At 35.7% G+C, this 65,680-nt stretch overlaps 9 protein-coding genes and 1 long non-coding RNA gene across 21 annotated transcripts; 9 read left to right on the forward strand and 1 right to left on the reverse strand.

The window, feature by feature from the left end:
• Window positions 1–3,317: 3,317 nt before the first annotated feature.
• Window positions 3,318–4,038, forward strand: LOC147478766 (uncharacterized). The gene is made up of 3 exons (XR_015207279.1): window positions 3,318–3,412; window positions 3,817–3,906; window positions 4,002–4,038. It is a non-coding gene; the product is annotated as an uncharacterized LOC147478766 (long non-coding RNA).
• Window positions 4,039–12,155: 8,117 nt separating this feature from the next.
• On the forward strand, window positions 12,156–17,948 carry LOC147478767 (WPP domain-associated protein-like). Its single transcript, XM_086582378.1, is given in 8 exon segments — window positions 12,156–12,294; window positions 12,571–12,895; window positions 12,897–14,054; window positions 14,057–14,918; window positions 15,186–15,312; window positions 16,074–16,175; window positions 16,859–16,931; window positions 17,484–17,948. Coding segments are annotated over 6 exon segments (2,568 nt in total). The 5' UTR covers window positions 12,156–12,294; window positions 12,571–12,648; the 3' UTR covers window position 16,931; window positions 17,484–17,948.
• A 4,125-nt stretch (window positions 17,949–22,073) lies between these two features.
• LOC147478768 (WPP domain-associated protein-like) lies at window positions 22,074–26,540 on the forward strand. Of its 2 annotated transcripts, XM_086582377.1 has the most exons (6): window positions 22,074–22,870; window positions 23,057–23,980; window positions 24,218–24,344; window positions 24,740–24,841; window positions 25,432–25,498; window positions 26,083–26,540. In XM_086582377.1, exons 2-6 carry the CDS (start codon window positions 23,952–23,954, stop codon window positions 26,208–26,210), a joined length of 453 nt encoding a protein of 150 aa, XP_086438503.1. In that variant the 5' UTR covers window positions 22,074–22,870; window positions 23,057–23,951; the 3' UTR covers window positions 26,211–26,540. The 2 variants fall into 2 exon arrangements, 1 of the variants encoding a protein (XP_086438503.1); XR_015207602.1 differs by lacking the exon at window positions 26,083–26,540 and having other exon boundaries at window positions 25,432–25,499.
• Window positions 26,541–27,779: 1,239 nt separating this feature from the next.
• On the reverse strand, window positions 27,780–32,213 carry MSI1 (Transducin/WD40 repeat-like superfamily protein). The gene is made up of 6 exons (XM_086582105.1): window positions 31,732–32,213; window positions 30,835–31,161; window positions 30,092–30,244; window positions 28,841–28,965; window positions 28,654–28,749; window positions 27,780–28,252 (listed from the first exon to the last, which is right to left on the reverse strand). Exons 1-6 carry the CDS (start codon window positions 32,074–32,076, stop codon window positions 28,024–28,026), a joined length of 1,275 nt encoding a protein of 424 aa, XP_086438231.1. The 5' UTR covers window positions 32,077–32,213; the 3' UTR covers window positions 27,780–28,023.
• Window positions 32,214–34,163: 1,950 nt separating this feature from the next.
• On the forward strand, window positions 34,164–37,440 carry HERK2 (hercules receptor kinase 2). The gene is made up of 2 exons (XM_086582103.1): window positions 34,164–34,303; window positions 34,420–37,440. The coding sequence occupies exon 2, from the start codon at window positions 34,516–34,518 to the stop codon at window positions 37,111–37,113; it is 2,598 nt and encodes an 865-aa protein (XP_086438229.1). The 5' UTR covers window positions 34,164–34,303; window positions 34,420–34,515; the 3' UTR covers window positions 37,114–37,440.
• A 1,472-nt stretch (window positions 37,441–38,912) lies between these two features.
• On the forward strand, window positions 38,913–42,504 carry LOC147478771 (Actin-like ATPase superfamily protein). Its single transcript, XM_086582190.1, has 7 exons — window positions 38,913–39,468; window positions 40,037–40,184; window positions 40,754–40,945; window positions 41,155–41,283; window positions 41,406–41,575; window positions 42,023–42,153; window positions 42,240–42,504. The coding sequence occupies exons 1-7, from the start codon at window positions 39,264–39,266 to the stop codon at window positions 42,315–42,317; spliced, it is 1,053 nt and encodes a 350-aa protein (XP_086438316.1). The 5' UTR covers window positions 38,913–39,263; the 3' UTR covers window positions 42,318–42,504.
• Window positions 42,505–42,695: 191 nt separating this feature from the next.
• Window positions 42,696–46,256, forward strand: LOC147478772 (GDP-L-galactose phosphorylase 1-like). 11 transcript variants are annotated; one of them, XM_086582181.1, is made up of 8 exons: window positions 42,696–42,829; window positions 43,133–43,560; window positions 43,726–43,844; window positions 43,932–43,991; window positions 44,081–44,317; window positions 44,676–44,855; window positions 45,021–45,275; window positions 45,958–46,256. In XM_086582181.1, the coding sequence occupies exons 2-8, from the start codon at window positions 43,467–43,469 to the stop codon at window positions 46,159–46,161; spliced, it is 1,149 nt and encodes a 382-aa protein (XP_086438307.1). In that variant the 5' UTR covers window positions 42,696–42,829; window positions 43,133–43,466; the 3' UTR covers window positions 46,162–46,256. The 11 variants fall into 11 exon arrangements, with proteins under 11 accessions (XP_086438307.1, XP_086438313.1, XP_086438305.1 ...); XM_086582179.1 differs by having other exon boundaries at window positions 42,710–42,829; window positions 43,065–43,560; XM_086582184.1 differs by having other exon boundaries at window positions 42,710–42,829; window positions 43,065–43,560; window positions 44,114–44,317.
• An 815-nt stretch (window positions 46,257–47,071) lies between these two features.
• On the forward strand, window positions 47,072–51,635 carry LOC147478773 (GTP binding protein). The gene is made up of 12 exons (XM_086581927.1): window positions 47,072–47,293; window positions 47,382–47,549; window positions 47,654–47,777; window positions 47,864–47,955; window positions 48,099–48,197; window positions 48,974–49,087; window positions 49,388–49,452; window positions 49,747–49,863; window positions 50,071–50,146; window positions 50,405–50,497; window positions 51,048–51,098; window positions 51,248–51,635. The coding sequence occupies exons 1-12, from the start codon at window positions 47,207–47,209 to the stop codon at window positions 51,344–51,346; spliced, it is 1,185 nt and encodes a 394-aa protein (XP_086438053.1). The 5' UTR covers window positions 47,072–47,206; the 3' UTR covers window positions 51,347–51,635.
• A 124-nt stretch (window positions 51,636–51,759) lies between these two features.
• On the forward strand, window positions 51,760–53,077 carry LOC147478774 (kxDL motif protein). The gene is made up of 3 exons (XM_086581929.1): window positions 51,760–52,047; window positions 52,557–52,709; window positions 52,879–53,077. The coding sequence occupies exons 1-3, from the start codon at window positions 51,929–51,931 to the stop codon at window positions 52,979–52,981; spliced, it is 375 nt and encodes a 124-aa protein (XP_086438055.1). The 5' UTR covers window positions 51,760–51,928; the 3' UTR covers window positions 52,982–53,077.
• A 347-nt stretch (window positions 53,078–53,424) lies between these two features.
• On the forward strand, window positions 53,425–55,237 carry PSBR (photosystem II subunit R). The gene is made up of 5 exons (XM_086581928.1): window positions 53,425–53,829; window positions 54,393–54,451; window positions 54,574–54,629; window positions 54,751–54,803; window positions 54,970–55,237. Exons 1-5 carry the CDS (start codon window positions 53,676–53,678, stop codon window positions 55,062–55,064), a joined length of 417 nt encoding a protein of 138 aa, XP_086438054.1. The 5' UTR covers window positions 53,425–53,675; the 3' UTR covers window positions 55,065–55,237.
• Window positions 55,238–65,680: the final 10,443 nt, after the last annotated feature.

The raw sequence follows: 65,680 nt of genomic DNA on the forward strand, positions 1-65,680 counted from the left end.
TCTCTGTAGAATGGGCTTCTTTTAGCTCATTCAACGTTTTAAAAAAAAACATGAAAATTTGATAAACGACCCACCTTTAGTGTGAAATAAAAAAAACGACGGCAAAAAAAACGGGTCACCATCCGACACTTTAAAGTGTCGTTTACGGCTCTTTGATGTCTTTTTTCAACTGTTCTGGTGTAGTGAGCCAATCCAGCCGTGTAAAAACTATTCTCCCGTGACAACTTTGAACAACAAGCACCTTCTTATGTAATCATTGAAAGTGAACCCCATGAAGTCACAAATAATGAACCTTCCTCTACTGATGAAGGTATAAATGTACTACAGGGAATTGAAATGACAATGATGGTCCTCGGCGATCAACAAGGGAAACACAACCCTCTGTTCGGCTTCGTGGTTATGTATGCTCTACTACCATGCTTCAACCCACCACTCCACCGTCTTCTTCATTGGCAAGGTTTGGTTCAGGTACTCGCTACCCTCTTAGCAATTTTCTCTCTTATAAAATCTCTCACCCTCTCATCGAGCTTTTGCAGCTGCCATTTCTACTACTTCGGAACCAACTTCATTTTCCTAGGCAGTGAAAGACCCGGGGTGGCGCAAGGCAATGGAAAAAGAAATTCAAGCTTTGGAAGAGAACAAGACATGGACTCTTGTACCACTGCCCCTTCACAAGAATCCCATTGAATGCATGTGGGTGTTCAAAATAAAGTATCACTCTGATAGATCTGTCGAGCGGTTTAAGGCTCGCCCGACTCATTGCAAAAGGGTACACACAGCGAGAAGGTTTTGATTACCATGAGACGTTTGCACCAGTGGCTAAGCTAGTCACTGTTCATTGTCTTCTTGCACTTGCCAGCATTCGGCAATGGCCTTTGTACCAATTAGATGTGCACAAGACCTTTCTCCATGGATATCTTGATGAAGGAATATACATGAAGATTCCCCCCGGCTTTTCTTGATAGGGGGAGAACCGTGTCTGTCGACTTCAAAAATCTTTATATGGTTTAAAACAAGCATCTCGAATTGGTTTTCCAAATTTTCCAAGGACTCAAAGTTGCTGGCTATGTTCAGTCAAAGACCGACTATTCATTTTACACGCACTCATGGTTCCTCATTTACAGCAGTGCTTGTTTGTTTGCGTGGATGATATAATTGTCACAGGCAATGACAATGCATCCATTCCAACTCTCAAAGAGTTCTTGCATACTCAATTTCACATCAAAGATCTCGGCCTTTTTAAATATTTGGGTGAACTAGTGTTACCCCCCTACTAGATGAGCCAATTAGGATCCCCTAGATGGGAAATTAGGGTCTCCCTCCTAAATACACACAAAATTTTTTTGGTCAACCCACTTTGACTTTTTTTTTGTGTGTATTTAGGGGGGAGACCCTAATTTCCCATCTAGTGGGGGGGGGGGGGAATCCTAATTGGCTCATCTAGTGGGGGGGTAATACTAGTTAACCCTAAATATTTTATGGGTATTGAAGTTGCTCGTTCTCAATAGGGGATTTATCGTACCCCCACAAGCAACCATCTTTGGGTACTAAAGGTTAAAGGTTGCATATTGGTGCTGCCTATTTGCGTTGCCCCTTCTGTGGGCAGCATGAGCTGTCCTACTTGTGCGGCCCTCTTCTGTGGCAGCTCGATATGGCAGGTTTCGGTCTATATACAGACATGGTAATATATTGTTCTATAATCAATAAGGGAAATATTCTTACTATTATAGAAATTATATTCCTTAGGCAATAAATAATCATTCACATATAAATACCCCTTCTCATCTCACCAAAGAACATGGAGACTTGATTCTGGAAAGCACGTAGACAACCACATAGTTCAGTCTCTCCTCTACTACAGTCAACACCCCTACGACTTCATTAATGTGTTTAGGGTGAATTATTGCCCAAGCATCTCTCTCAGCGCAAGTATACTCCTGATATCTTGTCCGACACAGGGATATTAGGTGCACGTCCAGCTGATTTCCCCATGGAACAAAACATGAAACTAAGTTCAGAGGAGACTCTCCTTAAAGACCTAGCTTCTCATCGCCAATTGGTTGGATGTTTGATTTATCTATCTATTACGAGACCTGATCACATTGTTTACTCAATTCAACTACTCAGTCAATTTATGCACAAACCTCTCCAATCACATATGGATGCTGCTTTTCGTGTACTCCGTTACCTAAAGAAATCACCAGGACAAGGGATCCTATACCTTTTGTGACTCTGCCAGCTGTCCTGATACCCAACGATCGATCACTGGCTATTGCACATTCAGAATTTCACCGATTTCTTGGAAGAGTAAGAAGCAAAGTAGTATATATCTCTCGCTCCTCTACTGAAGCGGAATATCGAGCAATGGTGTCTACTACTTGTGAATTAGTATGGCTCCAATATCTACTTAGAGACTTGGGTGTTGCACGATCTCGGCCAGCTCTTCTTTATTGTGACAACCAAGCTGCACTTCATATAGCAGTTAATCCTGTTTTCCACTAGCGCGTCGAACATATTGAAATTGATTGTCATTTAGTACGTGATCGAGAAGATTCAAAATGGACTTATTTCCACTGCATATGTTCCTACTGGTCAACAAGTGGCTGATATCTTCACCAAGCCACTTGGACGAGATCACTTTCTATTTTTTGTCTCGCAAGTTGGGTGTTCCTTAGAAATCAAGTTGAGGGGGAGTGTGGAGATATTGTATTATTCTACATAATTTCCTTATTCTGTAGATTATGATTTCCCTCAATCAAAGGGATTAGAGTAGGATTTTCCCATTTCTAGCCGATGTATAACTCTATATAAACCAGTTTAGCTAATGACCAAATCATCTAAGTTTTCTCCAAATCTTGTCAGTTACTGAGGAAGAAAATATAGACTACTCAAGATGAAATCATGAAAGTACTTAACTCGATTGGATCTCTTAAAGGCCAGCGAACGGATGGGTTTCAGTCCTTTTTCTTTAAAACCTTTTGGAATGAATTTGGTGCGTCAGTTTCACATATATCTAAGACCATTAATACTGAGTAGTTGAGAATGTTCCTAGTGACCCACGTCAGCTCTACTTTACACATCAGATTTTATCTAAAAAAATGTATTCTACGCCTTTTTTGGCCGATTTCAAAATACATAAAAACCTAAAATGGATAAGTAGATAAAAACCTCTTTCTTAAATCTTATCTCCATTAAATCTGCAGACATTTGAATCTCTCTCTCTCTAAAATATATACTATTTAAATTTGGAGGATGCAATCTAGGGGGATACTATTTATTCATGCTCAAGCTTCATAGTCTTCACCGAGTAATCGATGTCGATTTATTGTTTGTTAATGCAGTGAGCTTCCTCGCTGATCTTGGTGGTCTCTATGCCATAAGTTTTACCATTTTCTTTTACTTTTTGATGCAAGTAAGTTATTTTTTCCCCCTTCACTTGCTCTCCTTTTTTTAACCTACATTTGTCATTTTCTTACCTGTTTAATTTGAGTGATACTGTTAAAATCAATTGTTTCAAGTGTTGATTCTGATGGGCATACTCTCATTTCTTTAGCCCCCAACCTCTTTGGCTCTGCCATCATAAGGCCTCCTCTAGCACTAAACTTTTTTTTTTTGTCATGGAGCCTCATTTCTGTTTTGGTTCAATCTTTATCGTTTAGATTCAATCTATGCTAGATGATTGCTTTTTAGTTTGACATCATCTATGCTCAGTAGGTCTCATATTGATAAACTTCAACCACTATCACCATTTTTCATCATTTAATTTCAAATATTAAGGTCAAATTCCTCCCCTAATATTTTTTTACTCTTTCTAAGTGCGAGTACAGGTTCAAGAAGCTACGCCATGAAGATAGTGTGTTGCAAAACATTAGAAGTCGAAAGAAAGCTAAAAAATGTTGGGATAAGGTGCTTATTTTTACTTATAAATTAATAGTGAAACTTTGTTGTTTATTAAACCAAAGTTTTTATTTTTATTGTACTTATTATCTGTTGTGTGACAGATCTTTGAGTCATCATGGTTTTCACCTCTGGACTAGCTCTTATAAGTTAGAAGCAAAAATTGTCAGAGAACATGTACCGTCATATGCAATTAGTATGTAGGAGTATCCGCATTACATAATTGAAATGTCGTTAGCCATTTGTTTTTTAAGAGCAATCTGTGGCATATCACTTATATGCCCATTTGCTCAGTTTCCCTTGAATAGTTCTTTGTATGTTATTTCCTACTCCGTTGGTCCTCTAAATGATCTTCTGTTGAGTGGACCTTGGAAGAAGTCAATTTTAGATACAAATAGTGGTTCGATATAGTTCTAAGATTGATATCCGGATTTACACTCACAAAACTTGGCAGACAACTCATCCATACATCAATTGGGACTAGAAATCCAATTTATTTGCATATCAAACAGACTATAAAATGTGTTCCTGAAGATTGACCTCTCAAGAAATCGACTCTTTTGGCTATCGATCGGTCAGTCAACATTGTAGGAAAACACGATCCTTTCTTGGGTGGGGAGGACTTTGACAATGTCATAGTGGAGTATTTGGTGAGTGAGATCAAATGCATTCATGGGATTGATGCTACAATATAATCGCCAAGTTAGTCTGTCCAAATGCTTCGATCAAGCGGTGAAAAGCTAAGGTAGGACTCTCATCTAGATTTGAAATTGACATCGATTTGTCTTTCGCTACTGTTGATGTATAAGCCAGAAAAAATATATGTACGCTTTACACTTACTAGATCAAGGTTTGATAGTTTGCAATCCCCTTCAAAAAATATTAGAAAAACATAAACCCTTCAAACAAAGTATGCAATGAATCATTAGCTATCAATATACATATATTATTTATTCAAGTGGACTTTAGGTTTTTGAGTAATTAGCTATCTATGTAGCAAGGCCGGCCATAGGGCGGGCCAAATGGCTAGTGGTACAAAAGTTAGTCTTGGGCCCTATTTAGTTCTCGGTTTTCCTAATTCCAAAATTATGTTATACGCCTTGTTCATACATTAATTAATGAGTTACTGAAGCATGCTTGTGTTGATCAGAACTTTGTTTCATGTCTTGTTTGAGTTACTAAAACATGCTTGTGTTGATCACAACTTTGTTCCATGTCTTGTTTGGATTAAAAATAAGCTGTAGCTATGGGGCGTTATGCCAAAGACATGGATCAATTCAATTGGTATTGTAGTGATTTTACGTGAAGTTATGTAACTTTAAGATCATAGGAGTTAAATAAAATTTCAATTGTCTCATTTTGACTTGTTGCCCAGTTTACAAGTGATTTTGTTATATGAAAATCTAGTTATTGTCTTTTTTTATCAGTAAAATCACTTGATTGTTTATTATAGATAAGTATAAAGTATAAACTAGTTGTATGTGACCCTGTGCTACGCATTGGTTTTTGTAAGGTTTTGCAAGAAACTAGCCCCATACTAAAAGATCGATCTGTTAGTATTATGGTACTTTTTGGCATCTCCATCATTAGATAGGCATAGGAATGTTGCACCCAACACGACTTGAAAGTAGTTAAATAGCTTCAAGATCCTCCCTCTCAAGTTCTATATTCAAAACTCAAAAGTGAGTTGGATGACAAAAACGAGCTTGTGTCTGTATTCAACGTACACCTACTTCTTCGGACTCTCTGTTTGTACTCGAAGCATTCCGTGATTTTCTCTCACTGGAGCCAACACTAGGATTTCCTACACTAGACACATATTTTCTCTATAACTTGACTCATCTTCTTAAGAGATTGAAGCTTCTGTCTTTTATTCCAAGGCTCCATTTCATGGTTGTGCTCATCATGTAATTTTGACAGAACCCACTTGTTCCCACTCCTTCTCCTCAATGATATACACGCTTTACAATCAGTTCTATAATCAACTTTACCCGAACTTGTACTTTCTCTGCTATGATCTTTCACTCCTTGACGAGGAGGATTTAATGCATGTTTTACACTCTTTCGTTTATGTATGTATTTGTATCACTGAACTAATTGAGTTTATTCTGTCCAGGTGTTGAATAATCAGACATTTGCAATCATGGTCCTCATGCCACTTCACAACTTTCAACACCACACCTCTTGTCTGTTGGAGTTATCCCTCACATGAGGAGAGAAACTGGAGCTGGACAGAAACGGGCGAATTCGGCATCGCGATTAAGTCGAGCCAGCTCTCGATAGCCTTCGCGACTTCAGGCCTTCGAGTTCCAAGAACATAGGCAACCAGCCAGCCTTCCAGTCTTCAGACTTCGCTCTTCAGAGTGAGCGCCGCCTTTCGAGTCTATTTTTCGTGGGCTTGCTACAAAGATCCGCGAATTTGGTTTTGGAGATAAAACCAAAAATCAAGGTTTTGGAAAACCTAACCTAACGAACCGCATAAAGTCGGGAAGGATTGGAATCCGGACTAAAACAAAGAGAGAACCTTTACGAGATACAACCACAGAAAGAGATAAGAGTGATCTAGTAAGGTGAGAGATCGAAAGGAGAGATTGTAATCTTCCTTCCCATTTTATTAAGAACCGGCTCTTGTGGAAGTAGGCATCATTGGCGAACCACGGTAAATCTTTGTGTTGTGGTTTCCTACCGCTTTACATTATTATCCGGTTGTTAATAGTTGTTTAATGAGTTGGGCATGTTAGTATAGGTTGTAGTTGATATTTAGATTTTGTCCCGAGTTGAAGTGTGTTCATACAAGTTATCCGTAGTGGGGAACCGATTGGTATTGGTGTAATCCCCAACAAGTGGTATCGAGCCGGTTAGAATAGCTTTAGGTGTTATCCGAATCTTTGTCGGGCGGTGTTTGACGAAATTCCCGAGAAGATTTGAGGTTAAATAACTTGTAGAGATGGACCATTCCGCGAACACTTTCGTATGATGAGTCCGAATAGGAAGAACTACACCATCCGGAAAGCCAAGATGGAAGACTTGCTATACCGCGAGGACTTGGCACTTCCCATCGAGAATGAGGGAGTAAAACCGAAAAAGATCGATGAAATTTGAGTGGAAAAAGCTTGACGAAAAGCGATTGGATACATTCGGACAGTGGATTGACGACAAATGTGTCTTTCACCATGTAGCCCAAGAGACTACGACTTCGGTCCTATGGAAGAAACTTCGAAGACCTTTATGAGAGGAAGTCGGTGGAAACAAAGTGCTAGTCGTTAAAGTTTTTGCAACCGGTACCAAAGAAGGTTCTTCAATGTCCGAGCATCTTAATGAAGTACGAGAATATCATCAATCGATGCATTTGATGAAGATCAATTTGGGAGACGAAGTTGAGGCTTTGTTTCTATTAGGCTCTACCCGAAAGTTGGGAGACATTAGCGGTTTCTCTACATGGAGCGACCAAGGATGGAATTGTTACCATGGAGATGGCTACCACGCCTTTGTTGAATGAGGAGACTAGAAGGAGTGCAAGAAGCGCTCTTCTAACTCGCAGGTCCTTTTCACGCAGAAACGGGGAGAGGTCGGCGAAAAACCATCTCGTTCTAGAGGTGATGATGTAAAATCTAGGGGTGAAGCTAGAACTCCTAAGGCGCAGAGGCAATGTTACTATTGTGCCACCAAAGGCCACTTCGATATGAGTCGCGAAACAACGAAGAGGGATGAGAAGAATAACCGTGGTACATGAAGACATGGTGCGGAGGAACGGAAACACAGCAGAGATACTACCGCACTAGTCGATGACCTAGTGGGAATTGTGTCGACAGTGGTGTGTCCGCCCGAGTACCTCATGTCGAGATACTGAGTGGGTGATAGATACGAGGAGCATCCTATCACGTCCACAATCGCATTGGGATTCTTCACTACCTACGTTGTGGTGAATATGGTGAAGTGAGGATGGGTAACGATGGAGTCTCAAGATTATAGGCATTGGAGATGTTCATGTAGAAACCAATGTCGGCTACACCTTGACACTCGAGGATGTAAGACATGTCCCCGACATACGGCTAAGCCTAATTTCGGGCCGAAATTAGATGATGATGGCTTTGTAAACTCGTTTGGTAACGGGTATGGAAACCCACCGCAGGTTCCATTGTAGCGTTCCGAGGAGGAAAGAAAATTTGCTCTCTTTACAAAACACGCTAGTTTGTGTAAAGCGTAACGCGAATGCGTGAGAAGAAGTTTCATCCTCAATCAACTGCACAAGAGACGTATCACACGGGCATAAAAGGGATGGAAGTTCTTGCTAAGCAAAAGGCCATGCCGGACATTAAAGGTACACATTTAAATACATGTACTCATTGTTTGGTAGGAAAGCAACACGGTGTCTTTCCAAAGATTCCCGTCTCACGTAAGGACACCGTCCTTGAACTAGTGCACACGGACTTATGTGGTCCTATGAGAGTGAAGTCCCACCGGAGTTTCGTGACTTCTTGACATTCATTGATGATCGTCAAGAAAGATATGGGCCTATAGTCCAAGACCAAGGATGAAGTACTTGGCGTGTTTGAGAAATTCCACAAAGATGGTGGAAAGAGAGACTGGAAGTTGTTGAAGTGTATTCGCCGGATAATGGGGGTGAGTACATTGGGCCATTTGAAGAGTATTGCGAGTCATGGGATTCGTCATGAGCGCACCGTTCCCAAGACACCGCAAATGAATGGGAATAGCGAGAGAATGAACCGCACCATTGTAGAGAGGATAAGATGCATGCTATCTCACTCTAAGCTACCTAGAAACTCTTGGGTAGAAGCAATCGTCTGCATAATGCAGCATGTGATCAACCCGTCACCAAAGAAAGCCTCCGAATAGTGATTATCCGCAGAGAGTATGGTCGGCAGATGTTGATTATGGATACTTGAGGGTATTTGGGTGCGGGGCATTTGTGCATATTCCGGCGGATGAGAGATTCAAGCTTGATGACAAAGCCAAGCGGTGCATTTTTCGGGTTATGGAGATGAAAAGTTTGGTTACAAACTCTATGATCCGATTAACAAGAAAGTAATCCGAAGTCGAGATGTTGTGTTCTTAGAAGACCAAACCATAGCGGACTTTGAGGAGGGTGAGAAGCTACAAGCTTTCACCAATGATCTTGTTGATTCGAACCGGAAGTTCCCACCGTGGAACGCGTCGTAAGGCATTGAGAATGCAGAGAACCATGAGTTTGAAGCTCGCGACGAGAATCCTATTGCTCATGATGGGATAGAACCTATTGGTATAGAAGATGCAGATGAGATGCATGAACCACCACCGTGAGCAAGCGAAGTGTATCCTCCCGAGGCACCGGCCAGATGGGGCAAGGAGGTCCGACAGAGAGACTAGCTTCAACCAGTATCCACCACATAATGCGTGCGTACTATCGGATGGTGGAGAACCTATGTACTATCAAAGAGGCACTTGAAGCGTACGACAAAGAAAAGTGGTTGAAGGCCATGCATGACGAGATGGATTCTTTGCATAAGAATCACACTTATGAAGTTAGTTGAGAAACCCACAGGGAGAAAAGTTCTCAAGAATAAGTGGATATACAAAGTCAAGCATGAGAGAACAATCCTCACCCAAGGCACAAAGCTTCGCCTTGTTGTGAAGGGATTCGGGTCAAAAGGAAAGGGATTGACTTTGATGAGATTTTTCCTCAGAAGTGAAGATGACTTCTATCCGGGTGGTATTGGGTATGGCCGCAAGTATGAACCTAGAGGTTGAGCGGCTAGATGTTAAGACGGCTTTTCTTCATGGAGACCTTGAAGAAGATGTCTACATGGACCACCCGGAGGGGTTTGAGGTCAAAGGCAAGGAGCACCTAGTATGCAAAGCCGATAAAGAGCTTGTATGGGTTGGCAAGCACCGAGATGCTGGTACATAAAGTTTGACTCCTTTATGGTGAAGCAAGGATACAAGAAGTCCGCCCGGATCATTGTCGCGTTTGTTCAGAGATTTCCGGATGGAGATTTCATTGTCTTTATATCATTGTATGTGGATGATATGTTGATAGTCGCCCCAAACATCAACAAGATATCCAAGCTGAAGAAAAGACTTGAGTAAGTCCTTTGAGATGAAGGATTTGGGTCAAGCAAAGCGTATACTTGGGATCGCGGATCACTCGTGACGAAAAGAGTGGAAAGTTGTGGCTTTCTCAAGAAAGCTACATTGAGAAGGTGTTGAAGAGATTCAACATGGATCAAAAGCGAAACCGTCGGTTTGTCCGCTTGGTGGCCGCCCGCATGACCAAAGAGATGTGTCCTAAGGGTGAGCATGAGCGAGTCGATGGAAAAGATTCCTTATGCATCCGCAGCGGGCGCTTTGATGTATGCCATGGTGTGTACTAGACCGGACATTGCTTTTCGCCCGTTAGGGTGGTAAAGCGATTTCACAAATCCGGGTAAAGAGCATTGGGAAGGTGTTAAGTGGATATTGAGATATCTCAAAGGCACTTCCAAATCATGTTTGTGCTTTGGTGGAAGTAAGCCCTTACTTGAAGCGCTACACCGATGCGCATATGGCGGTGATGTTGACTGATGAAGTCCACCTCCGGTTATCCGGGTTACTTTTGCGGGGGAGCGGTTTCTTGGCAATCTAAGTTGCAAAAGTGTGTTGCCCTCTCCACTACGTAGCCGAAAGTATATTGCGGCCACCGAAAGTGTTGCAAAAGAGTTGCTATGGATGAAGAGGTTCTTCACGAACTAGGGCTAAAGCGTAAACAAATTGTAGTTATATATGACGGTCGAAATGCGCCATCCACTCGAAAGCAAGAATCCGAAGTTTTCATTCTAGATCCAAGCACATACACGTCGCGTATCATTGGATTAGAGAAGTACTTCGAGACAAGCATTTGTGTATCGAGAAGATCCATACCGACAAGAACGGGTCGGATATGATGACCAAAGTCTTACCGAAAGGTAAGTTTGATGTTTGTTGTGCTATTGCGGAATGGCGACACACCTCCCCTGATGATTTGGCAATTGCATGGAGGTAGCCCCTCACCGCTCGAGGGGAGATTGTCGAGTTATCCCTCACATGAGGAGAGAAACCGAGTCGACGAAACGGGCTTAATTCGGCATCGCGATAAGTCGAAGCGCCACCACCGCCTCGATAGTAGGCGGACTTCGGCCTTCGAGTTCCAAGAACATAGGGCGACCACGCTCAAAGCGAAATTTCCAGTCTTCAGTCTTCACAGCGACTTCCTCAGTGAAGCGCCAGCACGCCGTGTCTATTTTTCGTGGGGCTTGCTACAAGATCCGCTGAATTTGGTTTTGGAGATAAAACCAAAAATCAAGGTTTTGGAAAACCTAACCTAACGAACCGCATAAGTCGGAAGGATTGGAATCCGCACTAAAACAAAGAGAACCTTTTGAGAGATACAACCCGTGAAAAGAGATAAAGAGTGATCTAAGAAGGTGAGAGATCAAAAGGAGAGATTGTAATCTTCCTTCCCATTTTATTAAGAACCGGGCTCTTGTGGAAGTAGGCATCATTGGCCAACCACGGTAAATCTTTGTGTTGTGGTTTGCTTCTACCGCTTTTATTATTATTATCTCATTTGTTAATAGTTGTTTAATGAGTTGGGCATGTTAGTATAGGTTGTAGTTGATATTTAGATTTTGTCCGGAGTTGAAGTGTGTTCATACAAGTTATCTGTGTAGTGGGGAACCGATTGGTATTGGTGTAATCCCCAACATTGTCATGGCTGTAGACAATCCTACTAAAAGATCCAACAAGGTTGACTACAAGCATAGAAATGGTTCACCTCATGGAACTTTCTGAATGGTCATCCGCAATTCTCATGGTGCACAAGGCAAGGAGAAATGACTTACCATTTTCAAGCAAGCTACAGCAGTCTGATAAAGACCATGTAGTTGTTGCATTTGAGAGTCATTCAACCAATGAAAGCTATATCTTCCATGACTGGAATCCATTAGGATATTTGTACAAGTGATTCTCCCATACAATATATATTTACACAAGAAATATAAAATGCATTTGGACATAAAAAGTCAACAAATGGTCAAAATTTCAATAGTTTCAGTCAAAATTGATACCTTAAATCTACTAGTCAAAGGTAGGTAGGTAACAAATACAAACAAATCTACTATACACTGACATGAAAATGAAAGTATGACACCACTAAAAAGTCTAAAGTGTAAATTTTTATATGAATAAAAAAAAAAATTATTGACTTTTCCTTTTATGCCAAAAATAAAAGTCAAAATTATGACCAACATTTTAATCTCAAAAACCCTAAATCTTTCTTATTAGAGACAAACAAAAAAACAGGAAGAATTGGCGGGAAAATCTTGGGTTTTGAGGCCAACACTCATAACAACGGATAAAAGCTATACTGTATGTACTAAGTAGGTATGTTTAACTTGTTCTTCTCAACTCTTTATTTCTTTATAATGAAAAGTCAAATTAGTGTGGGCAAATTTGGTTATTTTAGTCTTTTATATTCTGTAAAAATGTGTTCTTTATTATGTTTTGATGGTTTTTTTTTAGCTGTGTGTCACTTTTAATGTTATATAATAACTTGTTTAGTGCAAGTTTAGTCAACTTTGGTTGTTTTGGTTTATGTTTTGTAATGGGTATTTTTGATGTTTTTGATGACTGAGTGTTTTGTAAAATGGATTTGTGTAGGTGACACTTTAGATTGATTTTTCATGATTGGAGTTTGGAAGCTTGCTTGAGTTTTTGTTCAAGGTCTGGTATATAATTATGGAGGATTCATGTGGTAATGGGTCAATGGAAGTGAGTAGTCACTGTAACGGTGTTAAGATCGAAGATGAAATTGTGGCTAATTTCGATTCTTATTTTGAAGATGTTGATGATTGTTTGACAATTTCGAGGATGGTTAATGATTCGGTTATCAAGGGGATGGTGAATGCTGTAACGGAAGAAGCTGCGGAGAAAATTGCTCTTAAAGAACAGGAGGTGGCTTCATTGAAGAAGAGATTAGAGTTCTATGAGTCAGGGTGCGTATAAACTTGACGAGTCGAAGTCAGCTGATGTAGTAGGGCAGGATACTGTGGAAGAGTGTGTCCGTAACTTAAAATTTGTATCAGAAAAGCAGTTTCGTATGCTTGAGGAAAAGATCGAGGATGTCAAAAGGTGTGATGCGTTTCCCGGGCAGAGTGAAAGGACAGAATCAGGAAAATGGGTAGGGGTAGCTCAAACACTCCACACATTGAGGAATGTAGTAAACACTTTTTGCATGCGGGTCGAAAATCTGGTTTGCTTGTCAAAGCCATCCCTTTGTGAGTGGCGGGATCAGAGGAAGTTTGAAGATGATATAGAAGTTATGGTTATTCGGAATTCTATAAGGGGCTTCCTGGAGGACTTTGAGATTAATTCATGGAAACAAGGACCCCAATTGTCTGGTAGTCAATATACAAACCAACTGGCTAAAATCAACCAACTTTCAAGCTTACGCCAAGAACTAGATATCATCTCTAGGACTTTGTCCAGTCCTGAAATGGGGCAGTTTCCTCTTAATGGATCAGACGAGAGTGGTGAACAATGCACTAACGGAAAGAGGAAAGACCATTTCCTTCGGAAGGCGTTTAGCAGTGATATCTCACAATTCATAAAGGAAGCAAATGGGAAAAATCAGGAGTCTAAAACAGATTTGTCTGAGACAATGGAATCTGCCTCCCTAAAACACATGACAAAGGATGAAATTGTGAGCTTCTTTAAATCTGAAATTACCAGGATGAAAAGAAACCATGAATCCCAAGTGCAAGAGATTACTGAAGAATATTTCCGCCTCAGAAGAGAATTCCTTAAAGAAAGTGGTCCTTTGTCTTCATTGCGGAAAGATAAAGAGTTTGAAGCCTTTCGGAAAAAGATCCCAGAACTCATGGTTAAATTAGATGATGTGCTCTTTAAGAATGAGAAGTTATCTGTGCTGTATGGGAATAATGAGATTATATGCAATTTGAAGAACAGAATCGATACCCTCCTTTCTGAGAACCAACAGATGAAGGGATTGCTTACAAGCAAGAGCAAAGAGGTCAAGCACTTGTCATCGCAATTGTCTAGTGCTGCAGACAAAATATCACAACATTTTGTGACAGAGGCAAACTTGTTGAAACGGATCAGGAAGCTTAAATGTGATATGCAAGATATGAGTTTGAAACTTCGGTCAGAGAAGATGTGGATAAGTGTATTCTCAAGGAATTGATGGGAAAAATCAAATGGTCTGTAGAGGAGTCTAATATGAAATTTGTAGCAATACTTGAATTTTATGAAATGTATTTTAAAGAATTTGCTAAGGATGCCAGAGCAATATGCAGATGGGACATTGAAGATTTAAATATGGAGTCAGTTATCATGCAAGAGATTTGTGGAACTATTTTCAGAGAAGCGGCCCAGGATGCTGAGCGTAGATTAAATCTCATGAAGATGAAATATGAGGGACAAAATGAACGGTTAGTTTCCCTTGAAGCATCAGTATTGGAAAGTGAGAAGGCCTTAAACTCGGTGATTGAAGAGAAGGATCAATTAAACCATAAGCTAGTCAAGATTTCAGCTTTGCTGGAAGAGAAGGAAAAGGTGGCCCTGGAAACTGGCTCCAAGTTAATGAAAGAGAAGGAGCGCACTGATCTACTTTATCAGGATTTGAGTTTGTTTAAAGACCAAGCAATTCAGCAGGAGAAATTAGTTTCTGTGACTGAAAGGGAGTCAAATATGATAAAGAGTAAGTTGGAGGAGGCTTTGGGGCAAACACATTTATATGAGGACAAAATAGCCAAATTAAATAAGAAACTTAAGCTGGCCATAGAAGACTTGGAGGAAGCAAATAAAGAAATGAAAAGGCTTCAAGTAATTATTCAACAGAAGGAAAATGCTTTATCATTGGTTGTAGCCAGAGAATCGGGGCAGAAAAAGCAAGTTGAATTGCTTAGTACATATGTCGAAAGATTGTTCAAAACAGCTGCTGATTTTGAAGGACAGACGATGGAAATTGTTGAAAAGAATAATTTAAGGTAATCTATCTATGATATATTCTATTGCTTGCATGTGCACGACAAAGAAAACAAGTGAAGTGGGTGAATTAACATGAAAAACTATGTTGACCTGTCCGAAGTAAGTTATTATACTTCGGAAACAATGAATTTACGCATTAAACACTTCATTTCTGTGGCATCATCTCAGAGTAGTTTAAGTATATAATTTGGTTTTTTTAGGATTTGTCTACAAAGACAAACTTTTAAATTATGTCAAGTGCATAAGTTTTCGTTTTCTTTTTTCAGGTTGAAAAGGTTAAAGTTTCAGTTGTATCCACTTGTTCAGAATCCTGCTTTATCTAGGAAATCAGAGTTGGTGTACAAGGAAAGACTGGAAAGAAGATATTCTGACCTTCAGAAGGCTGAAGCAGAGGTATCTGAACTATCACGTCGTCTGGTTTTGTGTACTATTCCATGATAGACTCCATATTATAAGGAATAATATAGTCATTGAGCATTGAGTTGGATTCAAACTCATTAAAGATACACACAAAGGAAATCTTGTTATAAATGAGCATTGTGCTGGCTTTAACTTAACTTATCCATTGTATATAAAGATAATCTAGTATCATTGTAGTGAAGCTAAAAATAAAGAAATAAGTGAAAAGAAAGTGAAGGGAGAGGGGAGAAGAGAATAAAATGGGAAAAGAGAGGGCAGGAGTGTTAAATCCTTGGTTGCATCTCACTCATATTTATATTCAATTGTGTACTAGTTAAATCCTTGGTTGCACCTACTACTTACAATACCACATAGATAAATGTTATTAGACTGTTAATTGATAAATATCATTACGGGGAAGTGTTGAATTTTACATCTGTTAGTTGTGTACTTAGTTACCTTTAAACAACCACATCCATTTCTTGGTAACAACTCTTTTTTTTCCCCATCTTATCTAAAGAATTTCAGTCAGTATTATGTGTTCAAAAATCATTGGGATAATTGAATTTGTGCTCAATAAAAATAATATTGTAGGAAAGCTGAAGACTTATTTGTTGCACACCAGTTGTGACTTGTGATATATGTGTCCATAATCAGTCTCCTTTGTAAACTCTTCTTAAAGCTATTTTATAGGAGATAATTTCAAATTTGGTTTTGACAATCTATCTCATGAAACATTACTCTTTTGACCGCAGGTTGATCTTTTAGGTGATGAAGTGGATGCTCTTCTAAGCCTTCTTGAAAAGATATATATAGGACTTAACCACTATTCGCCTATACTGCAACATTATCCCGGAGTAAGTGGCCCATTTTTTAACCCTTGTTTTACTACTTTTTCATGTTATAAAGATTTCTCATTCTTTCGAGGAAACTACTTCATTATGCTAGATAAATTTGCTTAGGACTTAAACCTGAACTGGTTGCAAAATCTTTTGATATTTATTCTAGCTGATTAAGAGATTATAATGTTTCATGGAAGTACTTCAACTAGTTTAGAAGTTGATATGGTATTCATGAACATGATAGAAGTAATGTGAATGTGACTAATGATTGAATATTAAGTTATATATTGAAACTGTGGTAGAACACAACAGGATACTCTTAATTCACCACACGACAAATTCATAATATGTATGTCAAAGTGCTTGAACGACTTCTTGAGAAGACATTTCACTAATTCCGTGTATTTAAATTCTCATATTCTGATTAAAGTCGTCTCAGGTTTGCTTATCTACTCATTTCTGTTTAACTGTTTGTTCTCTTCTTAGAGCGATAAGTTTATTCTTAGTTTTCTTAATTCATGTTGGAAATATTTTGATGTTTCCACAGGCTCTACAGTAATTTTTCCTAATTGGCATTCTAAAAGATTTTTTACATACCCGCATAGTCATTCAGGCTCTGCATTTTTCATATTTGCTTGTGCTAATTATTAATGTTGCATTTAGAAGACAATTTTTCATCCAGCTAATTTTTTCTGCAGATTATGGAGATCCTCAAATTAATTAAAAGAGAATTAAGTGTTGAATCTTTTAAATCAATTTCATCATGTTAAGGTACCTAAATCTCTACTCCTTGTATATTTTTTTCTCCTTTGTTTTAATTTGATTGGATGCTATTCTCGAGAAGTCTTTTGTTTACTCGTAAAATAACTTCTTTGATTATGAGCTGTTGTATGTTAGTACTTAATTTAATTTCTGTGACCAACAAAAGCCCAGTTGTTGGTGCTATGGGCATTGGCTCTTTTTTATCACGTTGGATGAGGTTGTTTATACTGGCTACCTATATGAGATGGCATGTTTAGAATTAAGAAGTAATGCGGTAAAATACTCCAATTGTAAGCAAAATATGTATAGCTTCAAGGAATATATACAGATAAGGCTAGAGGAATTTTTAAATGATAAAGTAACTTCGACTTATTGACAGAGCGACATTTGCAGCTCAAAGTTTTTGTATGCATGTTTATCTCATCATTTTGTAGTATTACTTGTAAGAAAAACCATTGCTATTTCATTAATCATAAAATATGCCATGAATCTATAACCTATAAATATAGGAATGAAAATTTTGAACTACTCAGTTAAAATACCTTTTCTTTGATTCTTAAGTCTTAACAGGATAACTAGTAAGAGTTTGCACTAGATGTATCCAGCATTTTGAGCAGGTGTACATTTGTTGCTTTTGCAAGGGAATATAGAATACAAGGAATGCCAAAAAAAGGCAAGGGTATAGTATTGTGTTCAAGCTGTTTCACCAGTTAAGCAGATCGCATGCTATACTAGTTGATTTTTGTTGCTCCTACACAAAAGAAAAACAGACGTAAAGAGGGGCGAGGCAGAGCTGTTATCCTGTTACAGAAGCTTAAAGTTGGGTGATCTTGTTCAGACGCTGCATTAGTGGTGTATATTAGGTGTAGCTTTGTGAAATCTGTTTCTCACTTTTGACAATACCAAATATCTGTCACAATGAATAGAACTCTTTTCTTCATACACACCTCCTGTTTTTTGTTTCTTGTATAAGATGCTTATGTACAAATGTCTGTGAGAAAAGAAAATAGTTCTTGACTTCATGTAGTTTAAGGACTTGGTCACTTACTAATATTTGCTAGTAGCTTCACCTTTTGTTTCTAAAATTTATTTTGGGTGAACTAGTGTTATCCCCCACTAGATGAGCCAATTAGGATTCCCCCTCCCCCCACTAGATGGGAAATTAGGGTCTTCTCCCCTAAACACACGGTCAATTTGGTTTGACCATTAACTTTCAAGTCAAATAACTGAAAATAACATAAATATCTCCATCTAATTAAAATTGAATATTTTTTTTTAAACAATGAGGGCATTTGTGTAATTTTCAATTATTTGACTTGAAAAGTTAATGGTCAAACTAAATTGACCGTATGTTTAGAAGAGAGACCCTAATTTTCCATCTAGTGGGGGGGGGGGGAGAAATCCTAATTGGCTTATCTAGTGGGGGATAACACTAGTTCACCCATTTATTTTTATTTGTATTTTTTAACTTAGGACGATTTTAGGTTGGTAACAAATTGCTTCAGTATCCTATGCAGTGAATACTGAATAGCTTAAAGTGTCATGCTTGTTTTTCCTACAAATTTTTTTCCTAAAATTCAGAAAAATTCAGCAAAATTTCCAGGTTTCAGGTATCTGAATATCAAAAATTATCCTGAATTTATGAAACAAGCAAACAGCCAAGGGGCAAAGTCATCTTCAAAATTTTTACACTATAAGGCATGGTTTTAGAGCTGAGAGAGTACCGGATTTGTTGTAAAAAGTAAAATGGTTAGTTTGAGATACCCCCTGTTTTTAAACTCACTAGAATGGTAGTACGTTTTTGTTGTCTAAGATAAAATGGTTAATTTGAGATACCCCCTGTTTTTAAACTCAATGGAGAACGGTACCAGTCACGTTTTTTAGGCTCTCTCCTTCGTTCTTTCTTGGTATACAGAATCTCATCCAGCCTTAATTCATCGTTATATGCTCACCATCCCCACACCGTGTCCCAATATATAAGTCTATCAACTTTAGCATCAATACATCTAACTACTTTAAAGAAAACTGTCTCGTGAACAGTGTATTTTTCTCTTATACCCTCGTCATGTTTGTTTTACAAATTATTAAAAGGTAAATACAAATAAGATATGTTAAAAAGACCGGTGTTTTAGCCCCCTTGATTTAGCACTTATCCTCAGTTTTGCAAATATTTAAATATTGCCACTGTCCAAAACGCACGACTTATTTTCGAAAGTGAAACATTTCATTTTTGAACAATTACAGCTCTACCACACCCAAAAAAATTAACGTGGTACATGTTAAAAAGAATAATCTTGAATATTTATTTGAACCCAAACAAAATATACTAAGATTGGGTTGATATTTTTAACTAAGTTGATTCCAAAATAACTTGTTTTCTTCCACTTTGTTTTTCTTGATGCAAGACTTGGTTTGATGATCTTATACATTCTCATCTCTCACCCATTTTTCCTTTTGAAATTAATAGCATATGGAAGAGGGTCGTAACCCATGGCCGATCCTAAAATCGAAGAAAGTTATGAGTTATTTGTTTCATGGATGGCGCCGGTGAAGTTACTACTTACCGAAGATCAGATCTGTGCAATCGGGATGGAAATTGTTGGTGGAGTTTGGAACTGTGGCTGTTATTTGGATCAAGAGATGACCGATTGTCATTATGTTAATAGAAACTTGTTTAAAAGGTTAACAGTTAAGATTTTAATTTACCGATAACCGTCCTACCCCCCTTAATGGGTCAGGACGCTAAACCAATAAAAACGTTCAATTGGTAAATTAAAAAAATATAAAGGCAAAAACGTCATATAAAATGACAAAGTAATTCGGAAATACGTAAACAAATATTAAAACACTGTTACCTCACTGTAGATAAGGGACGCGATTATTAAAGTATTTTAGATTTGATATACCTCCCTACTCACACAAAAAATTGACGTGGTGGATGATACAGATGTCATTTCATCAATATTTTATATGACAATGTTATCATCCTGTTTATTTAGATGTGTAGATGATGATACAAGATATGTATCATCCGCCACGTAGTCAATGATTTAATTTTATGAGTCAATTTTGTCAATAGGTTTTAACCCAATAGTTTTTGGATTTTAATAATTTGGTTTGTCTTCCAATTATATCTAAAATATTGGTTTGGTTTTGGGTTTGCTCTCCACCGAACCGATAAAATGTCATTTTAGTAATATTTTATGAATAATTTTGTATATGTTTATTAATTGTGTAGTTAAAATTATTTGATTTAATTTAAAATTTAATTGATTTTATAGTTTTCGATTCGGTTTTGGTTTGCAATATATCTTATCGGTTCAGTTTTGGATTCATAATTTTCTTATCGGTTAGAACTTTTCAAAACCCTACCCAAACCAATCCATTAACAGCCCTAGTAAGTAGGGGATATGCCAAATGAATTTGAAGATGGGTATCTCAAAAGATAGAATCTGAAAAATATTTGTTTAACTTGTTTAAGTATTTAGTAAAAAAAAAATGGCATTTAAAAAAAAAAAGAAAAAAAAAATGCAAAACAGGCAGTATCTCAAATTAACCCAAAATAAAAACTAGACTACGGAATTAAACTTGTAGTGAACTTTGGCAAAATGACTTTTTGGATTCGAAAAACGACTAAAAAATGTATCAAACTTTACACGTTTTGATAATATGGGGACCAAATTTTTTTTCTCCCACTGTTTGATTTTTGCAATGTAGGAACTTTCGTTAAATTTCTCTAACACCGTTTATAATTTGTATTAATTTTTATTTTATAAATTAATACAAATGAAAATTAATTTGTAATGTTGAAAAAAAATTAATATAAATTAATTTGTAATGTTGAAAAAAATTAATATAAATTTTCTAATTTGCAATGTTGAAAAAAAAAAAAAAAAAAAAAAAAAAAAAAGTATTTGAGAAATTTGACGGAAATTCCTATATTACAAAAATCAAATAGTTTGGTCTCCAAACCATAGTACAAAATATCAGGATATGGGTATTTATCGATATTCAATTTCTGGATATGTATCGTGGATATATCTTCTTCTTTGGGGATATTTGACATTGTTTCACATGTAAATATCGTTGATATATCCAAAATATCGACAAATATCATAGATATTGTAGATATTTCTTGATATATCATGATACACTATTTATATTTATTTGAAATATAATAGTAAATATTAAATAAAATTGTTATATACACAAAATATCGTAAAATATCATAAATATCGTCGAAATATCACTAATATTTGCAATCGTATATATCTCTGAACATATCGTGATATTTATATATATTTCTCTGAAATCTGGATAGATATTTCTAAATATCGCGATATATCGAGATATTTTGTACTATGCTTCAAACTATGAGTAAAAAAAAAAATAGTCTCCCTAATCCCTATCCGTCAAAAAATATAAAATTTGATACATTTTTTAATCGTTTTACGTTTTGGATTTCTGTCGTGTTCTCGAGAAAGAATCCCACTTTCTAATTTCTATCGATAAAAAAGAGAGTAAAGAATTTTAACAAAGTAATTATTACTTTCTTTAACAAACTAATTATTACTTTCACTTTCTGACTACTCGCCGACTTTTTATATACAGTAGTACACTTTAACCAGCACCAGTGTAGGACTTTATCACGTCACTTTTTAGTCACCCCACATCAGGGCCCAAAATATCGCCGAGATATCCGATATCTCGCCGATATATCTCGAAGAATTGGTACATGCATCGATTTTTCCGAGATATATCCAAATATTGAACCCCCTTTTTCCCCGAATATATCGAATTTCTGATATGAAAGTTTATATCGCCCGAGATAATCGATATTTCGAGATAATCGATATATATCGATTGACTTTTTGACCAATTGTTAATAATTTAATATTGAAATTTCCGAAATATCCTATATATCCGAGATATATCGGGAGAGATATGAGATATCCGAATATATCGGTTTTTATATCCGATATTTTAGAAACTTTGATGGTCACTTTAACCAGATATCCATATATCTCGGTTTTGGACTTATTAACCGATATCGAAATTTTGGGCCTTGCCCCACATGACCACGTACGACTTTCTTAACTCCTAAGGCAAACATGCATACTTAAGCGCCAATAGCACTGCCTTTTGAAAATTGAAACAACTAAGAGAATGTGACAATATTCACTTGTAAATGGTTAAAAACTTTTGTCCAATACAAAATTGAATATCAACGTGATTATTTTTCCAAGTTAAAATGAGAGTGAAATTTTCAATGAGTTGTGAATTTTGGATGGAATGTTGTGAATTTTTGATGGGATGTTAGATTCTGTGTGTTTTTTTTCGGACCCCTCGTGTGATTTTTCGACTTTTTTATGGTTTTTTTTTTAACTTCAAATATATGTTTCATTCCGTTATGCGCGTTTTTTTATTTTTACATTCAACGGAAATCTAATATCTAGTCCGAGATTAATATTCACATTTGTATATTTGTATTGGGCAGTCTCATCTTGTTTTTCACCAAAAACAGAAAATTAAGCCACTGGTGTCGAGCTGAATAACATTAACATGCACTGGGCTCAAGCTGAATAACATTTTACATGCACTGGGAATGCTCTAACAGTTCACATTTCTTCACTCTCCCTCAACGTCTCAAAAAAAAAAAATGGCAATTTCTTATTTCTCTAGTTCAGAAGAAAGAGAAGTAGAGTTACCACCTTCAATAGAAAAACAACTAAGAATAATCTACAACGAATATTTCATGCCACGACTTGGTTTTAGAGGAAGACAACAACTTGCTAGTCTTGGAGAAGCAGCTGCTTTCAAAATACTTCAAAGATTTCCGAATCTCTCGGACTATATTGATTACATGCATGCAGTTTCCCACTCTCTTTCTACTCAAGCTCATGTTTCTGTCTCTGCTCCAACTGTTCCTATTTCTGAACTAGAACGAGGTAACTACAGTGCTCTATTTCTTTTATTTTGGGTATGTGGTAAAATATAATCTTAGTTTAGGTGTTTTGACTGTTATGTGAAGGTATCAAGTTTGGATATTTAAGCTTTTATATTGTTAATTAGTGCATGTCTTATAGTGTGTGTTAGTTAAAGTCTTAAACTGTGCATGATTGTCATGGGCACAGATGAAACGTGGGGAAGTGGAAGTTTTTTAGATCATGTGCTCTTGGAGAATGAGATGTTATCATCGCAATTGTCTAGTGCTGCAGACAAAATATGTTGCGACAGATTGTTGAAACAGATCAGGAAGTTTAAATGTGATATGCAAGATATGAGCGTTGAAACTTCAGTTAGAGAAGATGTGCATAAGTGTATTCTCAAGGAGTTGATGGGAAAAAACAAATGGTCTGTAGAGGAGTCTAATATGAAATTTGTAGCAATACATGAATTTTACGAAATATATTTTAAAGGATTTCCTGAGGATGCCAGGGACATTGAAGATTCATATATGGAGTCAGTTATCATGCAAGAGATCTGTGGAACTATTTTCAGAGAAGCAGCCCAGGATACTGAGCGTAGATTATATCTCATGAAGATGAAATATGAGGGACAAAGTGAACGGTTAGTTTCCCTTGAAGCATCAGTGTTGGAAAGTGAGAAGGTCTTAAACTCGGTGACTGAAGAGAAAGAGCAATTACAGCAAGAGTTAGTCAAGATATCAGCTTTGCTGGAAGAGAAGGAAAAGGTGGCCCTGGAAACTGGCTCCATGTTAATGAAAGAGATGGAGCGTGCTGATCAAATTTATCAGGATTTGAGTTCGTTTAAAAGGGAGTCAAATATGATAAAGAGTAAGTTTGAAGACAAAATAGCCAAATTAGAGAAGACATTTAAGCTGACCATAGAAGATTTGGTGGGAGCAAATAAAGAAATGAAAAGGCTTCAAGTAATTATTCAGCAGAAGGAAAATGCTTTATCATTGGTTGTTGCTAGAGAATCGGCGCAGAAAAAGCAAGTTGAATCACTTAGTACACATATGTCCAAAGATTGTTCAAAACAGCTGCTGATTTTGAAGGACAGACTATGGAAATTGTTGAAAAGAATAATTTAAGGTAATCTATCTATGATATCTTATATCTGTATAATGTGCGCAACAAAGAAAAAATAGTTTGTGAAGTGGGTGAAAAACTATGTTGACAAAGACAAACTTACACTCAATAAACACTTCATTTCTGTGGCATCATCTGCAGAGTAGTTTAAGTATCTCTAATTTGTTATTTTTAGAATTTGTCTGCAAAGACAAACTTTTAAATTATGTCAAGTGCATAAGTTTTCATTTTCTTTTTCAGGTTGAAAAGGATAAAGTTTCAGTGTGATGTACTTGTTCAGAATGCCGCTTTATCTAGGAAAACAGAGTTGGTGTACAAGCAAAGACTGGAAAGAAGATATTCTGACCTTCAGAAGGCTGAAGCAGAGGTATCTGAATTATCACATTGTCTAGTTTTGTGTACTATTCTGTAATAGACTCCATCTTGTTTATAAGGAATAATATAGTCATTGAGCATTGAGTTGGATTCATTCAAACTCATTAAAGATACACACAAAGGAAATCTTGTTATAAATGAGCATTGTGCTGGCTTTAACTTAGCTATTTTATATAAAGATAATCTAGTATCATTGTAGTGAAGCTAAAAATAAAGAAATAAGTGAAAAGAAAGTGAAGAGAGCGGGCAGAAGAGGTATCTCTTGTTGTATCCAGTTGTGACTTGTGATATATGTGTCCATATTCAGTCTCCTTGTGAACTCTTCTGAGATAATTTCAAATTTGGTTTGACAATCTATCTTATGAAACATTACTCTTATGACCGCAGGTTGATCTTTTAGGTGATAAAGTGAATGCTCTTCTAAGCCTTCATGAAAAGATATATATAGGACTTAACCATTATTCGCCTATTCTGCAGCATTATCCCGGAGTAAGTGAACCATCTTTTATCCCTTGTTTTACTACCTTTTCATGTTATAAAGATCTCTCATTCTTTCGAGGAAACTACTTCATTGTGCTAGATAAATTTGCTCAGGAATTAAACCTGAACTGGTTGTAAAATCTTTTGATATTTATTCTGGCTGATTTCGAGATTATAACGTTTCATGGAAGTACTTCGACTAGTTTAGAAGTTGATAAAGTATTCATGAACATGATAGAAGTAGTGTGAATGTGACTAATGATTGAATATTGAGTTATATATTGAAACTGTGGTAGAACACAACAGGACACTAACTCACTAAATGACAAATTCATAGTATGTATGTCAAAGTGCTTGTATGACTTCTTGAGAAGACATTTTACTAATTCCGTGGATTTAAATTCTCATATTCTGATTAAAATCGTCTCAGGTTCACTTTTTCCTACAGGCTCTACAGTACTTTTTCCTAACTGACATTCTAAAGGATTTTTTACATGTCAGCATAGTCATTCAGGCTCTTGCATTTTTCATATTTTCTTGTGGTAATTATTAATGTTGCATTTAGAAGACAATTTTTCATCCACTTATTTTTTCTGCAGATTATGGAGATCCTCAAATTAATTAAAAGAGAATTAAGTGGTGAATCTTGTAAAGCAATTTCATCAGGTGTTACCCCTTGTATATTTTTTTCTCCTTTGTTTTAATTTGATTGGTCGCTATTCTCGATAAGTCTTTTGTTTACTCATAAAATAAGTTATTTGATAATGAGCTGTCGTATATTAGACTATTAGTATTTAGTTTAATTTCTGTGACCAACAAAAGCCCAGTTGTTGCTGCTATGGGGGTTGGCTCTATTTTATCACGTTGGGTGAGGTTGTTTATGTTGGCTACCTTTATGAGATAGCATGTTTAGAATTAAGTAGAAGTAATGCGCTAAAATACTACAATCGTAAGCAAAATATGCATAGCTGAAATTTTAAATGATAAAGTAACTTTGACTTATTATTGACAGAACAAGATTTGCAGCCCAAAGTTTTTTGTATGCATGTTTATCTCATCATTTTGTAGTATATTACTTGTAAGAAAAACCATTGCTATTTCATTAATCATAAAATATGTCATGAATCTATAAATATAGGAATGAAATTTTGGAACTATTCAGTTAATATTCCAGCCAACAACTTCTTCAAACTAAACACTGATATTTCATTCAAACAAGGATAATTGTCATGCTATGGATATGTTATCAGGAAAACAAATGGTGAGTTTGTTGCTGCCGGACTTGGGCATGGTCGAGATTCCACAGCTGAAGATGCAGAAAGCCAAGGAATGCTCCAAGCAATCAGATGGAGCAGACAATTCAACCTACCACAACTAGAAGTGGAGACTGACTGTAAAAATGTTAGCAGTTTTTTGGAGAAGGGACAGGGAAACATCTCGTGGACCTCTCAAACCTATCTAAATGACACACTATCTATTCTGTCATTACTAGACAAAGCTTGTATATTAAGTGGGTCAGTAGCACTGGAAACAAAACTGCTCACGCTATAGCTTCTTTTGGTAAAACAAACTCTAACTCTGCAGAATGGTTACTAAACCCTCCTATATGTCCTAGGGACATTCTGCAAGAGGATAGAGACTCTGTAATTAACTCTTCTTATTGTATATGTGATGTTGATTATGAAAAAAAAAAGGTCTTAACAGACAACAAGTAAAAGTTTGCACTAGAAGTATCCAGCATTTTGAGGTTGTACGTTTGTTGCTTTTGCAAGAGAATATGGAATACAAGGAATGCCAAAAAAAGACGAGGGTGTTGTATTGTGTTCAAGCTGTTTCACTATAGTTAAGCAGATCACATGCTTTACTTGTTGATTTTTGTTGCTCCTACACAAAAGAAAAACAGACACCATGTAAAGAGAGGCGAGGCAGAGCTATCCTGTAACGGATGCGTAAAGTTGGATGATCTTGATCAGATGCTGCATCAGTGGTGTATATTAGGTCTAGTTTTGTTAAATCTGTTTTTTAACTTTTGACATACCAAAAATCTGTCAGAACAAATAGAACTGTTTTCTTCAGACACACCTCCATCTTTTTTTTTGTTTTATGTTTTGTTGTTTATATACAAATGTCTGTGAGAAAAGAAAATAGTTCTCCACTTCATGTAGTTCAAGGACTTGGTCACATACTAATATTTGCCAGTAGCTTCACCTTTTGTTTTGAAAATTTATGCTGTGAATACTGAATAGCTAAAGTTGTCATGCTTGTTTTTCCTACAAATTTTGAAAGTTCAGCAAAATTTCCAGAAACATTCCAGGTTTCAGGTATCTGATTATCAAAAATTATCCTGAATTCATGAAACAAGCAAACAGCCAAGGGGCAAACTCATCTTCGAAAAATTATACGCTATAAGCTGCATGGATAAGGGGTGAGGAAGACCCCGTATGCTGGGTTTTAGAGCTGAAAGAGTACCAAATTTGTTGTTAAAACTAGATTATCAAATTAAACTTGTGATGTAGTGAACTTAGCAAAATGACTTGGATTAAAGATTCTATTCGTCAAGCATGTGTGCAACTTCAAGAACTCACGGGCTCACGGCACAAACACAATACTCCAAACAGGCACAACACAACACAGCAGATTACTAGCCACTAAAGCAAAGTAGCCGTTGTACTAGTATTTGACCATGTTTCAACTAAATATTTGCTTTTGTTCCATTTCATATCACCACGCAAATATTTTATGTCAGCAAACTCGTGAACTGGCAACCTTTCTGTGGGGGATTGATCTCATATGTGGATATGTACTTCCAAATCAATCGTTGGCTTAGTTGGGCTGGCCTTAAAATCATGCCCTTTACTTACCTAGTTACATGCACAGGCGCGTTTGCAAAAGAACTTCCTAATATAGATGTACTACCTGATGGGCAATTTATCAGGCTGTAAATCCATTAAACTAATAAGATGATTGTCTATATTGGATAACACAAAAAAGTTAGTACATTGGACAAGCTCACTACAAATTAGGCTGATCCACAAGTCAAACTCCCTGTCACAATAACACAAGTAAGCTGAAACCACAAACAGAGAAACCAAACATACAGCAGATCGTTCTTCAGTACGTTAATCTTTAATTTTGTTACTGTTTCGTCTCTTCCCGGCAGCAGAGCTTCCCCATTTCGCTAAATGCAAGAACTAAGAACTTTTAGTAGAATTATCAGGCGGTAGGTCATCTTCATCATGGTAAATGTTCTCAGCCATCTGCCAAATTTGCAATATGTTATCTTCCGCAACGCTTGAAACAACCCAATCCTCGCAAGGATTCCATGAGAAATCTGAGATTTTGCTCGTGTGACCCCCATGAATAAAAAGCAGTTCCGGTGGGCCATCCTCTGCATCCTCCGGTGTCTGCTCTTCATCAATTCTGACAAAAGTAAAACATGACAAATTAACAGCATAGACATGTGAGCTGTAACATCTAACAAACCCTTCAGTAGATTTATGTTTTTCTTAGCTCGAGCCCTTATTACTCATTCTAACATTCAAAATCTAATTCCAAAATTGACGTAGTCAAGTTAGACTGAGTTTCACAAATTATGTTAAAAGAGGCGATTTTTTTATTAACCACTTATAAAAAGTATATACAGTTGGATTCTTAAGTTAAATTTGAAGTCAATAAGTTGTACTTGTCTCTAAAACCCAACCGTTCTCATATCCTGGATCACTCATCCACCAGAGAAGCCTAGGAAAGTAGAACTGGTACTCTTGCAAAAACAATCAATTCATAATCTCACCAAAAATAAATATGGGATTTGGAGGAAGTACCTGCTGAGATCCCAAACCATAAGTCTCCTACCAAGACAGCAAGAAGCCAATATTGTCTCATTCTTCGGGTTCCATCCAACTTGGAAAACCTCCTCCCTGATATTACACAACAGAAATTTATAAGAATAAGAAAGAAAGAATTATATCAAAATAACAACAATATTCAAAAACTATAAAGGACGCTTACTTGTGAGAGTCGAAGGTGTGAAGAGCTGTACTAATCTTTCGAAGGTCAAATAGCTTGACAGTTTTATCAGTAGATCCCGTAGCGACAACCCACTCATTAAAGGGATTAAACGCTAGACAATTCACCTAGTAAAATTTTACAGTTAAAGTACACTGTGTATACAAGTTGCATCAATCTTTATAAAAAAATATAAAGAAATAGAGAAACAAAAAACAGTAAGCAAGTCCATATTTTTGCATATAAGCTACATGAGATCATCATTATGCTTAGCATCTACAAGGAACTTTATCTCATTTAGTAAGTCAGTCTGTCTTCATCCATCTTTCATTAGTATTACATCTGAAAATTAATAAGAAAAATAATGAATTGATAACAGAAATAGTTGGAGCAGGTATATGTTATTGGAGTAGGGCTTCTAAAAGCTGGCGCTGCATTCAAAAAAGGATCAGCTCCCAGCTGTTGAGTTGATGTCAGAGGCTCTGACATCCCTAGTAAGACATTTCAGTTAATAAGGTAGACCTAGATAGGAAATCACAGCCCAGTACAAAGATCAGTGTCTAAAACTACCTTGTCCCAATTCCAGACCACCCAGTTGCAGAGCTTTTGAAACAGCATGGGAAATCCCTTACAGCTTTCCCACTTATCACTTCTCTATGAATCAATCCAACAATTTCAAATTGTTGCCCCACTATCATCTTTTAACCAATTCCTTGGCAGCTAATTTGAACAGAAATGGTGAGGTGATGAGTGATGACCTTACTGTTTTAGCCTTTCAATGTTTTGAAAAGGAATCCATGTTTTCCTTTTATGGGTAAATCACCTTTTTTTAACAATGGAATCCATATCCCTAAATATAACAGTAACAAAGCCCTTCAAATGGTGTCACATTCTTTTATATATTCACTGCCAATGACTATTCGTATACACTGACTTCTCAAAGAAATATTCAAAGAAATGTTATTCGAATAGCCAAAAGGAATTAAAACCAATGACAAAAAAAAAATCAAGCAGATAGGCTTAGGAAGAAGCCAGCGACCAAATGAAACACAACAATGATTGGCTTCTATCAAAAAATGATATTTGAGTCATTTTATAGACTTCCAGTTCTAGATGAAATACATCATAGATCAAGAATGATGTATCCAAAAGAGCTTCGCAAACTCACCAAAATACATGATCTAAATTTCTACAAAAATAGGTATCTTTAGGAGCTTATGATAAAATAGGAAATTTAAGATTCTCAACACTTACTTCACCTTGATGAGCAACCACAGACTGGCTTGGCTTTGTGGTAGTTGCCGTGCGCATATCCCATATGGCTAAGTGGTGATCATCTCCAACCGAACCAAACAGGTATTCATGCCTCAGATGCCATGCAACATCTTCGACTACACCTTCATGAAACTAATTTAAGAAAATAAATTCACATCAGGATCAATATTCAACAAAAATCTTCACAGTATGAGAAAGAAAACACTAGAAGCTTGCAAGTCTACGACCTTAATGAGAATGAAACAAAGAACGAGAGCAACCTCACTCCTACTCTTAAATGATTTTGGTTTTGAGCTGAAAACAAGGCACATTAAAAGAGCAAACCACCAAATAGTTGAGTTACTTGTCAATGTACTCAAGGTCAATGTACTCCTTCATAAATGGCATAAATTTAATTCCTACGTCAAAACATACATTTTCTTTTTTCTTTTCCAATTGAGGGGGAGGGGGGGTTTACACTAGTATTAACAATATGTATAGTATCGGTTTCATTATTGTATGTTTGATCTGAAAGCAAATTGATCCTTTTAGGATGGATGTTTACCTAAAACAATTAAAAACATAAGGTGAAAACCTATCGTAAATGCTGCCTGAGGAAGTAGACATAATACCAGAATTGCAAAATATTACCTTACAGAGATATTATATTTGTTCCTACGATGTTTTCAGATTAATAACTACTTTCATGTCAAGACTTGAGATAATCAGCTGTATGGCTGTACCTTAAATATTTGTTGCGCCTCAAGAGACTTGTTCTTAGGAGTTGCATTGATGTCCCACAAACATATTTGAGCATCATCAGAGCCACTAAGTAGATGTCCCTGCTTATAAACACTCCAAGATAATCCATATCCTTCAGTATTGTGACCCCTCAACCTCAAATCTGGACTGCACGCACCATCTAGTGGAGGCTTAGATGGGTGTTTACTATAATCAAATACATAGACCTCTGCACTAACTGTCTTCGTTGCAATAATAAATGGATTTTGGGGCATATAACGTGCCCGATTGACCTCCCCATCATGATTTATTTGCTGGATTATTTGTACCTGTACAATAACAACAACATTATAACCTTCATAAAAGCACTATTTTGACGTCAAACGATAAAATGCCCAGACTATTGTCTTCAACTCAATTCACATAAGCTCCTTAACAGAGAGTCTTTCGTCATGAATCGTATACCAACCAATGACAATATACACATATTTGTATATATAAATGCATTGATATTAACGACAACAAGCTAACAGAAACCAATAGTAGAGCACTTGAAACTAAACATGAAACAATTATCACTTTTACTCAATAACTAAAATCAACAGAACAAAGCAAAAAGTCCCAAAATCTCAGCCTTCCAAACCCTACATTCCTAAAAGCACTACTTTGAAGTCAAATGATACAATGCCCCTAATGGCTTTTGTGCAACATCAAAAGGGTCCTGATGGTCAATTTACACACATTAATACTAACAGCTTCAACCAACTGCTAAGCCAATATAAGAACAGTTGAAACTAAACATGAAAGCCCAATAGGCCAATACCAACCTAAAAAAACTCATGAAATCAACAAAGGGTAACATAAAAATCAAAACTTTATTATAAAAATAATGATTATACCTTTCCACTAGCACAACCAAATCCACCAATCTCCCCTCTTTCATCATCATACTGTCTAGCATCATTCTCAGCATCTTCCAAAGGAAGTTGAACTTGAGCCAACATCAAATAATTAGGTTCATTCTCCGAAGTATGAGTACCCAATATCATTTTCTGAACTGAATAATCTTTCCCAATTGGTTCTTCTCGATCTGGTAACCATTGTACTGTTAATGAAGGCCATTCCAATGCATGTGTTATAAGTAAATCGTATAAAAATGGTGTGTTTTTCTTCCAAATCTTGTATTCTTCGTTTATTAAACGTTCTTCTATCTCCCCTCTAAACCCTTCTTCGTCTTTCGCCATTGTTAATGGTGATTTTGAGGTTGGGTCTGGTTTTTCTTTGGGGTTTTGAGGAAGGGGAAAAAAATTGAGAGGGAAAAAAGATTAGGGTGTGTTTGGGGAAAAAAAAATTAGTTATATGTAGTGTGTGAAATTTCGGTAAATATCGAATTGCTTTAATGTCGAAATTTCGGTAAAAAGTTTTACTGTTTTAGGCTAAGTCCAATGGTACAGCAAAACATCATATATCACGGAAATTTTGATCTAATAGTGCGTCAAAATGCTAATCCACCAATGCTATCGGTATAAGTTTACTTATATATAGCGCCAGTTTTAACGCCAGTATGAGTGGCGGATAGAAGAAATCTAAGCCACACGCCACACTGTATGGCAGATAGATTTTTTTTTTCCCCACACGCCTGTGAGAATGGTGGCTGGAGAGTCCCGAAAAAAAAAAAAAAATCCTATATGTCATAGACACTGGCGGTTGTGAAAATAACCATTGGGTTGGAAAACACTAACCCACTAACTATATACATTATGCGTCTATGCTATTGTGGTTTGGCTGGATGACACACCAAACCATTGGACTTAGCCTTAGTGGAATTGTGAAAATTCAAAATTATATGTGGGTGATAAATGGAAATTGGATACCCACGTTGGAATGAAATTTAAGGTTTGTATTTTATAAATGTTTGTTCTTGATAGTTGTATAGGAATTAGATTGTACTTGAAAATTTTCGATAAACAAACTTAGCAAACTAATTAAAGTTTTAAGGAGGTTTCATGAATTTAAAGATCTCATTGCCAATTAAACTTCGTATCTTATGAATTTAGTGCTAATTACATATTTTCAAAAACCAACAAATTGATGAAGGTTTCTATTAGATTTTCCAAAAACAATCTCACTAGAATATCACCGACACAATACCACATTAGAAATTATAAATTTGTAATTATTTGAGTATAATTTTTTTTTCTCACATTCTAGCACACTATACCTTAACTATTCTAGATATATCATAGAAATATCTATACAACTAGAAAGTAGACTTTTAAAAACTTGTTCAACAATCATAATTATACATGTATAAAATTTTATAACAAATTATGATTCATGTTTTTGTCCCTAATCCGTTTTAATTTATAAATAAATTGTTTTAATTAAGTTTTAAAAACATTTTTTTAATCCGAAGAGGGATCGCATATTGATTTAGAAGTGTGATTCTGTTTTAATTAAAAATGATATATTTATCTTTTTCAATAGGAGAGAAATTCATATTATAATAGGAGAATAATTATCGTTTTAATTAGAAGTGTTATAATTTATCTTTTCAATATGAGAGAAATTTCCGTTTTAATAGGATTTAATGACGTGAAATTTTAAGAGATATAAAAATACTATTTGTGGGAGTTTTAATATTAATATATTGATTGAAGTATTCCCAAATGCATTCGAGGTCAATTTCATATTTAAATATTTAGGAATTGTTAGAAATCAGGCCGTTTTGAAGTCAATTTAGTGATACTTTTATGACGGGCTAAGACTGACTCCAACCGATACAATAATATCTTACTATTCCTATAAAATTTAGCATATATGGATAACAAAATTGGGTTTTCATCTCCAACTATTTCCAACCATGGTCACTTTCTACAATTTTAGGCTAAGGTAAATGTAAAATGTAACAAAATAAACCTATGGTCTTTACACAAAGAAACTTTATGTGAATAAAAACTATAAACAATTATTAACAACATATTAAAAAATTTAGACAAAAAGTAGGGGTAATATTTTGAATTTGAATAGAATAATTTTGTTGTTGACCACCTTCTTCTGGGCAATGTCATGTGGCCTACAAAATAATGGAGTCCTATCTCTGGCCCAGCAAATTACTACACCCACAAATTATATAATATATAAAACTAAAAACACAATTTAATATATATAACCCAAAATTTAATACATTTTTAACAAAACTTGTTTAAGAAGTATTAATAAGAAAGATGACAGAACTATTATTACAACGTAGTAAGTAAGAAACTATAGAGTTATTTGCGTCAGATTGTTTGTTGGTTTTCTGTTAAATGTACTTTCACCTTATTACACTCAAAAACACAGAAGCTCCAAAGAAAATAAAACTAGGACAAGCTTCATTTCCTCTCATATCAACTTCCTACCTAACTGCATGTACATCCCATTTGGCCATTTGCAGTAGCTTCATTGCACTTTAATGTGTACATCTCACTGGTAAGAAAGGAACCATCTCACTTTATATTCTCTTGGGTCATTTTTTAAGCTTCTTTTTTTGCTTTTTGGCCTCTTACTTTAGTTTGTTTAGTCATGAGTGGTTGTTCTTGAATCAGATCTGCTTAAAGGTGTTTTCTTCTGTAGTGACTTTGTGATTTTCATTTTTCAAGTAATCTGATAAAAGAATACTCAAGTTGTGGAGTGAAGTGAATATGGAGAAGTTGAAGAGAATGGAGGTTTGGGTGGTAATTTGTATCGTTTTGATATCTGGTTTTATAAGGAATGGAGAAGCTGAAACAAAGCCTTTCCTAATAAGCTGTGGTGTTAGTTCTAGTGTCACTATTGATGGCAGGAGATGGGTTGGGGATTCAGCCACTGGTGACAATTTCTCCCTCAATCCACCTGGGATTGCGGCTTCGACGTCAAATATTAGTGAGGACTCGATGCTGTATGAAACTCTATATAAATCAGCGAGGTTTTTCACTGAAGCTTCGAATTATACCTTTAATATTGATCCAGGGAACTATTATCTTAGACTCCACTTTTATCCATTCTCGTTTGAGCGTTATGATGTTAATAAGGATTCTTTGTTCACTGTTGTGGCGAACAATCTGAGGTTGGTTTCTCAATTCAATGTACCCGAGGAGGTTTCTAGGAAGAACTCTTACTTAAAGGCAATGGCATCTTCTTTGATGAAAGAGTACTTCCTCAGTGTTGATTCAGGTGAACTTGTTATCGATGTTATTCCTGATAATGGCAAATTCGCTTTTGTAAATGCCATCGAGATTGTTCCAGTTCTTGGTAGACTCTTTGTGGATTCTGTAGCTAAAGTTGGTGGAAATGGTGCAGAAAATTCTTTGAACTTGGGTGAGCTAGGCATTGAGACCATGTATAGATTGAATGTAGGAGGTCCAAATATCAAACCCGATAGGGATCAAGATTTGTGGAGAATGTGGGAATCGGATCTTGTCTACATGTTCACTTCATATGCTGGAACTGAGATTAATAGTAAATCAAATATTACTTTCTCCTCTGCAAATGACTCTTCAGTTGCACCTCTTCTAGTGTATGAAACCGCAAGGGCTATGACAGATAATGAAGTCATAGAGAAGAGGTTTAACATGTCGTGGAAGTTTGATGTTGATCCTAATTTTGATTATTTGGTGCGATTACATTTCTGTGAGCTATACTTTAACACTACAAATCTGAGAATATTTCGAATTTACATAAATAATAAGACAGCTGCAGACAATTTTGATATATTTGCCAGAGCAGGTGGGATGAACAAGGCATATCATCAGGATTACCTCGATATGGTGTCTTCTAAGATTGAAACTCTTTGGATTCAGTTAGGGCCTGCTACATCTGCTGGTGCTTCTGGAACTGATGCATTATTGAATGGATTGGAGATATTTAAGCTCAGTCAAAGAGGGGATCTTTCTTATCCATCAAAGCTGTCAGGTTCAGGTGGAAATGCATCAGGTGTGAAGGGTCGGGCTCTTTGGGTTGGAATTGGATCAGGGATTGCTTCCATTGCTCTTCTTGCATTTTTGTGTACTATGTTTTTCTGTTACTGTGGCCAAAGGGAAAAAACAGCTCCTGCCAAAAACAATCCACCTGGATGGCGCCCTTTTTTCAGCATTGGAAATGGCACTACAAGCGCTCAAGGATCCAAATTCCCTGTTGGAACTTTAAACTTTACTGGGTCTATGGCTAATACTAGAGTTGGCAAGCATTTCACATTAGCAGAACTTCGACTTGCTACAAATAACTTCGACGACTCTTTAGTGATCGGAGTTGGAGGTTTTGGTAAAGTTTACAAGGGAGAGATTGACGATGGCTCCCTGGTTGCTGTCAAGCGGGCTCACCCACAATCGCAGCAAGGCCTGAGAGAATTCGAGACTGAAATTGAGATGCTTTCAAAACTCAGACACCGCCATTTGGTCTCAATGATTGGGTTCTGTGAGGAACAAAACGAGATGATCTTGGTGTACGAGTACATGGCCAATGGAACCCTCAGGGCTCACCTGTTTGGCAGTGATCTTCCTCCTTTGTCGTGGAGGCAAAGATTAGATGCATGTATAGGTGCTGCTCGGGGTCTCTATTACCTTCATACAGGGGCAGAGAGGCGGGGTATAATTCACAGGGATGTTAAGACGACAAATATTCTATTAGATGAGAGTTTTGTTGCAAAGATGGCAGATTTCGGGTTGTCAAAGGATGGTCCTGCACTTGATCATACTCATGTGAGTACTGCAGTAAAGGGAAGCTTCGGATATCTTGATCCGGAATACTTCCGTAGGCAACAATTGACCGAGAAGTCTGATGTGTATTCATTTGGTGTGGTGCTGTTTGAAGTTATGTGTGCTCGACCTGTCATCAATCCAAGCCTACCGAAAGATCAGATAAACCTTGCAGAATGGGCAGTCCGATGGCAACGACAGGGAGAACTAGAAACTATTGTGGATCGACGTCTTGAAGGGTACTCACGTGATTCGTTGAAAAAATTTGGAGAAATAGCCGAGAAATGTCTTGCTGATGAGGGAAAGAATCGACCAACAATGGGTGAAATCCTGTGGCATTTGGAGTATGTTTTGCAGCTGCATGAAGCTTCAATGCACAGTAACAATACAGATGATTCATTTTCAAGCAGTCAAATTCCAGTAAGTCTTGACAATCTAGTGGTGCACCGAGAAACCACTATTGACCAGAATTTGGAAGGAGAAAGCACGATAAAGGGGGCCATAACATCAAATGGTACAGTTGGTGCTGAAGAGTTCTCACAGCTGGTTAATCCGCAAGGAAGGTGAATTCTATGGATTTTGTTTCACTCAAGCTCATTGAAACAATGGAATCTTCTCTACTAGATTGGATATACAGTTAGAGGGAGGTTTGCTAAGAAATTCCTAGTCCTGGCAAAGTTAACTACTATTCTTTTGGTTTGTATTCTTGTTTGTTTGGGTCCTTTACTTACTCAAAGGGACCGTTGATAACCTTGGTTATACTTGTCATTTAGTGTCTACAGCAACACTTTGTAAAATTTATTTTTTGCTATGTTGTTTCATTGAATTCTTGCTTCGGTTGGCTCTACACAGATTTGTTTCTTATTTCATTCAATTCAGGCACACATCCTTATTTATATGTTCGCAAATTGTTGTTTCTAGGACCTCTGAAGGGTGTGTTCACTATATAAAGAATGGGGTTATATCCACTAATCCACAGTTTTCATATATCAAGATTTGGTTGTTTTCTGGCTTGCACAGAGTTCTGCAATCTGCTGCATCTGTCATTCTGTTGTTGTTCAGGTCAGAAGAAGTATAGTGACATTCCAAACTACATATACTAGGTATTAGTAGAGAAGCAAATGACTGTTTGAGACAACAGTCAAATTTGAACTTATGAAACACCATTTATAATTAGGCATGGTTCACGTCAAGTGACAACAAGTATTACAAACTGTTTTGGTGCTCAGTTCCATCAATCACATTGTCTTTCCCAGAGGAGATGGCATTATCTGATCCAGCTGGGACTGCTTTATGAGATACACCGCACAGTCACAAGGACAAGCCAGGTACAGCAGTTGGTATTATTGCAGTTGGTGTTAGAAAACATGACCATTATTCGGCGAGTGGATCTGGATCATTGTCTTCCCAGAGTGTACTCAAACCAACCAAGCGGGACAAATAGCCTTAATTATCAAGGCTCTACCACGAGTCTTGGCGCCATTTGTCCCAAGAGGATGACTGCACTTAATTAGTTTGGATAACAAAAAAAGCGGTGCCTAAGTGGTTTCTCATTCAAATTACTGCACCATATTTTATGCTCCAAGTATAGAACTAAAAACAAATTAAAGCCAATGAAGCTGTTGTTTCTGCTCACCATTCATATGCTTCTCAAAAATCCATTCCACCAGTCTGAGAAATTTATAAGGTGTCTTCTTGCCATTTGTCCCAATAAGACTTATACAAGTTGCTCTCAATGCATCTAAAAACTGTGGGGTAGCTGGAATCTTGTCTCAAAATTGGTTCTAAATGAGCAGGTTTTGAGTTGTGTACTAGTGTGTGGCTGTTCTGCGGGCCTGGACAACAATAATCTCAATGCACTTACTCTTAAGCATGACACTTGACTTAGTTGTTAGTAACAACTTGAGCCCCCACCCCATTAATCAGTGACATAAGTCATAAACTTCCAGTATAAAGTTTCATAATTGAGAGTTCATATTAATACTTGTATAAATGGTAAAATTTGGAGCATCAAAATTTTATTTTCTACATTTGCAAATCTGATTCAGGTAGGACTTGGGACTTCTAAAGGTTACTAAACAGGATTATGTTCCTGGTCCCAAATTCCTTGAAATTCTACTAAATTTGTCAGAAAATTTTAAAAACCGTTATCTATATTTTCTTCATAGCAAATTAGCAACACTAATGAGTCTTTGTCCACGTCCACCAGACCACCACTTGACTCATGGCAAATATATTTTCCCCGTGGGCGACTTGCATGCTATTAGATGCAACGCCAATCATTACATCTAACTGCGTGCAACTCGCCCACAAGTTGGGAATTAAAATCTTTGAAAACTAAAAACAACTATTGAAAAAACTCATTTTAGCAAATCAAAAGTCACAGTTTCATGGGTTGGACGGCCTATTATTGGACAAATAGTAATGTCAATTTTTTAGACTTTGGAACCATATGTCATAGGACTTGACTCTTTATGCTTGGCTACATTAGCCGTCCTAATAAACAAGGGGAAAAAAAAAAAACAAAAAAAAATAGTTTTTTTTTTTTTTTTTTTTCAATTTTTCAATATTAAAAGTTTTGATTTGCAAATGTGAAACACACTCCACACTGAAAAACAAAAAGATTTGATTTTTATGAATTAGAAGACTCTGTTTGTTATATATAGAACCCCTTTGTTGGATTTGTTGTTTATGTAAGTGTGGGTGTTGTTGTGGTAATGAAGAGGTATAGAAACGGAGAAATTTGGGATTTTGAGAATGTAAGTAGAGATGGGGTGGAAGTAATACTTGGTTTAGATGGTGGAACAACTTCTACTGTTTGTATTTGTATGCCTGTTATGCCTTTTACTCTTAATATTCCAGACCCTCTTCCTGTTCTTGCCAGGGCAATTGCTGGTTGTTCCAATCATAACAGTGTTGGAGGTAATTTTTAATTCTTCTTCTTCTTATAATTATTATTGTGTTTTGATCAGTCTTATTGGGAATGATGTGTAGAAGATTTGATTCATACAATATTGACATGTTTGGAGAATTTTTGATTATTCATAAGAGTGTTGTAGAAACTAATGTGATGCTTATCATAGTATAGCAAAAGCTTACTTCTATCTGTATATATTTTTACGCCTAGTTTAAGACACGAATCACATTTTGGTGGTCGTTTCAAGGCCAGCCTAAATGCATTCTTCTCACCTTGCGCCTTAGTAACATAGTTCGATAGGCATTTAATATTTGTAGGAGTTTTAACACTACTGCTTCGCATTTTTGTAATTTCCCTATCAAATTAAAGGGCTACATTTGATAAAGTTTTCTACTGCCTACCTCGATATGAAGTTGGAATTTACTTTATCCCATTCCATGCTTCTATAGTGATAATTTTTCCTTGTTTTATATTCTCCAATGGTTGTTTTCTTCCAAAGTTATATGTCCGACAATGTTGTATCCAATATAAGAGTTAAGGATTCTCACACGTGAAATGTGTTGGATGTTACAGAAACTGCAGCAAGGGAGACACTTGAAGAGGTTATGGCAGAAGCCCTTTCAAAATCTGGTTCAAATCGATCATCTGTTAGAGCTGTTTGTTTAGCTGTGTCTGGTGTTAATCATCCCACAGATCAACAGAGGATATTAGATTGGCTAAGGTTTGTAGTTTTCAGTTTCAATGATTTTATAACTGACATTTCTATATCACTTTTCTTCTTGTTATTTCTCGTTCATCGTCATTGTCATCATCATCATCATCATCATCATAGTCTGTATCTTCTTTTGAAATCTCTGGACATCGACTTTTGCCATCACATGGTCCCTTTTATATTTTTTATTAGCAAAGATGCAATATAGTATTAAAAATCCAACCAAAAAGATCAGTAGGACGGGTATTTTATGTAAGGCTATAATACAAGGACACATAATCGAAAGACAAAATGAACAGAAGAAAATCGGAAAAGGCTAATTCTCATGATCAACGAGTCCCAACTAAATACTAAGTCTCTTATAGGCGTCTCTTTCCACCCCTTCCATATCTTTGAGTTAAAGCAAAATATGTCCCATGACTGAAATAACTAAATAATCATCTCTTGCGAAGACGCCCCTTGATCTTCTTCTCTTTTTTTGTGACGATCATTGCATGCTCTGCCGTTCTGTTTATATTTCTGCACATTAAAGTCTAACTTCTTATCTCTCTAATTTGCTATCTTATATGTTTTCTTAGGGATATATTCCCAAGCCATGTGAAATTGTTTGTCCAGAATGATGCTGTGGCCGCTTTAGCTAGTGGGACAATGGGAAAGCTTCATGGATGTGTTCTAATTGCGGGTACTGGAACCATCTCCTATGGGTTCACCGAAGATGGAAGAGATGCTCGAGCTGCTGGTGCAGGACCTATTTTAGGTGATTGGGGAAGGTAAATATCCTCAAAAAATCTATCAGTGATATTACGTAGCACATGAGCCGTGCAATTGCAAACGTATTTTGTGTTATGACCCTCAAATTGTTTGTGCTTTTTGACACACTAACAAACGTGGTCTTATAATTAGTGTTATTGGTATTTGCTATATTTTATTTTTGGGAACTTTTAAACAATTGGTTAAATGACCAGAAATGTTTCTGTAGTGGCTATGGAATCGCTGCACAAGCATTAACGGCGATAGTAAAAGCCAATGATGGTCGTGGCCCCCAGACAATGCTTACATCTAGCATACTCAGCACATTAGATCTTTCATCACCAGATGAACTTATCGGGTAATTTTCGTTGCAACTGTGTTTTCATCATCTAAGTTGTTCTTGCAGTTCCTAATTAACAATTTAGGTGTAGTATTCTGGTGCCCGCTTGAATGATGTATTGTTTTCGTATTGTGATTTAGGTGGACTTATGCAGATCCATCGTGGGCTCGCATTGCGGCACTTGTTCCAGTGGTAGTTTCTTGTGCAGAAGCAGGCGATCCAGTTGCTAATAAAATCTTACTGCTATCAGTCCAAGAGCTAGCTGAAAGTGTAAAAGCAGTCGTTCAGAGACTTGGCTTGTCTGGTGAAGGTTCGCTTTTATCAACTATGCACATTGAATATACTAACTGGATACCAGCATATGAAGTTTTTTCTTCCTTTCAGAATGGGACTTTAGTAATACATATGATTTTAGTCCTTCAAACTCTTTTCTAAAGCATGTAAATGAGTGGATCAAATGCTTAAAACTTTTTTCATGAATTACTATTATGCGCATTTTAGTTAGAATATTATACTTTTGATCTGCCCTCAGAAAGCTTCTAAAATATTTGAACCGTTCAAATTCAGTGGAAAAGCTTCATATTTATAAGTGATCAAAATGTGCGTATGTACCATAAATTTCTAACATAAGCCTGGCTTAATTGCATTGTGAACTTGTGCTAGAAAGGAGTGGATCATATAATTGAAGGCTTTGTTCCTTATACCTGTCAGAATTTTCGTTATTATTGTTCTTATGCTTATTAAAACATCCTTGCAGATGGAAAGAATTATTTTCCACTTGTTATGGTTGGTGGTGTCCTTCAAGCTAATAAGAGTTGGGATATAGGAAGAGAAGTTATAAATTGTATCTCCAAAGATTATCCTGGGGTTCATCCTATTAGACCAAAGGTTAGCTTGCAATGCAGTTTACCCTCTGAATATATTGATAATAGTCTCATTCAGAACAAGGCTAATTTTATTTGTTGTATTCAAAGGTGGAGCCTGCAATGGGAGCAGCACTACTGGCTTGGAGATTCTTAATGAAAGAATCAGAAGACAAACTGAAGAGATGACCAGAATCGATGTCAACTGTACAAAAGATCTTCATGATTGCCATTTTTTTTTAAGAAAAGCATAGTTGGTTGAAATAGTGTGATTGTATCATTGTTTGATTTTCAAAGCCATCTATAATTCCAGAATGTAATGTTTTCTTGTCAAATTATAGTTCATGTATGCATTTTTAGGAAGAGCATTCTCTCACCCTGCCATGTTGGAGATCACAAGTATGCTTGATCCTTATTTTCTAGCTTCGTGGTGGTGGCTCTGATTGGCCATGCATGATTGTACACAAATCTATCCAAAAAAGATGCTTCTTTTAAAACATACGTTGTTGACTATCAACTCACGACTTTGTTTTTTTTAATATAAATCTTGCCAAGAAGTTGCTTACACGTCATGTGGGGAAGTGTGAATGCACGTGGATTCTTAACTAACTATACAACTGTCTGACAAAAAAGAGACGTTACTCATTTGTTCATTTCGTTGACAGAGAAAAAAAAAGAAGGCCCCTGTAAAACTTGGATATGTAAGAATCTCTTTACTATTTTGATGCATATTACAATTCAATGTTGCTAGTTGATTCATAAACTTGAGACCTTTTGTACTTAATCCGGTGAAATTTTATCATTCCATGTTACAACTTGTGGCATTTTATTTTTTGGACTAATATTTAAGAAACATGTGTTGGTTAATCTTTATTGATTTCATTTTTTGATGAATATGTTGTGAGTGTTTGATGGATTATGTGTTTCTGTATGTAGATAACTTAAGAAAGAAGACGAGTAGCATTTATATACGCTTTGAAATCTAATTGTTCATTTGCTGACAGCAACACTCTGGGAGGTTCTTTTTGTGGTGAGTTCATCAGAAGAGAGTTTGAAAAAAAAAAAGAAAATTGCTAGTCCTAGTTGGGCTGGATTTTGCGAATTCATCACGGCTTTAAGTAGAGGAACTCGTGTTGAGGCCAGAAGGGGCACAGAATGCTTAGAAGGGTGTCCTAAGTTTTTGATTTCATCACCTACATTTCACGGTGGTCGAGGTGCCTTACCTTCTGCTGGAGGTCATCCAGCGGATCTAACTTTCCTTGCCGGTGGTGGGTGCTGAAAATCTATTCACATTTCAGTGTTTACCTTCCTTTATTTTTCTAAAGATTGTATATAAGCATGGTTACTGTCAAGCAATGTGAAGACGATTACTGTTTGATGAAGCATAGTGCTACTTCTGAGCTGTCCAAATGTCCTTCCCTTGATTTGCAAGGTTAGTGCCAATAATGCTTTTGTTTTTATGTTCATTTTGATTTTCATGCTTATGATGTGAAGTAGAGTGCATGTTGTGTAAGACATTTTATATCGCTGGTAATACAACACATTGGAGGAGATGATATATATTAATATCATTTGTTTGGATGGCCATTGATCTCAGGTACTCGAGTTCCCATTTTCATGTTTGGTAGTCAGTCCTCCTTGGATAGTTGTGCCTATGGGGGGATTTTCAATACTCTTGAGAAGCAAAGTTTATTGGATTTACTTCTTCTTGCTCAGGTAGAGCATCCATTGATCCATATAATGTACTTTTTGGATGCTTGCAGCTCAGAATTATGTTTCCTAAATTAACTTAGTTATTTGCAGTGGGAAGATCGTGCATGGAAGGGACTTTTTAACTATGACGTGACCACTTGTGAAATGAAGGTGTTTTTCCATGTTTGAGTTTTGACTTCTGTAAGCAGTTAGTTTACTCTTATATCATACCATGGTCCTAATGTTATATCCATATTCAGGTGACTAATGGTTTGAAAAAGTTTGTTACTCAGTTGAATGAAGAAAGGAGTGTTTTAAATTATCTTCCAGTGCTTAAGGAAAAAGGAGTGCGCCATCAGTTGTACCCTATCATACACAACTGCAAAATACCCATGGAAGAATTCCTTTTTGCTGTTACAACTGGAGAAAAGGCATTACCGAAGCTTATTCAGTCAGCCTCAGTGCCTGAAGATGTTAACTTGAGCATAATCATCAATGTGAGTATTATATGATGATTTAATTGGTAAATTCTCTCAAATGTCGATACAATTACCCTTGTGGTTAAAATATCACATAACTAGATCAAAAGGCCAAGCAAATTGGATGACTCCTGCAAACAAGTATACTAAACATTGCCTCGTAATTGTCGACTGTTATGACTCCTCAATATAATGTGATAGTTTGTGCGATAGAATTTGAGCTAGGATAGTAAATTTCAGCTTTATTTCATATTTGGCTGTTGACTGGTCGTTTTTAAAAGTGCCAGATTATGTTCACATTAAGGTTACTGGTTTTACTTTTGTCAGAATACTCATCAAAGTTCTTAAGTTTAATTTTACTCTCTTTTACGTAAAGGCAAACCCCGTTGATTATGGCCATGTCTTCCTTCTACCAAGCGGTTATTGTGGTTTATCAAGGATCCTGGATTCAAGACTGTTAGAAATGGTCACGCGTTTTGCTTTGGAAATAAATAATTGCTCATTTCGCATCTTTTATGACTTTTCTGCATCAAATTCCAACCAGCAATGTGTCCAGGTACTGTGTGTAGCTCTACCCTGATTTCTTCCACCTTGTGTGTATGATGTTTTCGTGCTGACAATGTAGCTTGACCTTTTAAGTTTAAATCATGTTTGAAGTTGGTTTAATACATCTTATTTTAGTTAACAATCAAGATTTGACCTGATTTCTCTCATGTGACAGGCTTGTTATCTAGCGATCCCTTTGCCGGTGGAGAGTATGCCAGTTGCTACTCTATCTGGTAACTGGGGAGAAAGAGGGTTACATATCTCTGAGGTTACAGATTACCCTATCAAAGCTCTCTCTTTCAAAGGATATGGAAACTTAAAATTGCTGGTCGAGGTGGTCTCAGAGATATGTTCCTGTTTACAAAAGCTGAACAACCCGTATAGCTTGCTTATCACTGACTTTGGTACAAATATGATGTTGTTTCCTCAGGTAAAGAAACCTTATTTATTCTTATTTTAAATGACCGCTCATACTGGTAAATAATATTGAAGGTCCGGTTGATCAGTATCTTACTTGATTGCTTCAGTATAACCAACTCCAGACACCGAGCTACTTGACTAGCTTCTCACTACATCTTTCTAGTAACGGAACTTCATTATATATTCCAATTGGTTGAAAGTGTTTAATACTGGTCTGTTGGAACTTTCTCTAAAATTGTTTTGTAACAAAGTCAAGGCTTATATTCTTCAAAAAAGGAAACAGGTTGAAACAATTTCCACAGATGTGTTACTTCTTTTATGAGTTTCAGTCGTTTTTGTAAAGGCATTGTTTTGAGCCTAGAAATTTACTCTGTTAAAATATTTGTCATAAATACACCATCAAATGGCAAATGCTCTGAAGTTGTACATTTGAACTGTAAAAAAAATTATTTAGAAATAAAACTTAACCAACTCCGGGGTGGAAGGTTATTTTGAGCTTCCCTAACCCCTCCCCTTAATTACACTCATACAGGAAAAGTTTGCATTGATAGTATTCAACTGACCATCCTTGCCTCTCTCACTGATTCCCCCCTCTCTTCATGAGAAACCTGAAACACATGTTTGATATATACTTCATGCTAAATCATGCCAACTAACTGTGGAAGATTTGATTTGTCTGTTGAATGGCTCAGAACACTTGCTGCAGCCTCTCAGCTCTGGAATGTGGTGGGCACTTTGTATTCAAAACAAAGCACGAGTTTGATCAAGCATCCGAGGAAGCTCTTCTAAAGCGTCTGGCTGATGCATCTCTTGGCAATGAAGACTTCTTATCAGTAAAACAGCTTTGTTTCCGCATTGCAGATCAACTAAGTTGTTCTAAAATGGAGCATGCATAGCTCTTCATGTAAAATATTATCTTGTCCATCCATGTTAATAAAACACTCTTATGTAAAATACTGTTTGTTCAATAAAATGCCGGTATTGTTCGAAATTACAATCCCCGAAATATTGGTAGATATTTGTCCACGTCATCAAATCAAGGAATAAAGTTGATGCCAATGAAATTTCAACATTTATTGTGAGCAAAGAAGAAGAAAAACCTAGGGATGTCCAAACAGGTACTCGACCCGGCCTGAACCCAATTTTTCGGGTTTTGAACGGGTATTGGGTTATTTGAATTCAGACCGATTTTCAACGGGTCGGGTTTGGAGTCGGGTATTTTATTGAGAAGTTAAACCCTACCTTAACCCTATATTTCGGGTATCCATCGTGCTCGGGTTCAGATTTGGATAGAATAAAACCCGGTATAAATGAAGAACAATAAGAAATCTTATTTGAAATATATATCTACATTTTATTCTTTCTTCGGCTATCCACCAATCATTTAAACAAAATAAAACTTCTAATGAATTTGGAATTAATTATCATCTATACTCGGACATAATTCTTTCATATAATTTAAAAAAAAAAAAAGATTCGGAATGAACTATAGACACATGATCACGTGCAATTACTGAAAAAATTGGAAATTCCAACATAAATTTTTCCATAATATAATATATTAAATAACTCATCATTATAAACATGAATGATATCATAATCCAAATATTTATCTAGCTCATTCTTTTATATGAGATTAGTAGTATATAATTAAAATCGGATTTGGGTTCGATTTCGGGTTTTTTTAGCTCTTTAATTAAGGGGTTTAGGATTAAATTATTGTGTCGGGACTCAGGTCCATTCAGGTTTAGAAAGTGTGAGCAAGTCACCAAACCCTACCCTATGTATTTTGGTTTGGGTTTTGTCGGGTTCGGTGTGGGTTTTTTGTTCGGGTTTTGGGCGGGTTTAAGGCAAGATGGACATCCCTAGAAAAACCCTACACAAAAGTAGAGGACAGCTGAAAACTCAAAAAAAAAAAAAAAATTTGGAGTTGAATAAAAGATGCCTCCAAAAGCTTCAAAGAATAAAGATGCAGTAGTTGAAAGACCAATCTTGGGTAGATTTTCATCTCATTTGAAGATTGGCATCGTAAGTTTTTCTTATAAAGTTTGTATTTTGATGTATTATTATTCATCACTAGTCACAAATTGATTGTTATTATAATGTAAATTGGTAGGTTGGATTGCCAAATGTTGGAAAGAGTACTCTTTTTAACACACTGACAAAGTTATCGATTCCGGCTGAGAATTTCCCTTTCTGTACTATAGAGCCCAATGAGGCCCGTGTTCATATTCCTGATGAACGGTTTGATTGGCTTTGCCAACTGTTCAAGCCCAAGAGTGAGGTTTGTTATTTTTCTATTTCAAGTTGTATTCTTTTTGATTGGTAAGCCTGTTTTAAATGATATCAGTAACTCTTTGATATATATTAGTTGGTGCTAATTCATAGGTTCCAGCTTTTTTGGAAATACATGATATAGCTGGACTTGTTAAAGGTGCTCATGAAGGGCAGGGGCTTGGAAACAATTTCTTGTCTCATATTCGTGCGGTGGATGGAATCTTCCATGTCCTACGTAAGCTTCTTTTCATTCAAGTATTCCTTATCCTTATGTTAGTCTCTACTGTAAAAAAGAAACTTATGTTTTATTCCGTTCTTTAGGTGCATTTGAAGATCCAGATATCATTCATGTTGATGATTCTGTGGATCCCGTGAGGGATTTAGAGGTTATTACTGAAGAGCTGCGGCTGAAGGTATTTGGGGCGCTCTTTTAGTTTAACTTGATTTATTGCATTGTGAAACATGCTTCAAATTACTTGGTGACCAGAAATTGCTCATTGCATACAGCAAATGTAACTAGCAAATGATAACTGGCAGTCTTCTTTCTATGTTGTAGGATATTGAATTTATGGAGAGGAAGGTGGAGGATCTCGAAAAGAGCATGAAAAGGAGCAATGACAAGCAGTTGAAGTTAGAGCATGAGTGTTGCGAGAAGGTTCTGAGTCTCACTCTCTGGATATTTTTGCATTTTTATTTGCATGTGATATTCTGTTGAATGTGTTATCTCCCTATTTTTTGTTTTCTCGTTGATCATATAATTGTGCATTATTTCTTGAATATTAGGCATCATCTCAAGTGCTACTGTTGTTCTCATTATTGCATATCATCTGTGAGAGTCGAAGTATATATACTATGTTGTTTTGTCGTTCAAGATATTGCTTGTACATCCATGGACATGAATATGTGTTATGTAGATTAAATATGAAGTTAATGGGATCCAGATTGCCTGACAAGAACAATTAGCACAACAAATGAAAATGAAGTGTGAAATCAACTCCTTTGAACCTGAAGTTATGATCTTACTTTACACATTACGAGAATGATTTTAGTACATGGTTCCAGGTTTCCAAAACATGTATGGTTGTATCTAGACTCCTTGCTGGAATGTTTTCCAAGTTAAAACTTTGTGAAAGAAAATAAGAAAAGGATCTTCTACTCTGCTAGTAATGTTACTTTTACCAATGGACATTTAACGTTTATGGTTTTTTTTCCCACTTGCTAGATGCTATAACTTAAGAAAACTAGACAATTGAGGAAGCTAATTGTACTTGTGCATGCTTGGTTTGTATCCACAACTATCATTTCTGTTAAGAGTTCCATTTATGGCCTAGGTATCTTGTCCTTGAACAAGCTAACATTAGTAAGCAGCTTTCCTTTGTCTACCTTGGAGGTCTGGGACTACTTCTCATGTCTCTCATTGCATTGCTACAGATCCAAGCATGGCTCAAGACTGGAAAAGATGTTCGGCTTGGGGATTGGTCTGCTGCGGATATTGTTATCTTGAACACGTTCCAGCTTCTCACTGCCAAACCTGTTGTCTACTTGGTACGCCACATTATTATCTTGTATTCCATTGTGTGACTGAGATCTCATGTGCTTCACATTTGATTAGTGAATCCTACATTCCTACCCACACTTTGGATGCTATGTTGAAATAGCTTTAGGAGTTTAGGTTTAGGAAACCACATATTTTTATTTTTATATGATGAAATGGGATGGTAAAGGTTTTCTACTCTTGGAACATAATTTTGTTCCGTATGTAATTCACTTTAGATTTTGATACCAAATTACCAAGTAATAAAAAAAAAGACACTTTAAATTTTGATAAATTTATACTGTATGCAGGTTAACATGAATGAGAAGGATTATCAGAGGAGGAAAAACAAGTTTCTCCCGAAAATTCATGCTTGGTATGTTCATAATTCTGTGCAATGTAGGTTACAAATTCCACTTATATCTACCCCATTTTCTAGTTTCCTCCCCAACAAAGCATGAAATTTTTGAAAGTAGATAGTAAAAGTATTTCTCTGTGCAACATTGAAATCTCCTCTCTGCTTACATGCCACTGAGTTGGAGAGTGAGGACGTATCCAATTAATGTAAAGTTGTTATTCAACCTCTTTATCCCCATGACTCTTAGGGTAGGGTTATCTGCAGGTCTCTTTTTCTTTTGGTGTAAACGCACTTACATAATCATTTTATCAGGGTTCAAGAGCATGGCAAAGAACAAATTATCCCATTCAGCTGTGCTTTAGAAAGAACTCTTACTGATTTGCCGGAGGATGAAGCTGCAAAGTATTGCAAGGAGAACGAAGTCCAGAGGTATCCGTGCTTGGAAATACTGGAAGAATTGAATCATTGCAGTATTGTAATATAATATGCCATGAAATCTTTAATTGTGACGGAGTTCATTGGACTGGTCTCATGAAGCCCATTTTGGTGATAAATCTGTGTTGCATATGAAGTCATTATCTAATGCCCTTCTATATACATGTCTCTGGTCTAAACTGTTGAAAATTGTTTCTGCAGTGCCCTCACAAAGATCATAAAGACTGGATTTTCTGCAATTAACCTCATTTACTTTTTCACTGCTGGCCCTGATGAGGTAATAATCTTTTCTTATTGGATCACCAAGTTAGATTGCTTATGCTCTTATTGTTTGTTATAATCATATCTATACTTTCTACCATTTGTTCAGCTTTGTTCTTGTTTATGTCACATAAAAGTGTAAAATACAGTAAAAGAACCAAATCAGAAGAAGGATAAGAAAATAAACATTTCTAGACAACATTCTTAGAATTTAGTTCCTATCATGGCCACTGAATTGAGATGTCTTCTGACCAAAATACAACGGCCTTTACAGGTGAAGTGCTGGCAGATTAGGAAGCAATCAAAGGCTCCTCAGGCAGCAGGTGCCATCCATACTGATTTCGAGAGAGGTTTCATATGTGCAGAGGTGATGTTTTTGTTTCATATTTCCTCATTTTTATTTTTGTTTTATCAATAAAAGGTATTGCATCTTATATTTAAAAGAAGAAAGTTCTGAAAGAGGAATTTTATTTGAAGTTGCAACTAGGATAATTTTTTGTTCTTGAATTTAACACAAAAATGTATGTAAAACTCAGTCTTCAGCCAGTTCAATTTGAGGCGACCTGGTGCTGCAATATACCTCTTTGGAAATGATTGTAACAGTTTTAGTCTACACTATCTCTGGAACTGTTTAGAAAATAGTTTGAGGAAAAAAAAACTTACTTTCTTTTGGCTTTACGGAGATTTATATTGATTCTCAACCTGCAGAAAATGTGGCTTTGGAGAGTATTAGATGGAGAAATGGGATTCATTAGTTTAGGTGAAAGTGAATCATCTTTAATGATAATGGTACTTAGCATATAGGAAAAGAGGGAAAAGATAGCAAAGTGAACTCCAATAAGCTCTTATATATGTTTTAAATGAATCCGACTTATAATACCTGGTACTCAGTCAGGATATTGTTTTATGAGTTGCAGGTCATGAAATTTGAGGATCTCAAGGAACTTGGGAGTGAGGCAGCTGCTAAGGTATCTATCTTGTCTGAATCTTTAGTTAAAAAATATAGCTAGGTTGATTAAGTCTAATTTTTGTAAATATTGACTCAATTATTGTTAGCTCAATTACTCCAGCTCATGTGCACTGGTTCACTTTGTTTGTTTCTACCTTCTTTCTACAGGCTGCAGGGAAGTACAGGCAGGAAGGGAAGACCTATGTTGTCCAAGATGGAGACATAATTTTCTTCAAGTTCAATGTTTCTGGAGGCGGAAAGAAATGAGTCTTTGAAGTGCCTTATTTACATTTGATCTTTGTCCTCTTTGTTTCTTCCTATAATGACCCTTGAGTTTATATACAGTAACTTTTTTTTTTTTTTTTGACAAGTCTGTTTTAAATGAGATCAGTAACTCTTTGATGCTGGTGGGTTCGACCCCCGACTTCTGGTATCATCACCCAAAGGTTTTAACCAACTTTGTTAGTCGGCATCTGCTCTGCTATATACAGTAACTTTCGTTTGTATAATCTATTGATTCTCAATTAAAAGATCAGAATATAACGATGTTTCTCCATGGACCATTATATTTACTTGTGTATGCGTAGCTCTTCCTATCACTGATATTTGCCTTGTTCTGTGTTTCCAAAATTGCCAAAAGATAAGATGCCCATTTGAGTTCATAAAATTGAAAATGCCGGACAAACTAACGGAAAATGCTAAATCGGAGCTAGCGAAATTTCATATAAACAACAGGACACGATATATCCAATACCAGTCTATCTGATATTTCGTGGAATTTTGTACTTGAAACTATTATATTCACTTTGGGTTGTTATTATCCCCTTTGCATTCTCATCTAATTAATCAATGGAGCAAAATCTGGAGAGGGAAGCAATAAAAGCAGCATCAGAAGAAATCTCTGATCAATTCAAAACACTTATAAACCACACCGATCTCGACCAACTCAATCATTTACAACACCTCATGTATGTAATCTCAACTTTCCTTATTGTTATTATATATATAGAGTCCGTCTACCCCCAAAGATATCTTCAAGATATCTTGATTGGAAATCGAAATTGAACGTTGGAAAATGTGGATCCACATCCAACCGTCACCGAAATCAACGGTTTTTCGTGGGCTGGTAGCCCATAAATTATAAATTGTTTTTTATTTTCGGATCGTTGGATCACACTTCCAAATGTCTCGAACCCACATCCCTATGAGGATATTCTCGTGGGCTGGTAGCCCAGAAATTATATATATATTGTCGTTTGAATGAAATAGATACATCTGTCGAAATTTGTGCTGCTTATTTCTTGGCATTTTGTTCCGTATCGAGATTTTGAACTTTTACGCATTGGACCATTATATTTTTACGTGTTGGTATATTTGTTGGGATCATTGTGACATTATTTACGTGCAACAACTATACACTTCGGTCCTAGTAATGGATTATTACAGGGGCTTCCATTTGTTTGTGAACTGTATGTAGATTGGGGAGATTACAGGACGGCAATGCAGTGTTAGCACATTTTAATGACTACTCAGAACAGTGTTTTGGGGACGTGTCTAGTGATTTTTCAAGGAATACACGTCTCTTAAAATCTATGAAGACTGATCTTGATTACATATTTCAGAAGCTGAGGTATGATGTAGTTATCTATTGCCACTTTTGTTGATAAAAAGTTTAGAGAGCACTGTAATATGATTTAGCGTACTAAATACTAATACTAGTTTCAGATGTCTTGTTCCTTCTTGTACTCCTGATATATAGTTGGCACTTGTGTTAATTATCTATTTTATATGTATTACAGAAGCATGAAAACGAAGATCATGGCTACCTATCCAGATGCTTTTCCAGATAGTTCGACAGAAACAATACTTGACCAGAGGCTAGACCTCGAACAGCCTCAGTGAAACCAAGAGCCTTTTTGTTTTTATTTTTCTCCTGTTTCATGAAATGAGAAGTTCATGTATGTACTAAAGTTTAGTGATAATTTACCACTTCTTTAATGCTTGGTGTAGCACACTAGTTTGATAGGGCAACAAAGTTTTCTCAAGGACTTCGCATAACATTCCAACTTTCAAACTACAAAAATTTATGGCGTCTTGCTGCAATAAATTGATGGAATTTCGCAGATTATAGTTGAGTGAAAGTTGCCATAAGCTGTGTCATGAAACACAATACACATAGCTAACTTCACTTCCTAAAATGGTTTTTTGCATACTGCATGGACATTGAACAATAAGAAGCAGATCATGATAGAGTTTATATTTTGAAACAATTCATTTTCGTAAAATCGGTTTTATCACGAAATTTTGTGAAGTTTATCAGCATTTTGTTGGATCTTACTTGCCTCAAAGATACTTGAAGAACAAGCACCACAAAAATTTAAAGTGTTTTTTGTGCTATTCAAAATAGAGATGAGGAAAACACAGGACAGATAATGTTTTAGTACCATATCAGGATTTACCCACTAAAATAATGCCACGTGTAATAAAGAGAGCCAACTCTTCCTTTGAATTTGTTCTTAGTTGATCCTCTTTCAATTGAATTATTGAATATATAGAGAAAACAAAAAGGCAAAGACATTAGAATTGAAGATAAGAAATGGCAACTTCTGTTATGGCATCCTTGAATTTGAAACCTTCTCCATTCCTTGAGAAATCAGCAGCTGTTAGAGGTGTTCCTTCACTTGCAAGGCCAACTTCTTCCTTTAAAGTTCAGGCCAGTGGAAAGAAGATCAAGACTGACTCACCATATGGTTAGTTTTTCTTTAAATTTCTTTTGGATATGCATGGTATCGTTAGTTGAGTAGATACACAATACACTATATATTGTCACGTATTACTACTATCAAATAAATGCATGCTGTGCACTGTTTCTTGATGTATCTATATCCAAGCATATTTTTGGGATATATAGTCCCCTATGGGCATTTGAAGCCATGCTTCAGCATAAGACATAAGATCCCGGATTGCTCCACCACTGCTTAATAGTTAAGATTTTCATAATTTTGAGAACTGGCCGGAAATGGAAATCAGGAAGAGGTGAGCCTTTAGTTAGAGTAAAAATGCCATATAACCTTTAATTAAACAACCTCTATCAGCTTCAGTAATCAGATTTTGTCCATCCTTCAAGTACGGGTAAATAATCCTTTAACACCAACCTCAGAAGTTAAGTTACATGTATGTGTTTTCTTAGTTCTTACACATGTATTGCTGTACTTACATATAAATTTATGAAGTCTGCTACAGCTTCTCACTTATTGTGTGGAGTTTTTCCTGTATACATATGGTATGTTAATTTTGGTAATATGGTCATCAGGACCTGGAGGTGGCATGAACTTAAGGGATGGTCTTGATGCATCTGGAAGGAAACCTAAGGTTGAATACTTGAATAGACTTGAACATGTTACATTGAACTCTCATATTTTGCAAGTCGCATCGATGAAATTTCATCTATACATTTGATATCAACTAAAGACATAATGTTTAAACTATATCAGGGAAAGGGAGTTTACCAATTTGCTGATAAATATGGGGCTAATGTCGATGGATACAGGTAAATTTCCATCCTATATTCCTGTTAAATCATCACTAGGATGAGTTTATTTTCACGTGTTATATAAACCACGCCGGCTTAGCAAATGTATGAAACTAAACTTATCATACTTGACATACAGCCCAATCTACAGTCCGGATGAATGGGCTACAACTGGCGATACCTACAGTGGAGGTAGAATTATGCCCTAATTTTATGCTATTAAATTCCTTCACAGTAGAGTTCTTTTGTGTTTTCATGCTATAAGATGAAAAATTATATGGGAAACCTTTTCTTTTTTTTCTTTCTTTAGTGTTACATTTCACACTTAGTCTAATGTACATTTCTTATTGCAATGCAGGTACCACTGGCCTGTTGATTTGGGCCGTTACTCTTGGTGCCCTTCTACTAGGGGGTGCTCTGCTTGTCTACAACACAAGTGCTTTGGCTCAGTAAATATATGTCTGTGGACTGTGTTCTAGTCTGATATTCGTATTTATGCGCAGCATGAACATACTATATGTCTATATCACTCTTTTATGTGTTGAAGTTCAACTCTTGAAATTTGATATGTAGTTGTGTTGATGGATGTAGTATTTTTTTTTCAATATCCAGTTAGTTTTGTATAACACTAGGACACAACGTAATAACTAGTTTTGCAATAAATCTAAGAACATGTAGATATACCTTCAACACTGATACAGGCATCTCTTCAAAACATGCCTTCATTTGCACACAGCTGAAGCCTTCATTGCATATGAAACAGATCCAAAGTTATACTGATATGTTCTGTCTTTTTTAAGCCTTTCAATGCACACGATGACACCAAGCATGTACAGAGAGTTCACGATGCGTCGATGCCTGTTAAACACTACACACCCCAAAATTACCTTCGATGTAGACATGTAGTGCGCCTTCTAAAAGAAAAGCCATTCTCCAAAGTATTTACAAGACCGTCTGTTCATTTTTTATGCTTAGGCCATTCGTAATGAAAACAACTTGCAAAATAATCACAAGACGACGCCTTTAAAAGCAATTGTTACATTCAATTTGCAAATATTTGCGGATATATTGATCACATATATTTTCACAAAACACGATCAAATGTTTATTTATGAAAAATTCTTAAGTTAATGGTTTGTAGGTCCATCGGGGTGTCAGCGGCACCGAAAAACCAGAATGGAGACCCTAATTGAATCGATGGTTTATAAATACGTACATAATTGTAGATCAAGACACAGAATACCTTTGGAACTGATTTTATTTCGAAAATCAGTCAAGATGTTCATGTCCTAAAGCTTAATGGTTCACAATAATTAAGAAACCAAAACAAATGGCGACTCTATGAAGGTGCAATGAGACATACATTTGGCAAAATTGGCTTTACAGATTGCACTATCTATTGTTGATGAATATAAATGAAACTAATAGTTGGGAAGAAACTCAAATGAAACTAATGTTCACGCATACAACTTATGGCTCTGTTTGGGCTGCAAGAGATATTATATTACTTAACTATGATTAGGTGATACAAGTCATGAGAAGAACTACTTGTGCGTCTGCTTCTTATCCTGTCACATGTTTTACTTTGACTGTTTGGTTGACATTCACACCTATACACTCATTTTTTATACCATAAAAAAAAAAAAAAAAAAAATTGCAAATAAAACTTAAAAACAAATAAAAAGAAAAAAATTGTAATTAAATATTGAATACATAAACACCTAATTGATTTATACAAAAAACATCCCAAAAAAAAAAAAAATTCCAATTTGATGAATAATGTGAAGATTTAAACACTATTTTTTAGAGAACAAAAAATAAAATAAAAAAAATGTTTTAATGAAAAGAAATAAATAAGACAGGAAAAAGAAAAAATACATAAGATTTATGGTTCCATTACTAAAATTCTCATAAAAAGATAGTGAGAGAGAGATAGAGAGAAAGAGAGAGAAAGAGAGACGTGTTTTTCTTATTATTATTTATAGCAAAAAGGTCATCCACTGGATTAGTTATTCCTCCTCCCCTCATACTTATTTCAAAAGCAATGCACTGACCATTACCAACGAATAAGTTTGGGGAACAACAAACAAGATCTATATGGAAACCATAAGCAATATATGCATTCTAAGTCGGAGTTTGGAAGACAACCAAGGAACCCACCCCACCCAATAAAAACCAAAAGTATTTCTCAAGGGCAGGCTATTTTTTAAATGTATCATTACAAAGGTACCAAGCATTGCAACTTTGCAAGGAATATCATGAAAACCTAGCCAACAGTGACAATGAAATTTCCATTTGAAGCACAAAAAATACAAAAATTTCCAAACTATAGAACCCAATGTGTTTTGAATATAGATACACAAATAGGAACTTAAACTTTCATATTAATAGAAGCAGAGTTGAAAAAAACTTGTGCAAATGTATGCCTCAGTGGTAGTGGCAATTACAAAATCATCATCATTTATTCTAATAATCCGTGCATTTGATGCATCATTGGCATACTTACACATCAGTAACATATTCATTAGTCCACAGCTTCAACTGAGATTATACCATAAAACATTATTACCATGCAATGCATATAAAGAATTACAAAACAAAGAATTACATTCTCATTTTACTTACAACCAGGAAGTGCAAATCCAAACATCAAAAGGCTAAATTTTTTATGAGCTAATATTTTAATGTAGTCAGTCCACATGATCTAAAAGAGGATGCTAGAAATGACTTGACTGAGAAAACCAGCTAAAACCAATGGAAAGATAAAACCAAAACATAAACCACAATAAGGGGCAAAAGCACAACAATCTTAAAAGTTGTAAACAAAAACAAAACCCTCAGCCATTTTCAATAGAAATAAAAAAACCACAAAAATTGTTTCATTATAAACATTCAAAGTATATTTAAACCCATCACTGGCACCTAAGGAATGTAGTAGTACACAAATATTAAGCTTCAAAAAATCATAACAAACCCCAATAGATAAAAATAAAAACACAAAAAATAAAAAAAAAAAAAACCCGAGAACTAGAAAACAATAATTCAAACAATGGTGATGAATATCTTTTTTTATCATCACTTTCAATCTTTTTTACACACAAAAAAAAGTCACTAAACAAACCACTGAAAACTTACAAACCAACAAAAACAATGGGATAAACATAGGATTTAAATTACCAATATATGAACCAAAGCATGTAGATATGCATCAAACAGATTACCATTTAGAATTGGGCCTCAAAAAATTGGGCCCAGAAAAAGTTAGTTTCGTAAATTTCATACTCATATAAATATTCATCAACCATTTCATTATTACTCAACAACAAACAAAATAGTCAAACCACCCCCAAATTAGTTAGGTTAGCAAAAACAAAACCCACAAAAAATTCATCACTCATAATCCATGGCTACCATCTCTGGTATTCTTTTATTTTTATTCTAATTAATATGTTCTTTTTTGTCTCAAGGCAAAAAGAGATTGACAAAGATCACTATCCCATGCAAAAACGTAGAATATGGTTGCAAGAAGATCTTTAAAACAATGGAAATGTGCACTGAGCATGAAGTGAATGTTTGTCCAAACATCAAAAGGCTAAATTTTTTATGGGCTAATGTTTTAATGTAGTCAGTCCACATGATCTAAAAGAGGATGCTAGAAATGACTTAACTGAGAAAAGCAGCTAAAACCAATGGAAAGATAAAACCAGAAACAGAAATTACAAAAAGGGGAGAACGCACAACAATCTTAAACGTTGTAAACAAAAACAAAACCCTCAGCCATTTTCAATAGAAATTAAAAAAACCACAAAAAATAACATTCTAAAAAAAATTGAATGGGCTTTAAAGAGAGAATAAAGCCTAAGTTGTTTCATTATAAACATTCGAAGTATATAAACCCATCAACAATGGCTAGCAACTCTGGTAATTCTTTTTTGTTTTTTGTTTTTTGTTTTTTGTTTTTTTTAGGTTGAGGTCTGACGTTTGTTTAAAAATTGAGAGTGAAAGAAAGGAATAAGAGGTTACAGGTTTATCATGGGTGATTAGAATTATACAAACTCACCGGTTGGCTTTGGGTATTTGGCTATTTGTTTTAGTCTCATTAACTCATCAAACATTTAAAGACATATTTAATTTGTCCCTCTTTAATGGTTTTGGACTCAAAATAAATGATAAATTATAATTTTGTTAGGCAAAAAGAGAAGTAAAAAAAAACATTGGTTTATTATTTAATTTTTTTTCATACTATTTTTTTTTTGTTAATTATAATCTCACTATAGTTGTGAAATTTTTTTGGGGTGCGGTAGTGGAAGTTTGCTAAAATAATTGGGGGGTGCTACTCTTTATAGTATGAAGATTTTTGTAGGAAATTTGTTATGTGGTAGTGGAGCTTTTCTAATCTCAGGGGGTGCGACCGCCTCCACACGCACCCCTTATATCCATTTATGAAAAGAAGAATTCGAAAAATAAGAAAGTTGCTGATGGATTCAAGAAGTTGAGGGATCTTCTTTAGGCAAGTGAAAAAAGGGTGGAATGAGTGGGAAGAGATTGGCAATGAAAGGGAAGAAGAAATGAGATGGGTGAGGTTTTATATTCAAGACTTGTTAATCTGGTTACTGTTTCACGAGATTTACTTTTCTTTAGTTTCATTGGTTTGAGGATTATTGATTTATAGTTATGATTGAGAGTAGTTCCATCTAGTTACTATTTGATGAGATTTACTTTTCGTTAGTTTAATTGGTTTGAGGATTATTGATTTTCAATTATAACTGAGATTGGTTAATTGGAATGTTAGTTGATTGTTGTCTAGAATGATTGATTCTCTAAAAGTTTAATAGGTTCGAGAATTATTGATTTATAGTTATAATTGAGATTGGTTAATTGGAATGTTTGCTGATTGTTGTCTAGAAGTGTTGAATGTGGTGGTGATTAATTAGGGTATTAGCTAGTTATTTGTCAAGAAAGGATGATATGATTTTGTTTATTGGGGTGTTAGTTAATTATTGATCAAGAATCGTTGATTTAGTTAATTGGGCTGTTAGTTACAGCTTACAATTGTTGTTTGCTTTTTTACCCTAATTACCAGCAAGTGCAAGTGGTCTGTTGGATCTTTTTTATTATTTGTTATGAAAATGGTTTATAGGTTTACAATTTATATTGTGTACATCGACGCGGCTTCATAATTAATGTAACTGGAAGACGCAATTTCCAACCATTGGATGGAAGCCATGGTTGGGATTTTCCTTAATGTTATTTTGCTAATCCTATTTTCTTCTGGATATGCATGGTATCATTAGTTGAGTAGATACATAATACACCATAGAAGTAAATATCCTGATATATCATAATATTTGGAGATATATATATCCAGATTTCAGAGAAAGATATATAAATATCACGATATGTTCAGAGATATATACGACTGTAAATATCGGTGATATTTTGATGATATTTTGCGATATTTTGTGATATTTTGTATATATAACAATTTTATTTAATATTTACTATTATATTTCAAATAAAAATAAATAATGTATCATGATATATCAAGAAATATCCACAATATTCACGATATTTTAGATATATCCACGATATTTGCATGTGAAACAATGTCAAATATCCCCAAAGAAAAAGATATATCCACGATACATATCTAGAAATTAAATATCGATAAATACCCATATTATGATATTTTGTACTATGCAATACACTATATATTGTCACGTATTACTACTATCAAATAAATGCATGCTGTGCACTGTTTCTTGAAGTATCTATATCCAAGCATATTTTTGGGATATATAGTCCCCTATGGGCATTTGAAGCCATGCTTCAGCATAAGACATAAGATCTTGGATTGCTCCACCCACTGCTTAAGAGTTTTAAGTTTGATGTTCCAAGTTAAGATTTTCATAATTTTGAGAACTGGCTGGAAATGGAAATCAGGAAGAAGTGAGCAGGTGGAAATCAGGAAGAGGTGAGCAGGGCAGGCCAACTAGGTGGCCGCCTAGGGACCCAGCTTGTTGGTCAAAATTTGAGCCCCAAAGTATAATCTTATACCCATTAGGCCACATGTAAAGGTTGTTCACTCCAGTTAAATTATGTGTAGTCCAGTCCACTCAAACATTGGCCCACGACATCTTGTGTAATTGTGTAAAAGACTTGTTTTTTTTCTCAATAATATAGGCCTATTTTAAAAAACTCATCTTGGGCCCCTCAAAGTTCAGGGCCGGCCCATGGAGGTGAGCCTTTAGTTATGCACTGCACTTAGAGTAAAAATGTCATATAACCTTTAATTAAACAACCTCTATCAGCTTCAGTAATTAGATTTTGTCCATCCTGCTTCAAGTACAGGTAAATAATACTTTAACACCAACCTCAGAAGTTAAGTTACATGTATGTGTTTTCTTACACGTATTGCTGTACTCATATATAAATTTATGAAGTCTGCTACAGCTTCTCACTTATTGTGTGGAGTTTTTCCTGTATACATATGGTATGTTAATTTTGGTAATATGGTCATCAGGACCTGGAGGTGGCATGAACTTAAGGGATGGTCTTGATGCATCTGGAAGGAAAGCTAAGGTTGAATACTTGAATAGACTTGAACATGTTACATTGAACTCTCATATTTTGCAAGTCGCATCGATGAAATTTCATCTACACATTTGATATCAACTAAAGGCATAATGTTTAAACTATATCAGGGAAAGGGAGTTTATGGTGCTAACGTTGATGGATACAGTTAAATTTTCATCCTATATTCCTGTTAAATCATCAATAGGATGAGTTTATTTTCATGTGTTATATGAACCACGCCGGCTTAGCAAATGTATGAAACTAAACTTATTATACTTGACATACAGCCCAATCTACAGTCCAGATAAATGGGCTCAACTGGCGATACCTACAGCGGAGGTAGAATTATGCCCTAATTTTATGCTATTAAATTCCTTCACATTAGAGTTCTTTTGTGTTTTCTTGCTGAAAGATGAAAAATTATATGGGAAACCTTTCCCCATTTTTTCTTTCTTTAGTGTTACATTTCACACTTAGTCTAATGTACATTTCCTATTGCAATGCAGGTACCACTGGCCTGTTGATTTGGGCCGTTACTCTTGGTGCCCTTCTACTAGGGGGTGCTCTACTTGTCTACAACACAAGTGCTTTGGCTCGAAAATATATATGTCGTGGACTGTGTTCTAGTCGATATTAAATTTATCTTTGCACATGAACATACTATATGTCTATATCACTTTTTTATGTGTTGAAGTTCAACTCTGGAAATTTGATATGTAGTGGGAAAATGTTGGCAAATATAATATTTTTCCACTATAAATTTGCCACTAAACAAACACACCCTAAGAAACAATGTTATAATATTTGTTTTTTTGGGTTAAGTTATAAGAGGGTCTTATAAGACCATGTGTTATAAGAGGGTCTTATAAGATGGTCTTATAAAGTGGCTTGTTTTTAATTTTAAGTTCTTCTTATAAACACTTGTAAAAATAGAAAAAACAAATACATGACATCTTATAGATGGTTATTTGACAAATATAACCCTACTTTACATCACATTTAACTTGAATATATTAATTTGAAATAAACGTATAGTTTGATTTTCGGTTTCAAATCAATTTTGATAATTAGAATATCAATTTTAGGAAACTACTTTAATTGGCGGTGGTAGTGGTAGTGGTCTTAATAGCACGGTGGTGGTGGTAGTGAAGGTGATGATATTGGTTTTAATAGCATGGTGATGGTAGTGGTAGTAGAAGTGGTGGATGTCTTAATAGCACGGTGGTGGTGGTGATGATAGTTTTAATAGTACGGTGGTGGTGGTAGTGGATGTGATGATATTGGTCTTAATAGTACGGTGGTAGTGGTGGTGGTGGTGGTGGTGGTGGTGGTTTTAATAGCACAGTAGTGGTGGTGGTAGTCTTAATAGTTCGATGGTAGTGGTGGTGGAGGTAATGATGGTGGTGGTAGTGGTGGTGGTGATGGTGGTGGTGGCAGTGGCGGTGGTGGTGGTGGTGGTAGTCGGTGGTGGTTAGGGTAATGGAGTTATTTGGAAAATAAGATAATGAAAATAGAAGAAGAGATAAATGAGGCTAGGGGTATATGGACGGGGGTGTTTGAGTCATTTTTCAAGTTATAAGACTTATAGAATTGAAGTAGATATAATTTTGGTACTTATAGAATTGGAACCTCTTATAAGACATTTCTAGTAGAATGCCTCTTATAAGAGGCAAAAAACAAACCAAAAAAATGTCCAAAATCACTGAGCCACATCTTATAAGAGGTTATAAGACCTCAAGGTCTTATAAGAGGCAAAAACAAATGGCCCCTTAGTTTTTAGGCAATAAATCTAAGAGCATGTAGATATACCTTCAACACGTACTCATACAGTCATCTCTTCAAAACATGCCTTCATTTGCACACATTGAAGCAGCCCAATCATCTCTTCACTCATGTGGACTGCCATCATGACTGCTGCAGTTATCATTCACAGGTCTACTCAAACACATCCCAATTATCTCCTGCCACTGCTTGCACTAAAATCTCTATTATCCAATTTTCGGTCTATAAAATCTCCTTCTCAATGGACCAACTCACTAAAACTCCCTATTTTTAAAAACCCGACAATATGGACGAAAATACCCCAAAACTATTTTAATGGCAGAAAACAAGTTCTTATTATTCTCCTCTTTCTCCACTACCCTCTTTCTTCTTCTTTTCTTACTTTTTCTCATTCTTTCATTTTTTTCAAATACAAAATTCTTCTTTTCTTTTTCTCAATCAATTTCTCTTGAAATTTGTTGTTCTCCAACCAAACAAATTAAATTTGAGAAACAATATCAAGATTTGGAAATTTTGTTTCTTCCACTCAAAATCGGATATGAGAATTGTCTACGTTTTCAATTCAAAGATGAAATCTCTTTGAATATGAAAGTCAAGTTTTTTTCAATTCAAAAATAAAATCTTTTTGAACTGTTGTTCATTTCAAATAATTTTGCATAAGTTATGATCGACCTGTTTTCTCTATGAAAATTTAATTTTTCATAGGTCTTAAATTTACATAGATCAAGTTACTATGTAAATATAATTTTACATATATATGACTATGTAAAAATACATTTACATATATTTTGTCAGGTGTCGAAAAATTTTCAATTCCAAAAGTTACTATGTAAATTTAAGTTTTCATAGTTCCAATGACTATATAAATATAGTTTTACATATATATGACTATGTAAAAATATATTTACATATATTATGTCAGGTGTCGGGAGAAATTTTCAATCCCAAAAGTTACTATGTAAATTTAAGTTTTTATCGCTCCAATGACTATGCAAATATAGTTATATATATATATATATATATAGCTGAAAAATTTTCAATCCCAAAAAAGTAAAAAATAAAATAAAATAAAATGGAAAATAAAAACAGACAAGATTTTATCTCTTTTTTGGACAACAAAGGTTATTTAACAAGACCTAAATAATAAGAAGATTATGTGATATGGGTCGATGGGAGGGAATTTATACTCAACCGAGTTAGAACCAAGGAGTTGAGTCTCATTTCTTGCTATTATAAACCACTTCCTTCCTATTTATTCCCTACACTTTTTTTTTTTTTTTTGCAAGAATAGGAATCCCGCGAGTTTCGACCATAAAGATTCCTAATACTAAAAGTTAGATTAAAGAAGTCAGCGGACTGGTTTCGTCCCTAAAGATTTTTAAGTTTCCAAATAATAAAAAGAAAAAGGAAATAATCGAGAAACTAAAACGAAAAGTAAAAACAAATAGGAAGGCATGCAATTCACGTGAATGAATACGGCTGACAAATCCATAACACTCAAACTTTTTGAGATCACTCCAACATTCAATTCCATTTGAACAGTTTTTCTTCTCTCCTTCATCCAAATTAACCAAATGTCCTCCTCGTCAAGGAGTGAAAGATCATAGTAGAGAAAGTACAAGTAAGGGTAAAGTTGATTACAGAGAAAATATGTGTCTAGTGTAGGAAATCCTAGTGTTGGCTCCAGTGAGAAAACCACGGAATGCTTCGAGTACAAACAGAGAATCCGAAGAAGTAGATGTACGTTGAATACAGACACAAGCTCGTTTTTGTCATCCAACTCAGTTTTGAGTTTTGAATATAGAACTTGAGAGGGAGGATCTTGAAGCTATTTAACTACTTTCAAGTCGTGTTGGGTGCAACATTCCTATGCCTATCTAATGCAGTGTTTAGAAAACCGGACCGGACCGGTGGTTGAACCGGGGTCCGACCGGAACTGGTAAATTTTTGGTTCGGTTCAGTTAAAACTTGAGTTTATAATTGAACCCTCGGTCTAAGCTTAAACCGTGGTTGAACCGGCGAACCGGTTCAGTTGTAAACCGGATCACCCTTATATAATTTTTTCTTTTTTTCTTTTTTTGAAAAATTGATAATGAACCTAACACCTAAACAAGATAATCCAAACTCCAAACCAACATACTACTATGTATTTCTTGTATAAGAAATTTATTTTGATATATAATATCAATTAATATTGAATTAAAACATGTATTTATTCATTTTATTATTGTAATTATTAAAAAATTTGCTAAATAAATATAAATCGGTCCGACCGAGTCGAACCATGGTTGAACTTGGTTGAACCATTTTAACAAAAAATCGGCTCGATTACCGGTTCAGTTTTCAAAACATTGATCTAATGATGGAGATGCCAAAAAGTACCATAATACTAACAGATCGATCTTTTAGTATGGGGCTAGTTTCTTGCAAAACCTTACAAAAACCAATGCGTAGCACAGGGTCACATACAAGTAGTTTATACTTTATACTTATCTATAATAAACAAAAGTGATTTTACTGATAAAAAAAGACAATAACTAGATTTTCATATAACAAAATCACTTGTAAACTGGGCAACAAGTCAAAATTAAATGAGACATTGAAATTAATTTAACTCCTATGTTCTTAAAGTTACATAACTTCACGTAAAATCACTACAATACCAATTGAATTGATCCATGTCTTTGGCATAACGCCCCATAGCTACAGCT

Source organism: Coptis chinensis, chromosome 9 (assembly GCF_015680905.1).
Source record: "Coptis chinensis isolate HL-2020 chromosome 9, ASM1568090v1, whole genome shotgun sequence".
NCBI classification, from domain to species: Eukaryota; Viridiplantae; Streptophyta; class Magnoliopsida; order Ranunculales; family Ranunculaceae; genus Coptis; species Coptis chinensis.

What these genes read in the sequence shown, in the direction of transcription:
- LOC147478768 (XM_086582377.1), top strand. Translation starts at nt 23,952, where the DNA reads ATGGAAATTGTTGAAAAGAATAATTTAAG. An exon ending in GTTGAAAAGAATAATTTAAG is followed by an intron (nt 23,981 to 24,217) that starts GTAATCTATCTA and finishes TTTCTTTTTCAG; the next exon opens with GTTGAAAAGGATAAAGTTTC. An exon ending in TTGTAAAGCAATTTCATCAG is followed by an intron (nt 25,499 to 26,082) that starts GTGTTACCCCTT and finishes ATATGTTATCAG; the next exon opens with GAAAACAAATGGTGAGTTTG.
- MSI1 (XM_086582105.1), bottom strand. Translation starts at nt 32,076, where the DNA reads ATGGCGAAAGACGAAGAAGGGTTTAGAGGGGAGATAGAAGAACGTTTA. An exon ending in AGGCGCAACAAATATTTAAG is followed by an intron (nt 30,245 to 30,834) that starts GTACAGCCATAC and finishes TTCTTAAATTAG; the next exon opens with TTTCATGAAGGTGTAGTCGA. An exon ending in ATGGTTTGGGATCTCAGCAG is followed by an intron (nt 28,253 to 28,653) that starts GTACTTCCTCCA and finishes TACTTTTGTCAG; the next exon opens with AATTGATGAAGAGCAGACAC.
- HERK2 (XM_086582103.1), top strand. Translation starts at nt 34,516, where the DNA reads ATGGAGAAGTTGAAGAGAATGGAGGTTTGGGTGGTAATTTGTATCGTT.
- LOC147478771 (XM_086582190.1), top strand. Translation starts at nt 39,264, where the DNA reads ATGAAGAGGTATAGAAACGGAGAAATTTGGGATTTTGAGAATGTAAGT. An exon ending in AGGATATTAGATTGGCTAAG is followed by an intron (nt 40,185 to 40,753) that starts GTTTGTAGTTTT and finishes ATGTTTTCTTAG; the next exon opens with GGATATATTCCCAAGCCATG. An exon ending in TCACCAGATGAACTTATCGG is followed by an intron (nt 41,284 to 41,405) that starts GTAATTTTCGTT and finishes ATTGTGATTTAG; the next exon opens with GTGGACTTATGCAGATCCAT.
- LOC147478772 (XM_086582181.1), top strand. Translation starts at nt 43,467, where the DNA reads ATGGTTACTGTCAAGCAATGTGAAGACGATTACTGTTTGATGAAGCAT. An exon ending in TGACCACTTGTGAAATGAAG is followed by an intron (nt 43,992 to 44,080) that starts GTGTTTTTCCAT and finishes ATCCATATTCAG; the next exon opens with GTGACTAATGGTTTGAAAAA. An exon ending in ATATGATGTTGTTTCCTCAG is followed by an intron (nt 45,276 to 45,957) that starts GTAAAGAAACCT and finishes TGAATGGCTCAG; the next exon opens with AACACTTGCTGCAGCCTCTC.
- LOC147478773 (XM_086581927.1), top strand. Translation starts at nt 47,207, where the DNA reads ATGCCTCCAAAAGCTTCAAAGAATAAAGATGCAGTAGTTGAAAGACCA. An exon ending in CTCATTTGAAGATTGGCATC is followed by an intron (nt 47,294 to 47,381) that starts GTAAGTTTTTCT and finishes GTAAATTGGTAG; the next exon opens with GTTGGATTGCCAAATGTTGG. An exon ending in AAGGAGAACGAAGTCCAGAG is followed by an intron (nt 49,864 to 50,070) that starts GTATCCGTGCTT and finishes TTGTTTCTGCAG; the next exon opens with TGCCCTCACAAAGATCATAA.
- LOC147478774 (XM_086581929.1), top strand. Translation starts at nt 51,929, where the DNA reads ATGGAGCAAAATCTGGAGAGGGAAGCAATAAAAGCAGCATCAGAAGAA. An exon ending in AATCATTTACAACACCTCAT is followed by an intron (nt 52,048 to 52,556) that starts GTATGTAATCTC and finishes AACTGTATGTAG; the next exon opens with ATTGGGGAGATTACAGGACG. An exon ending in TACATATTTCAGAAGCTGAG is followed by an intron (nt 52,710 to 52,878) that starts GTATGATGTAGT and finishes TATGTATTACAG; the next exon opens with AAGCATGAAAACGAAGATCA.
- PSBR (XM_086581928.1), top strand. Translation starts at nt 53,676, where the DNA reads ATGGCAACTTCTGTTATGGCATCCTTGAATTTGAAACCTTCTCCATTC. An exon ending in GCTAATGTCGATGGATACAG is followed by an intron (nt 54,630 to 54,750) that starts GTAAATTTCCAT and finishes CTTGACATACAG; the next exon opens with CCCAATCTACAGTCCGGATG. An exon ending in TGGCGATACCTACAGTGGAG is followed by an intron (nt 54,804 to 54,969) that starts GTAGAATTATGC and finishes ATTGCAATGCAG; the next exon opens with GTACCACTGGCCTGTTGATT.